The following is a 72,089-nucleotide window of genomic DNA, read 5'->3' on the forward strand; positions in this document are numbered from 1 at the left end:
ATACCAACATTAATGATGTGTTTGGTTAGAAATCTTGGAAAAAGATTTAGAAAAGAAAAAGAAAAATTAGGTGAAATGTGAATAAAATATACATGCATTTTACCTAATTTCACATACCTTTTCCTTTTTTCTTTTCCTTTTTCTTTCTAAATCTTTTCTCAGATCCTCCAATCAAACACAGCGTAAGGTAATTAACCTATTGTCTAAGTCAATAGCTATCTAAGTAGAAGCATCACATGAACTTGCTTCACAACCAGTAATTAACTTTTCCGGTATGTAAATGATATATAAATAGAAAATTCATACAAAATTTCCATTTAGAATGATATGTGATCTTTTTAATGTAAAACAAAATATCTATAAATAAAGATAAAATAATAGTCTCCTTTGGAGAATCTATATAGCGATCCCGGGTTTACCCATGTTGTACAGTGATCCGGACATGTGTCCGTGGATGTTGGTAGTTGGTTATTATCGTGTTTACATTCCTTTTTCTTCGTATTTGAGTTATAGGATGTGTTGGGTGGATTTGTTTCAGGTTGGTTGAGTTTAGAAACCAAAACTAGTTGCCCAGATTTTTGGCCTGTACGCTCGAGCGGAGGTGTTGGCGCTCGAGCGGAGATTACACCCATTCAGTATTTTCCTGTGCAGCGTTGTACGCTCGAGCGTGGTATTGGCCGCTCGAGCGGGGTTGTCTGAGTGCCGCTCGAGCGTAGGGTTGGGAGCTCGAGCGGAGGCCTGGTTCTGCAAAAGTGCTGGGCGAGTGCATTCTGCGCTCGAGCGGGAGGTTGGCCGCTCGAGCGGAAGTCTGTGAGTGGACGCTCGAGCGGGGTGTTTTACGCTCGAGCGGAGACCTGGGTTAAAGTCCCGAAATTGTGACTTTTCAATCACTTTTTCACTTTCTCTTCTCTCACTTACTTTTCCAAAATCACCATTGTTGAGCCTCTCACTCTAGACTCTACCTTCTCTCTAGGTTTTGATCTAGTAGGAGTGATTTACTCACCTTTGGCCTTTACAAAAAAGTTGTTGATCGTCGAGGGCTTCATTTTAATCTGAAAATCTCGGGTTTTGGAGCACGTTGGGTTTTGTCGTCTTCTCCTTTGGGACTCCGAATTTGAGGTAGGGATAACCTACTCCTCTCTATGGGTTTTGTCTTTAAATTTTGGTATTTTGAGATGTTGGGCTTGGTTTGGTAATTTTGTGAAAGTTTGGGGCTTTGTGTAATTTTACAAAAGTTGGGGTTTTATTCATAATAAACCTAGATGCATGTTTGGCATAGAAAATTGGAATGATTGTTGAATCATTGATGAAAATGGGACCTAAGGGTTGAAATGGTAATTATGGAAAATGGCCTAATTACATTGTTTAATTAATTGGGATAATTAATTGGTGAGAAATGAGGAAATGAAATGTTGATTGAATATCCATTTGTGCATTTATTTTCTGTTTTAGAAATAACTGCTTTGGGCTATCGGTGGAGGATAGTCGAGATTGTTGTAGACAATGCATGATGATTAGGTAAATGGAAACTAATCAATGGAATGTGTCATGGAACTTGACGGTTGATAGAATACATTAATTGTGTGTATTGTGTGATTGTATATAGAACCAATGTGTTTATATACGTTATGTGTAGAGGAGGAGATAGGGGATGTACTCCGCGGTTTAGGGGAAGATAGGGGATGTACCTCTAAACCGGATAGGTATTGGGAGGAGATAGGGGATGAACTCCGTAGACAGAGCTCATATGCTTGTCTAGAGAAGTGAAGATAGAGCTCATATGCTTATCTTTGTGAAGTGTGGATACAGCTTGTATGCTTATCTGTGGATATTGTTGATATACATATCTGTTGTAGAATGTGGATACAGCTTGTATGCTTATCTGTGGATATTGTTGTTACACATATCTGTTGAGAATGTGAGATATAGTTTTTATACATATCTGTGGAAATGATGATAGAGCTAGCATGCTTATCTGTTGAAAAAGGGAAAATGAAAAGTAATTGGGACTTGTAAGTCGTTGACATAAATATGTAATTTATGTGATTGTATCAGTGTTGACCAACTATCAATTGCTAATGTTTTAGTCATTGTCCATGGTTGGTTTAGTGTATTTCTATTGGGCTGTGGCTCACCCTTTATGGGAATATCATTTTCAGGTGCAGGAAGCATGCCACCTCCAAGGACATAGCTTGGGAGGCTAGAGGCGGACATAGTGTAGTTGTTTTACTTTTGATGTATTACATGTAACTTCAAGCCAAGGGCTTAATGTGTAAACGAGTTAGTACTCTTTTGTTGTAACCAAGTGTTAACTTGGAAAGCTGTAAGCCCGTAGGGCATTTTGTTTTAATGTTAACATGTAATACTTAGGTAATGAAACTCAATGAAATAAAGGAATGTGGTTAGTTTATATGTAAATGCTTGTCTTATCTGATGGGTTTAATGTTATTTTTTTGAGGGCGTTACAACTTGGTATCAGAGCGTACCGGGTTTGAATACTTTGGGTACGTGGGAAGTGATTAGGATCACAATGGGTTTGTCTCGCTTGATAGAGACTTAGATGTAGTATCATATGCTATGTGCTAAATTGATAACATGCTTATGTGACTATGTGGGTATGGGATTTAATTTCTAGGATGTTGATTGAATCCTTGAGTTTCTGGGAGTCTTGTTGGAAAAGCACTTGATCAACGCTGTTTCTAACCGGAACTCTAGTAACGCCTCGGTACTATCATTATCCGGAAATGAAATTCGTAAGTGCTTATGTGTTTATGTGCTTATGTGGAGTGAATTACAGTTGTCCAGGCATTAGGACGTGAGTGTTTAGTTTCGGCACATTTATGAATGTGCTAACGTTCTGTGTTGCCTTTATTAGGATGTCAGGACGAGGAAGAGGTGCTAGGCGTGGTAGACCTGCGAGGCAGGAAGTACCGTTGCAGGGTGAGATTCCGGCAGTGCAGGAGGGAGTTGGGCAGGCCAATGTGGCCGAGCCAGTAGGTCAGCAGGCTATGGGTGCCTTGGCCAGAGAGATAGTAGGAGCTTTGGGTATTCTTAGAGCTGGGAATCCGGCAGCTGAGGCAGGGCCGTCTTTCTTGAAGAGGGAGTTCTTCCGGTGTAATCCGGACGAGTTTATTGGGGATCCTAAAGAGCCGCTTAAGGCAGATGAATGGCTCGAACAGACAACGAAGACGTTTGAGATGCTTGGCATCGAGGACGGAGCACTGAAAGTGACCTTGGCATCCTTCCAACTGAAGGGAGATGCGGGTCAATGGTGGAAGTACGAGAAAGCTCGTGTTGGTGGTACTTGGGAGGCGTTTGTGAATGCTTTTCAGGAGAGGTTTTTATCAGCAGCAGCTAGGGAGAAGCTGAGGGATCAGTTTAGCCGGCTTAATCAGCAGGGCTTGTCAGTGGCCGAGTTTGAGGCTACTTTTACCAGTCTGTCTAGGTTTGCACCTGAACTGGTGGCGTCTGAGGAACGCCGTTGCTATGAGTTTGAGCGGAAGTTGAGGCGGGGCCTCAAGTTGAGAGTTGGTGGGTCTTACATCCGAGAGTATAGACACCTAGTGGATGCTGCAGCTCATATGGAGCTTATGATGCAGGAGGAGGATGAGGGTCAGAGAGGCTCCAAGAGGAGCCAGGATAGTCAGGGTGATGGCAGGAGACAGAAGGGTTATAACCCTCAGCAGTCGCAGGGTGGTGTTGCTAGATCGACCTTCCCAGTGCCGAGTGCATGCTCCGGGAGAGGTGGTCAGGGGGATTTCACTTGTTACAAGTGTGGCCAGCTGGGTCACAAGGTTTCTGTTTGCCCGCAGAAGGGTGGGGGTCAGAAAGCTGTTTCTTCTTCAGCTAGACCGCAGAGTCAGAGTTTGGGCAGGGGGCAGCTCTTGACTTGTTATCAGTGTGGACAACCTGGGCACATGAAGAGGTTTTGCCCACAGTTGAGTGCCACTTCGGGAGCGTCTGGTTCTAGGCAGACGCAGGGTTTTCAGCCAGCTCAGTCTGTGCAGGCCTCGAGGGCCAATCCGGGAGTTTCGTCATCCCAGTCTGTGCAGCAGTCTTTTGCTCCGAGGGGTGAGCAGGTAGACCAGGGGCCTACGGGGCGCGTGTATGCTGTTACCGCGCAGGATTTAGTACCGGCTCCATCAGTAGTGAGAGGTACTTTTCTGTTTTGCAACTCAGTTGCTAGTGTGTTGATAGACACGGGTGCATCTCATTCTTTTGTATCTGCTGCATTTGCATCTGTTTTGGAATTGGAGTTAGCACAGTTAGCATCTCCTATTTGTGTGGTATCGCCTTTGGGCGGTGAGTTGATCCTGAAACAGGGTGTTAGAGGATGTGATATAGAGGTCGCCGACTATAGGCTTCCTTTTCCGTTTGTTGTCATGCCCATGAAGGGTTTTGATGTTATTTTGGGTATGGACTGGCTATCGTCATACCGGGCTGTTATTGATTGCTACCGCCAGAGGGTCACGTTATGTACCTTGAGCGGGGAGTGGTTCCATTTCTTGGGAGACCGGGTTGGTAGTGTTTTGCCACCGGGGTTTGATTCGCGAGGGCGAAGTGAGCTTAGTAGTCTACTTGCCAGCTTTGAGAGTGGTGAGAGTGGTGAGACCCAGGTTGTGTTGCCGAGGGTGGTTTGTGAGTATTCGGATGTCTTTCCCGAAGATCTTGTTAGTTTGCCACCTCACCGAGAGATAGAGTTCTCTATTGATTTAGTGCCTGGTACGGCGCCGATTTCTATGGCACCTTACCGTTTTGCTCCAGCAGAGTTGGTTGAGTTGAAAGTTCAGCTCCAGGAATTGCTAGATAAGGGCTTTGTTTGCCCTAGTGTTTCACCGTGGGGAGCACCGGCACTCTTTGTTAAAAAGAAAGATGGTGCCTTGAGATTGTGTATAGACTACCGGAAGTTGAATCGGGCTACGGTTAAGAATAAGTACCCTATGCCCCGTATAGATGATTTGTTTGACCAGTTGAAGGGTTCCCGTTGTTTCTCTAAGATAGACTTGAGATCGGGTTACCATCAGTTGAGGGTCAGGGAGGAAGATATTCCTAAGACGGCATTCCGTACGCGGTATGGCCATTATGAGTTTTTGGTGATGCCATTCGGACTTACCAATGCACCGGCAGTCTTTATGGACTTGATGAACCGGATTTTTCGGGAGTTCTTAGACCGATTTGTGGTTGTTTTCGTGGACGATATCCTTATCTATTCGTCTTCTGAGGAGGAGCACGAGGCACACTTGAGAGTGGTGCTTGAGTTACTTAGAGCCCATAGGCTGTATGCCAAGTTTGGGAAGTGTGAGTTCTGGCTGGGGGAAGTCAAATTCTTAGGCCACGTGGTATCCGGGGAAGGGGTGTCTGTGGATACATCCAAGGTTGAGGCAGTGCAAGATTGGGCACAGCCTAAGAGTGTGTTTGAGATTCGCAGTTTTCTGGGATTAGCTGGGTATTACCGTCGGTTTGTGAAAGATTTCTCCAGGTTAGCGTCACCGTTGACTAGACTGACTCGGAAGGGAGTCAAGTTTGTATGGAGTGAGACTTGTGAAAGGTCATTCCAAGAGTTGAAAGTTAGATTGACCACCGCTCCGGTGTTGATTATTCCGGAGAGAGGGTTGGGGTTTGCGGTTTATTGTGATGCCTCACGAGAGGGTTTGGGCTGTGTGTTGATGCAAGAGGGGAAAGTGGTAGCTTATGGCTCACGTCAGTTGAAAATACACGAGAAGAATTACCCCACACACGACCTAGAGTTAGCAGCAGTGATCTTTGCCTTGAAAATCTGGAGGCACTACCTTTATGGTGAGAGGTTCGAGGTATTCTCGGATCACAAGAGTTTGAAGTATCTGTTTACGCAGAGAGACTTGAATTTGAGGCAGAGGAGATGGATGGAGTTCATCGAGGATTATGATTTTGAGTTACATTATCATCCGGGAAAGGCCAATGTTGTGGCCGATGCCCTTAGTAGGAAGACCATTAGTGATGTTGCTAGTATAGCCATCCGGGAATGGGAGATGTTGGGAGCACTTGGCGAGTTTGATTTGCTACTGGGCGAATCTGTTGAGGCTGCGGCCTTGTTTTCTGTCGTGGTGCAGCCTACACTTGTGATTAGAGTGTTAGAGGCACAGAGAGGTGACCTTGAGGTAGAATCCCTCCGAGAGAAGATCTCCAGTGGGAAAGTTGAGAAGGGTTTGACGGTGTGTCCCGACCTGAGTGTGAGATACCGAGACCGTTTATTTGTACCGGAGGCTTGCCGTGAGGAAGTACCCGAGAGTTTCACCATTCGCGCCTTGCGGTGCATCCGGGAGGTACTAAGATGTATCAGGATTTGGGTCGCCAGTTTTGGTGGCGGGGTATGAAGAGAGATGTGGCTGTTTTCGTATCGAAATGCCTTACTTGCCAGCAAGTGAAGGCCGAGCATCAGAGGCCAGCGGGTTTGTTGCAACCCTTGCCTATTGCCGAGTGGAAGTGGGAGCATGTCACTATGGACTTCGTTGTAGGTCTTCCGAGGACTCAGCAGGGTAGTGATGCTATTTGGGTGGTTGTAGACCGGTTGACTAAGTCGGCGCACTTTATTCCTATGCGCTTGGAGATTCGGTAGATCATCTTGCCGATTTGTATATTCGGGACGTAGTGAGATTGCACGGGGTCCCAGTGACGATCGTCTCAGATAGAGATCCTCGTTTTACTGCTAGGTTGTGGCAGAGTTTGCAGAGTGCCTTGGGCACTAAGTTGACCTTTAGTACGGCTTATCATCCTCAGACTGACGGGCAGTCCGAGCGTACTATTCAGATCCTCGAGGATATGCTTCGGGGTTGTGTCCTGGACTTCAGTGGGACGTGGGAGAGGCACTTGCCATTGGTAGAATTTGCCTACAACAATAGTTTTCAGTCTAGCATCGGTATGGCACCGTTTGAGGCCTTGTATGGCCGACCGTGTAGGTCTCCAGTTTGTTGGGCCGAGGTGGGTGATGCACCTTTGTTGGGTCCGGAGTTGGTTAGGGAGACGACGGAGAAAGTTGAGCTTATCCGTAGGAGGCTTGTTACAGCCCAGAGTCGACAAAAGAGTTATGCCGACCGTAGGAGGAGGCCTTTGGCGTTTGAGGTAGGTGATCATGTCTTTCTGAAGATATCACCTAGGCGAGGTCTGATGAGGTTTGGGAAGAGTGGGAAGTTATCCCCTCGGTTTATTGGTCCTTTTGAGATCCTTGAGAAGATAGGCGAGGTTGCTTATCGGTTAGCCTTACCGCCGCAGTTGTCCGGAGTGCATGACGTGTTTCATGTGAGTATGCTTCGGAAGTATGAGCCAGATCCATCACATGTGCTGGATTGGAGCGATTTAGAGGTAGATGAGGATGCCTCGTATGAGGAGAGACCGATTCGGGTCTTGGATAGGCGGGATCAGGTCCTGCGTGGTAAGACCATTCCTTTGGTGAAGGTCTTGTGGAAACATCACGGAGTGGAGGAAGCCACTTGGGAACGTGAGTTGGAAGTCCGTGAGAAATATCCGGACTTGTTTGTTGATGTGTGATCTTGTATTTAAATTTTACCTTTTTGTTGAACTTAAGAGCTTTTATATATGTCTTAAGTTGTGAAACATTGAAAATGTTTTGATTATTGGAAGTATGTTTGGAACTTGCCTCATATGGAAGTTGAATGTGACACTATATGTGTTGAATATATTGTTGAAATTGGAAAGATAGTGCATAATGTTAATGCATGTTGAAAATACATATGTTGTTTACATATTGTGATATGTCTCTTGTTAAAGGGATGGAATGACCGGTAATGGGTCGAATTGTTAAATGTTAAAATGTAACATTGTTTAAAATGAAGGAAAACTTGTTTTGAAAACTTGTGCTTAATTTCGGGGGCGAAATTCTTTAAGGGGGGGAGGTTATAGCGATCCCGGGTTTACCCATGTTGTACAGTGATCCGGACATGTGTCCGTGGATGTTGGTAGTTGGTTATTATCGTGTTTACATTCCTTTTTCTTCGTATTTGAGTTATAGGATGTGTTGGGCGGATTTGTTTCAGGTTGGTTGAGTTTAGAAACCAAAACTAGTTGCCCAGATTTTTGGCCTGTACGCTCGAGCGGAGGTGTTGGCGCTCGAGCGGAGATTACACCCATTCAGTATTTTCCTGTGCAGCGTTGTACGCTCGAGCGTGGTATTGGCCGCTCGAGCGGGGTTGTCTGAGTGCCGCTCGAGCGTAGGGTTGGGAGCTCGAGCGGAGGCCTGGTTCTGCAAAAGTGCTGGGCGAGTGCATTCTGCGCTCGAGCGGGAGGTTGGCCGCTCGAGCGGAAGTCTGTGAGTGGACGCTCGAGCGGGGTGTTTTACGCTCGAGCGGAGACCTGGGTTAAAGTCCCGAAATTGTGACTTTTCAATCACTTTTTCACTTTCTCTTCTCTCACTTACTTTTCCAAAATCACCATTGTTGAGCCTCTCACTCTAGACTCTACCTTCTCTCTAGGTTTTGATCTAGTAGGAGTGATTTACTCACCTTTGGCCTTTACAAAAAAGTTGTTGATCGTCGAGGGCTTCATTTTAATCTGAAAATCTCGGGTTTTGGAGCACGTTGGGTTTTGTCGTCTTCTCCTTTGGGACTCCGAATTTGAGGTAGGGATAACCTACTCCTCTCTATGGGTTTTGTCTTTAAATTTTGGTATTTTGAGATGTTGGGCTTGGTTTGGTAATTTTGTGAAAGTTTGGGGCTTTGTGTAATTTTACAAAAGTTGGGGTTTTATTCATAATAAACCTAGATGCATGTTTGGCATAGAAAATTGGAATGATTGTTGAATCATTGATGAAAATGGGACCTAAGGGTTGAAATGGTAATTATGGAAAATGGCCTAATTACATTGTTTAATTAATTGGGATAATTAATTGGTGAGAAATGAGGAAATGAAATGTTGATTGAATATCCATTTGTGCATTTATTTTCTGTTTTAGAAATAACTGCTTTGGGCTATCGGTGGAGGATAGTCGAGATTGTTGTAGACAATGCATGATGATTAGGTAAATGGAAACTAATCAATGGAATGTGTCATGGAACTTGACGGTTGATAGAATACATTAATTGTGTGTATTGTGTGATTGTATATAGAACCAATGTGTTTATATACGTTATGTGTAGAGGAGGAGATAGGGGATGTACTCCGCGGTTTAGGGGAAGATAGGGGATGTACCTCTAAACCGGATAGGTATTGGGAGGAGATAGGGGATGAACTCCGTAGACAGAGCTCATATGCTTGTCTAGAGAAGTGAAGATAGAGCTCATATGCTTATCTTTGTGAAGTGTGGATACAGCTTGTATGCTTATCTGTGGATATTGTTGATATACATATCTGTTGTAGAATGTGGATACAGCTTGTATGCTTATCTGTGGATATTGTTGTTACACATATCTGTTGAGAATGTGAGATATAGTTTTTATACATATCTGTGGAAATGATGATAGAGCTAGCATGCTTATCTGTTGAAAAAGGGAAAATGAAAAGTAATTGGGACTTGTAAGTCGTTGACATAAATATGTAATTTATGTGATTGTATCAGTGTTGACCAACTATCAATTGCTAATGTTTTAGTCATTGTCCATGGTTGGTTTAGTGTATTTCTATTGGGCTGTGGCTCACCCTTTATGGGAATATCATTTTCAGGTGCAGGAAGCATGCCACCTCCAAGGACATAGCTTGGGAGGCTAGAGGCGGACATAGTGTAGTTGTTTTACTTTTGATGTATTACATGTAACTTCAAGCCAAGGGCTTAATGTGTAAACGAGTTAGTACTCTTTTGTTGTAACCAAGTGTTAACTTGGAAAGCTGTAAGCCCGTAGGGCATTTTGTTTTAATGTTAACATGTAATACTTAGGTAATGAAACTCAATGAAATAAAGGAATGTGGTTAGTTTATATGTAAATGCTTGTCTTATCTGATGGGTTTAATGTTATTTTTTTGAGGGCGTTACAATCTAACTTTTTTTTTGTAATACAATTATTACACTTTAAAAAAAAAATTTAAATTACGCTTTGATTGTACATTTTTACGTCCTAAAAAAAAAGATAGTACATTTTTTAAAGAATATCAATTGTCATAATTTTAATTTTTATGTTGTTAATGAATTTCAAAGAAGGACAAAATAGAAAATTCATATTATAGTTGTCCTTAATTATTGAAAAATGACTAATATTTTGTGTTAGGTTTTTATTCTTGGCAATCCCGTTTGATAAAACTCCTTTCAGTTGTACTTATATTCACACTTTTATTTTAGTGAGACTATGAGTGTTTAGATGCGAATCCAACCCAAATTGTGCCTTGCAAAGAAGTTTCAGAAGATAATTCTTTCAAGTTTGCCACTTCGCTGACTATGACGGGGATCGAGCTACCCAGTCAGCTCGCGGGGGTCCAAAGGGCAGTGCCCCTTAGCGGGTCCAAGGCAGTGCCACGACGGGGTTAAGGGGCAGCTCCCCCAAAGCAAAATGCAAAAATGCATTCGAAGTTGCTTGTCCGCCCTTGCTCGCTCGAGCGAAGGAGTCTTGGCTCGAGCAAAGAAGTCCTGTATTTAGAAGCTACGTCTGTCCACCTAAAACCTGAGAAGGAAGATTGTACGCTCGAGCAAAGGAAGCTTGGCTTGAGCGATGACACTTGAGGAAAACACGCGTTTTTGGTTCCTCGCTTGAGCGTGAGAGTCTTCGCTCGAGCGAGCGTCGCGGCCCTATTTTCTATAAATATGCATTTCAGTCCAAATCTAGGATTACGCCTTCAGATCTTCTTCTTGGATATTAGGGTTTATATCTAGGGCTAGTTTGCTAGTTTTCTTTGATGTTTGATTGGGTATTCAACTCATGGTTTAAGACGTATACATCAAAGAATTGTTCGTTTATTCAATACAAAAGAGAGAGCTGTTCTTCGGTGGATTCTAGAGTGGCTCATCGTCGTGATTCGACATTGGCATTGTGGATTCAATGTTGGGCAAGACAATTTCGAGGTAAAGACGGGGCTAGAAGAGGCACATAGGGGTTAGTTCAATTAGGCGTGGATTTGCTACGTAATTCCTTTATGTCTTTTTAGTGGATTGTTTTGGGGCTTTTGCCTGTGGTTTTTTATCACAATTGGAGGCGCTCTAATAGTGGTTTTTCCACGTTAATATCATTGTGCCGATTTTGTCTTGTCTGTTTGATTGGGATTGATATTTACTGCTTAAAATTGATACATAATCACAAATCAATATCTAGGAGATTTCTAGATTTTTCAATTGGTATTAGAGCGGGTTGCTCTATTTTTTTAAAAAAACAATTAGAGCGAGATCTTGTTTGATTTGTGATAATGGATTCAATTCGTGAGGGAAACTCTATGGTTCGACCACCCTTACTTGACGGATCCAATTATTCTTTTTGGAAAGCTCGGATGAGATCGTTTTTAAAATCTATTGATAAAAAAATTAGGCAATCTGTCATGTATGGGTGGACCAAACCAACGATTACCGTTAATGGAGTAACTTTTCCCAAACCAATTGATAAGTGGACACAATTGATTACCAAAATAGTAGCTGGACTAGTGAATCTATCAATTCTCTCTTTTACGTCGTCACACCTAAAGAGTTTAGTCGTATTTACAATTGTGAAGTCACAAAAGAGACTTGGGATATCTTACAAACTATTCATGAGGGCACTCTTTTTGTTAAACGCTCAAAACTTTAAAGGCTCACGTCTAGTTTCGAAAATCTTTCAATGAAAGATAGTGAGACCTTTAATGAATTTTATGCAAAGTTAAGTGACATTGTAAATTCCAACTTCAATTTAGGTGAAAAAATATCGGAATCCAAGATTGTAGGAAAAATTTTGAGGTCCTTGCCCGATCGGTTCCAACCAAAAGTTACGGCTATTGAGGAGGCTCAAGATGTTGACAACCTCAAGCTAGATCATCTAGTTGGAAATCTCCAAACTTATGAGGCACATAGGAATTTCAAAAAGAAACAAAAAGATGTTATTGCCTTTAGTAATGCTCATAGAGTTGGAGAGGATTCTGATGAGAATTGTGAGATAGATTCCAAGATTACAGATGCTTTTGTAAAACAATTTAAAAAATCTTTTCTGAAAAAGAATCCTAAACTTTCGAAATCTACTCATACTCATAAATCTAAAGGCAAAGATAAACTCAAAATTAATTCTATAGCTAAGAAGGAGAAAGGAAAGATACAAGGGAACTCTGAAAGAGTCCAATGCTATGAATGCCAAGGATTTGGCCACTTTGCTCAAGAATGCCCCACTTGTTTGAGAAAGAACAAAGCTCTCGCTATCACTTGGGATAATTAATCAGAATTTGATAAAGATGAAAGTGACAATGAAGATCAAGGCGAAGAGGGACATAAACAATTCCTTGCTTTCATGGCGGCTTCTAAAACTGTAGGACAAATAGAGTATCTACAGAGGCCGGTTGAGAATGACACTGATGATGAATCCTCAAGTAGTGATGATGAAGAGCTTCAGAAATCTTATGAAAAATTGTATAAGGAATCTCTAAACTTATCCAAATTGAATGACAAACTCACTATGAAACTCAAAGTATGTAAAAGTGAGAATGTCAAACTAGAGGAGATTTCCAAGGCTAGGATTGATGCCATCAAGATAGCTAATGATCGACAAGTCCTTTGTGCAAAACTCTTAACTTGTGAGACAGAGAGGAATGAGCTATAACAAATCTATGCAACATATGAAGAAAAGATTGAAACTCTCGAAATGTCTCAAGTTGCTTTGGAAGAACTAACGATCAAGAAAGAGGGAGAACTCAAGTGTGCTGTGGCTACCATTGGTCTTTGGAACAAAGGATCAAAGACATTGGACAATATCATTGGGTCTCAACAAACCTGTTCTGACAAGAGTGGCATTGGCTTTGGTGGTATGAAAGAGCAAAAATAGAGTGCATCCACATCTCATGATACAAGAACTCAAGGGCAGGAGGAGCACAAGATTCAACGAGAGGAAAGACTTTTCAATCTTCCTAGAGTTGATAAGGTCAAAGAAAAGAAGGTACACCCTATTCATCCTGTTTTTATTTGTCATCATTGTGGTATGCATGGTCATATTCACCCTTATTGTTATGAGTTGCATGGGAAAGTATCTCATAGAGATGTAAGAAATTCAAACATCTAGTGGGGTAGGAGACACTTCATTGGTGGTAATAAGGTTAAGGGTCATATTAGACCTCATTATTTTGATGTGCTTGAGACCAAACATGGAGCGGGTTTGCATTTGCCTAGACCTAGATATAGGAAGTTGGAAACCAAGTCGAGACCGATTCCCAATGAAGATGAAAGGAACCACAACGTCCAGTCACCACCCAAGAACCGCAATTCTCACAACTTTGTTCATACTAAAGCGGTTTGGGTGAGAAAACTTGACTTGTGTTAATTTGTTTATTCGTTTTTGTTTTTGGTTTTGTGTGTTTTTTTTTGGGGGGGGGTCATTTAATGTATGGTATCATTTAGTATGTGCTTGTTTTTTTTTTTTTTTGTCTTGCTATATTTTAGAAAGAAAAAAAAATCCAAAAAGATTTTCTTAGTATGGTTTTGCAACCTTGAAATTTTTGAGAAGTTCTTGTGGCATATTGGAATTGATGAGAATATCCATTACATGTTAATATGTGTGTGTTTTCTGTGGTTATTACTCATTTTGGAGTGTGAGTTCTTTGATTAGTATGTCTCATTCTGTACACACTCTTGGATTAGCAAATATCGGAGTCTTCTGCCTTAGTGATCATTTTTCTCTATGGATTTTTAGCATTGTATATTTTTCTTTTCTAGAGGAATTGACTTATACTAGCATATCATGGGTGATGTTGAGTCTCTTAACCACCTTCCATCTTTTTGCATCTCCACGACTTTCCCCTATGTTCTTTGTAGTCCAGCCATGAGGAAAGGGCTACCTCAGAGTCACCAACCAGGCTATCCTTATAATATCCATGCTTCTCTGGTTTGGTTTCCATACTCTTGAGCATGTCAGCCGCCAATGAGTGTGCAAAAGAAAGAAAAAAATGTGAAAAAGAAAGAAAAAATGTGCAAAAGAAAGAAAAGAAAAAAATGTGAAAAAAAAAGAAAAAAAAAAGGATTCATTGATTGAAGGAGAGCCTCCGCTATTACTCACCAAATACCCCTTGATTCCTAGTTGTTTGACTTTCATTTGTTGTGCTTAGATTCTCTTGCCGAAGGTCCAGCTTTCAGATCACTACTACGATTTGAATCTAGTGTTTGTCAAACTCCAAGAGTCACACACATATATTTTTTTTTCATGTGATCTATGCCTTTCACAGAATGCATCACTTTCTTTTATGAGGAATCTTTTTGAGGCTGTGCACATTGTGTTTTCATGTAATTGTGTTTCTTGGATAATCCTGTGTGTTTTAAGGTACGAATCAGAAATTCCTTGCTTGCTTCACATATTTTGTTTTTTTCTTTATCTTCTTGTTCACTGTTTTCAGTGTTTGTGGTTACTTTCAGTGAGGGGGAGTTTGGTTTGTCATTGCAAGGGTTTGTTTAGCATGCACTTAAATTGATTGGTTTCGTAAGGGAGATTGGCATTAGTTGGTTTGTGTGTTACTATCCACTGCTTGTTTATTGCTTACTTCTCGCAGGTTATTAATTTTTCCATCATCTTGTCCCTGCTTGTGTGGTTTTGATCTTGCTTTCGTTGTTTAAGCTTCCTTTGTCAATTCGTGACAAAAAGGGGGAGAAAGTTTAAGGGTGCATGTGTCTTAGGATTTTCATCTATTCATGTGTCGGGTGCATGTGTCTTAGTTTTCATGTTTTCATGCTACATGTTCTTAAAATCTCCAATTTCCATCTATTCATATTTCTATCTCATGCTTCAAGATAATCTTGTCATATGTCTATTGCTTTTTCATATACTCTTATGGCACTAATAGTTGTTTTGGAGATTGGGGCAGTAATAGCTGTTTTGCAGATCATGACCTTGACAAAGAAGTTTGTTTTTGTTTGTTGTAATGGGTTGGGGTGATTAGGATTTTATTTGTTAGGTGTGTTTTGTCATGGCATTGCCAAAGTGGGAGATTGTTAGGTTTTTATTCTTGGTAATCCTATTTGACAAAACTCCTTTCGATTGTACTTGTATTCGCACTTTTATTTTAGTGAGGCTATGAGTTTTTAGATGCAAATCCAACCCAAATTGTGCCTTGCAGAGAAGTTTCAGAAAATAATTCTTTCAGGTTTGCCACTTCGCTGACTATGACGGGGATCGAGCTGCCCGGTTAGCTCGCGGGGGTCCAAGGGACAGCACTCCTTGGCGAGTCCGAGGCAGCGCCATGGCAGGGTTGAGGGGCAGTACCCCCGAAGTAAAATGCAAAAATGCATTTGAAGTTGCTTGTCCGCCCTTGCTCACTCGAGCGAAGGAGTCTTGGCTCGAGCGAAGAAGTCCTGTATTCAGAAGCTGCGTCTGTCTGCCTAAAACCTGTGAAGGAAGATTGTACGCTTGAGCAAAGGAAGCTTGGCTCGAGCAACAACACTTGAGGAAAACACACGTTTTTGGTTCCTCGCTCGAGTGAGAGAGTCTTCGCTCGAGTAAGCATCGCGGCCCTATTTTCTATAAATATGCGTTTCAGTCCAAATCTAGGATTACGCCTTCAGATCTTCTTCTTGGATATTAGGGTTTATATCTGAGGCTAGTTTACTAGTTTTCTTTGATGTTTGATTGGGTATTCAACTCATGGTTTAAGAGATATACATCAAAGGATTGTTCGCTTATTCAATACAAAAGAGAATGTTGTTCTTCAGTAGATTTCGGGAAATTCGAGCCTGAAGCTTTAGTGGATTCTAGAGCGGCTCATCGTCGTGATTCGACATCGGCATTGTGGATTCAATGTTGGGCAAGACAATTTCGAGGTGAAGACGGGGTTGGAAGAGGCACATAGGGGTTAGTTCAATTGGGCATGGATTCGCTAGGCAATTAAGAGTATACCTGTGTAATTCCTTTGTCTTTTTAGTGGATTATTTTGTAGCTTTTGCCCGTGGCTTTTTATCACAATTGGAGGTGCTCAAGTTATGGTTTTTCCACGTTAAAATCGTTGTGTCGATTTGTCTTGTCTATTTGATTGGGATTGATATTTACTGCTTAAAATTGATACATAATCACAAATCAATATCTAGGTGATTTCTAGATTTTTCATTTTAGGATAATAAAAAATGAAATAAGGCACTAATATTTTGGGACGGAGGGATAACTTCATTTATAAAACTGACATTGCCACCTCATTCTTGAGGTGTTTCCACACAATTTCACTGTCAACAACTCTTGATTATGCCAAGGCAAGGAAATTACAGTGAACTTTCTCAAGAAAAAAAATGCTCTACATTCCAGGTTTCTGTAACTATAAAATCATCTCTTCAATTTAGATTATAGTTTCATGAGCTTCTTCTTGTTCTTCATCAAACCATGCCTCTGCAATCTCGTAAATCTGGCAATACCATCATGTTTCATGAAAAAACTCACTCAGTTCGAAAACCCAACAAGCGATTTCGAAAGGCCTTCAGAGTCATCTATTTTGTTGTTCTTTGGCCAAGAAAGTCATTGCCAATGGCAAGAACACCCAATTTCTTCCCAGGTTCTTGCCCGGCCCATCTTACGTTGCAATTGATATTCAAGCCATTGATGACGAGGATGACAATCACGATCACAAACCCTTATTCAATATTGATCAGAAAGCACTCTCCGAGATAGTGAGAGAGAAGAACTTTAACACTATGTTTGGGAACCTAGGAGAGAGAAGAAAAGAAAGGATTACTCAAGTTATAAGAGAAAAAAAAAATAAAAGAAATGATTGTGATTTCTCTCATTCTTGTTTGGATAAGTAAGAAATAAAATAAAAGAAATGATTGAGATTTCTTTCTTTTCTGTTTGGTTGGATTTCATAAGAGAAAAGAAAAGAAATTATTTTATGTTATATTATCAAAATAACCTTTTTATATTTTCAATCATTTTATTTCTTTTATTTTTACAAGGACAAAGTTGGTATTTTGAAAATATAAGAATCATTTGGTTTCTTTTCTCTCCCAATCTCTCCACTTTTGGGAAGATTGAAAATAAGGATTATAAGAGAAATAAATTTCTCTATATTTCTCCCAATTTCTCTCCACTTAAGTTATCCAAACAAATAAAAGAAATACATATCTCTCAATTTCTTTGCTTTTCTCTCCAAATCACTCAATCCAAACATAAACGATCACTGTCAATATGGAGGGGTAAAAGAGGTTGCAGCGATTCTTGAAACCAACATGAAAGTTGGTATCACTACCAAGGAAAGTGATATTGACAAGCATATCATATCCGCAGCTCAAGCTACATCATTGGCAGCAGCTCAAGCTACAGCAGTAGCAACTCCTGTTGCTCTTGGCTCAACGCATACAGCTCACACTCAAGAGAGAGATTCAGCACATGTTAAATATAACTGTATAACTATATCACCGTATTAGATGGAGTTGGTTAGATAGTTATCATTTTCTGTATAAATACACAAGTGTAGCTTCATATTCTAAAATTGAAAAAGATCTTCAATAATTCTTCATGGTATCAAAGCCTCTCTGAGCTCTCACGAGCATATCCATGGCATCTTCTTCTTCATCTTCATCTACTTCCTTACTTGTAAATCTCAATCTTCTTATCTCCAATCTGAATTTGTTCATCACAGTCAAACTTGATGCAACTAACTTTCTTATATGGCGAAGCCAATTTCAGAATATCTTACGTGCTACTAACCTCTTGGATTTTGTAAGTGGATTAGTTCCATGTCCACCATTGATGATCAAGGACTCTATTGGTCTCGAAGTCTTGAATCCTGATAGAGTCAATTGGAACAAAATTGACACTTATCTCCTAAGTTGTATAACTGCAACACTTACCTCTACAATTTTTTCTTTTGTTCTTCATCTGCAACACAGCTTTGAGGTATGGACTGCACTCTGCAAACGGTTTACCACATTGTTAAGGTCTCACATTTATCAAATAAAAAATCATTTAAATCATTTGACAAAAGAGTCTAAGTCTATTGAAGAGTATTTGCATCAAATCAAAGATCTTGCTGAGCTTCATCACCTATTGATGAAGAAGATTTAGTATTACTTAGTTTGAATGGTTTACGTAATGAGTTTGATACACTCAAAACCACTATTCGTGCTTGAGTTGAACCTATTTCCATGGTGGAATTAACCTTTCTACTATGTTCTAAATCTTTTCATATAGACTCCAAACAAAGAAAATTGCAATCTTTAGACAATTCAGTTGCTTATGCCTCTATGCGAAGCTCAGATAGCAGTTCTTCTGCATCACGAGACAGATCCTTTTTTCGAAGTAATAGAGGCACTTTTCGTAGAGGAGGAAGACAGCCTCGCAGTCGAGGGAGGATGACTTATTCATCCTCACAACTAATCTTTCAAATTTGTGGTAAAGGAAATCATACAGCCCTAGACTGCTAGCATCAACTGGATGCCCATTTAGAATTAGAACTTGCATCAGAATTTGCTTCAGCATTCATCTTCACAGTCCTCTCCAAGTGCCTATGTTGCTTCTACTCCCTCTCCATCTCAAAATTCTTCTGATGTTTCCCCTTGGTATCTTGATTCTACTGCCACTGATCACATCACTCATGATCTCTCTAATCTCAACACGTCTCAGTCCTACACTAGCCCCGATCATATTACAGTTGGTAATGGTAATTCTCTCCCTATTCATCACGGTAAAGGTCTTCTTCCTACTCCTCATTTCTCTTTTAAACTTAATAAAATTCTTTATGCTCCTATCTCTTCGAATCTTCTCTATGTCTATCAACTCACAAAAGATAACAATTGTACCATTACTTTTGATGCTTCCTCATTTGTGGTTCAGGACAAGCACACGAAGGCCATTTTACACAAGGGCTATAATGCTAATGGCTTGTATCATTTTCCACATCTGTTGTCCTCTTCTCAGCATTCTGCTACTCTGCCTAATCATCATTCATCTTCACATGCTTTCTTGACATCTACCACTGCACATGCTTCTGAGCATATTTGGCACAAGTGATTGGGTCATCCTTCTCAGTTGAAGTTTACTGCTTTAAAGAAACATTTGTCTGTTCCTTCTAACAAAACAAAGTCTGCTACTTGTTCTTGTACACATTGTAGTGTGGCTAAAAGCCATAGACTTCCTTTTAAGCTATCCAATTCTACTATAAATAAACCTTTGTCTCCAATTCATAGTGATGTATGGAGACTTTTTCATTCCACTGCTTCCACTTATAAATACTGTGTACTTTTCATTGATGATTATAGTAGCTTTACATGGCTTTATCCTTTTTGCTATAAAAGTGAAGTTTTCTCTAAATTTGTAGAGTTTAAGGCCTATGTTGAAACTCAATTCTCTACCAAACTTCAAGTGTTAAGAACTGATGATGGTACTAAGTTTGTCAACTCTTCAACGTCAAATTTTTTAAAAACTCAAGGTATCCTTCATCAACTCTCTTGCCCATATACTCCACCTCAAAATGGTGTTTCTGAAAGAAAACACAAACATATTGTTGAAATAACCATTGCTTTGCTTCATCATTGTTCTGTTCCAATAAAGTTTGGTTTGATGCAATTGCTACTGCTACTCATCTCATCAATCGATTGCCTAGTGCCAAACTTTCTCACAAGTCTCCTTATGAACTTCTTTTTCATACCTTACCTGATTACTCCTTCTAAAAGTCTTTGGCTGTTAATGCTTCCCTTGGTTAAAGCATTACACCACTTCTAAACTGCAACCTAGGTCTTCCCTTTGTGTCTTTCTTGGCTATCACTCTTCCTACAAAGGCTACAGGTGTTTGGATATAACTACAGGTAAAGTCTTTATTTCTATGCATGTAGAGTTTTATGAAGACGTTTTCCCTTTTTCAGCTCATCCCTCTGTTGCTCTTTCTTTGCCAACTCTGATTTCTTTCTTTTGGTCTCCTTCTACTTTTCCTGCTGCTTCATCTCAGCCTAGCTCTTCTGCAGACCCTCGCCTCTGTTCTGCTGCAGTCCCATCTCAGACCTGCTTCTCTGCAAACCCTCACCTCTGTTCTACTGCAATCTCATCTCCTGTTCTTCAGTCTCTTTCTTCACCTACTCTACAGCCTCTTTCTTCTCCTTATTTAGCCTCAATTCCTATTCAATCTATTGTTATTGATTTACTACCTTTTTCCTCCTCAAGTCCTGTCTCTTCTCTTCCATCTACTAATGTCTATTATATGCTTACCAGGTCTAAAACTCAGGGTCATGTGGCTTGTAGTTCTTCTTCTTTTGTAGATATTGAACCTCTTTCTTATCAGCAAGCTCTTGCTTCTCCTATTTGGCATTCTGCCATGCTTGAGAAAGATAAAGCTTTAATTGATCAAGGCACATAGACTGTTGTCCCTCTTCCTTCTTCCAAATAGGCCATAGGCTGCAAATGGGTCTTTAGAATCAAAAGAAACAGTGATAGCTCTATTGCTCGATATAAGGCTCGTTTGGTGGCCAAAGGGTTTTTACAGTAAGAAGGTATTGATTACACTAAAACATTTAGCCCTGTGGCTAAACATCCCACCATTTGAGTTTTCCTGTGTATGGCTTTACACTATCATTGGCCGTTAAAGCAGCTTGATATCAGTAATGCATTCTTACATGGCACTTTAGATGAAGATGTGCATATGCATCAACCACTTGGTTTTGTTAGTTCTTCTTCACCTCATCATGTTTATAAATTGAAGAAGGCTCTTTATGGCTTAAAACAAGCTCCTCGAGCTTAGTACTCCACATTTTCCAGATTCATGCTCTCTCAAGGATTTGTCGATAGTCATTATGATAATTCCTTATTCATTCATAAAACCTCCACTAATATTACTGTTGTTCTTGTGTATGTGGATGATATCCTCTTAACTGGGAGTAGTTCTTCTCATATTAACAATCTTATTCATCAGATGCACTTAGCCTTTGCCATGAAAGAATTGGGTCCATTTCTTATTTTTTAGGTATCTTTATTAAATCTATGGGTGATTCCTATTTTTTGTCCCAACACAAATATGCTTCTGATATCCTACTTAAGGCTGGCATGACCTCCTGCAAACCTTGCAACACTCCTATTTCCTTGAAACCTGATCTTACCCATGTAGCCTCTCTTCCTTTTGCTCAGCCTTAGTTATATAGTAGTCTGGTTAGGGCTTTACAATATCTTACTATCACTCGCCCTAATCTTTCTTTGGCTGTGAATCAAGCTTGTTAATATATGCATGACTGTAGACACCCCATTTTTGACCGTCCTCAAGACTTGGACGTCACCGTTTGAACACTCGGTGATCATCCATGTTTGTGTTCGTTTGGAGTTCCCAGAGGTCTCGGCTACGCGCCCTGCCTCAGGATCTCTGAACTTGACCGTTTTGTGTCTGGTTTTGCACCAAACACTTGTGTTTTTCCTTGGAGGGGCAGGGAATTCCTTGTGAGGCATCCCCACACACCACCGGCAGTGGCTAGAGGTCACCGGCTGGTTTTTGCTGCCATCGGCAATGTATATTGCCGGTCGGCACTCTTTGTTGCCGGTCAGCACTCAATTTTGTCAAAATGACATTTTTTGCCAGTCGATTACTGTGCATCTGCTTTTGCAGATATTTTATCACAGCTGGCTTGCTTTTGGCTCCCCTCCATACACGTGTATGGAGGGATCTCCCTCTTGAGAAGCTTGTCTTGTAAGCTTTACAAGACAAAAGGCTCTATAAGAGAGAGCCTTGTCTCTTGGCCTTAAGGTTAGACACTTGAGAGACTTTAGAAAGTTTAGACAGCCATTTTTAGGGTTTTGAGTTCTAGGGTTAGAAACCATACACTTTCTATCTCTACATCTCCCTCTTGTGTGTGTTAAAGTGCATTTGTGTCTTACTATTGCACACAAACACATAGTGTTTCACCTTCACTTAGCTACTGAGGTTCTAAGAGGTTGATTTTGAAGTTTTGGAGCTGTTTTCAACCTAGAAGGAGCTGTTGGAGCACCATTGTTGAAGGGGTCTTCAAGGGTAACAATTTTGCCTCTTTATTCCCCAATCTTGCATTGTATTTCTACCTGTCTTAAAATCATTTTTGAGCTTGGTGTATAATACAAAAAAGTTTTGTTTTTAGGCCCTCTAAATTTTTTGTTTAGAGTGTTTTGTGGTTTGGAGGTGTTTGACCCCTCTTAGGCCTTGAAAGGCCCCATTTTGTGCTATTTTGTGCAAGTTTCGAGACTTTGGTGTTTGGGCCTCTTCACCACTGAAATCTTGAGGGATTTCAGTGGTGGAGATGGTGCCTTGAAGTCTCCAAAAGGGGAGGGCCACCCCCTCTCCTTGTTGTCCTTGAAACGGACCCTTTTTGGCCTCTTGAGAGAGCATCATGTTAGAGTGTGTATTGATCATGTCTTGGTTGTTTTCCATGCTTATTATGCCGTGATATAACCTTGTTGTGTGTTGGTTTTGGTACACCATGCATGCTTAGCATACCTACCATGTAATGCCATGTTATTGCCTTAATATGCCTTAGGTTGTTAGCCTTTGTTCTAGCATGTTTTAGGCTTAGCCTTGTGAAGGTTTTGTGCTCACTTTGCCATGTTTAATGTCTATCCTAGGTTGTTTGGGTCAGATTTGGCATGCATTATATACCCCCTTTGCATTTTGGCTTGTTGGCCTCAAGTGTGTGAGTATATAGCATGCATTACTTACTTTATTCTAATGATTTGGCATCATTTATAGCATAATTTCAGACCTTATAGCATGCTTGCATGTTTACTTTGGATACCTCTTTGAAGCTTTGAAAGCTTGTGTAGCATGTTCCATGTTTTGGCCATTATACATGCCTTTGATTTTGAGCCACTTAGATGCCATCTAGGGGGTCCCCTTTGCATGGTCTAGGTCTGCCTTGAACCTATTTTAAGTCCTCTTAGCCTTGTGAGGCTTGGTTGGCTTGGTCATGGTTCAAGCCCCTTTGACTTGCTTCAAGCACTTGGGCTATTTGTTGCATGTTTAGCTTGATTTGTTGCTTGGTTTGGCACCATGTTTTAACATGATTTTCAATGCTTCTGTTGCATGCTAATTGTCCATGATTACCTCCTTTCAAATGTGTTTGAGAGTTATCCCATTTGTGCCTAAGTGTTGACCCTTAACATGTGCATGTGTGTATGTGTTTAGCCTTTTGTTTTGGTCACTTTGGCCACTGTTTTAGGCCTAATTAGAGTTGCCTAAATCATGTATAAGTCCACCTTTCCATCAATTTGCATTGCCTCATGTTTGCTTGTATGCTTGCATAAGTGTCTTGCCAAGCCATGTTGCATCCTTAGCTTGCATGCCTAGGTTGCATTACATCTTGCATGCATGCCTTGTTCCTTGACTTGGTGATAGGAATTGGGCCTTGGTTTGTTTGTTTGGTTTGCATTTCATTTGACATGAAAGTTGCACACTTGATTCTTTGGGTCGTCATGCATGGAAATGCGTGATTGGCGGTCTGAGAACCGAGACACATGCCCCTTTGAGTCACAAACATGATAGGGGGCATGATTAGCGCATACATTGCTTGAATTGTATTGCCATGGAAGTTCTGTCCTCTGCTGCTTTGAGTTGCAGGTTTTGCAGGCATTCTTTGCCGACCGGCAGTGTACATTGCCGACCGGCAATTATTCTTCTGCCGATAGCTTCATTTTGTGCCGATGACCACAATTCGCTACCGGTGGTGACTCTACTCAGCCGGTGATGATTCCCAGTATCCAAAGAAGCATCCTTGAGACTTTGGTAGTCTTCAGAAGGGTAGAGCAGGGAAAACAGAGGCAGACTATGCATGGCGGTGCACTTCCGAGCAAGACCCGAGCACGCGCTGCATCTGGCCCTCCTCCCCGAAGCGGTTTACTGCTTTTCCTAGCTTAATTAGTTTGTTAGCTAATTAGGTAATTTGTAATATTTAATTAGCTTGCATAGTTAATTAATTTGTAGTATTTATTTGGTCCCTCCGGGCGAGGGCAAATCTGTAATAAGTGTGTGTGAATGGTGTGTATGTCTTCCAATCCCCACTTCTTTCTTCCCTTTTATTTACCTGCTTTGATGGTTAGTATTAGGGCACGTTTAAATTAGCATACCTTATGCTATGCATGCGTGCATTCATACATTTGCTTTGTATACACCGGGCTCGGCACATCATTCTAACTATATCTGTGTTTCAAATTCCGAATTGAATACGTGCGACTTGTGCATTTTCGCATATCATTTGTAGACTAGCCGAGCCCGTTCTAGTGACATTTTGTATGCGATGCATTAGGCACTTAACATGGACTTGGATCATGCATTGATTGCTAACATGTCTCTGTTTTTGGCACGGAGTACGATGTAAGTATTTATGCTTTAGCACCTCACATGCGTGTGAATGTTGCCATGACAATATGTTTTCCATGTGGCTAAATGCTTACGTGATATTACTGTTTGAATGGCTGTGGGTGAAAGTTGGATTGTTTGAGTTGGAAAAATTCGTTGAAATCCGTGTTTTAGCCTACTTGCGAGTAGCAAATTCCAAAGCGCTTTTCAAAACAAACGGATATGCAATGACTTGTTTCCAAATTAGGCAATCTAGTCTATACTTGTTTGCTGCGCGCATAACATAGTAATTCTAGGCTAATAATTGGTTTAAGAACACATAATGTATTCAAAAACAGATATCATGGTTAGTAGAGGCCGGTCTTCGGACCGGGCGAAAGGGGGTGCTCATAGCTGACCTTCCCCGATCGTACCCAAGCTCCCGAGCCGAGACAACTCCGGTGATGACGGACATGTGGCCTTCGGCACCGAGTCAGGGTTTCCTAAATTCCCCCATAAAAAATATTTAGGTGGCGACTCTGTATCTGGCAAAGCAGTCCATGTTTGGCACTTCTTTTCAAAATCTGTTTCTCAAAACGATTTGCCAGATTTGGACTCTTTGGTTCAGATTTAGAACCGTGACAACAAATCGAGTCCGAGCTGTGGTGACCCCATAAATGAACGGAACGAGAGCTCATCCCTCCCGGGGCGTTCGGGGGACGTCTACACATGACCCTACCAATGCTCACTTTTCTTTGGTCAAGCGCATTCTTCGCTTTTTTCAGGGCACTATCTCTCATGGCTTGCCTTTTAGTCCTAGTTCTTTCGAACTTCAGGCTTTTTCTGACTCTAATCGAGCTAGCGATGCTATTGATTACAAATCTACCTCCGACTATTGTGTGTTTCGTGGATCCAATCTCATCTCCTGGTCTGTTAAGAAACAACCCACTGTTTCTCGATCAAGCACTGAAGCTGAGTATCGCTCCCTTGCTCATGCTACAGTTGAGCTCAGTTGGTTGCACATATTACTGCATGATCTTTCTATTTCTCCTGTTCTTTCTTCTATTCTCTAGTGTGACAACTTATCCGCAATTGCTTTGGCTTCCAATCCTGTCTTCCATACCAGGTCTAAGCTTATTGAAGTGGATTGCCACTTCATTCGCGAGAAAGTTGGTGCCAAAAAGCTTGTGCTCAAATACATTCCTTCCGTCAATCAAGTTGCTGATATTTTCACTAAGCCTTTATCCGCCTCTCGGTTTCATTATCTCCAAGCCAAGATTTTGGTCTGCACACCTCCCATCAGCTTGCAGGGGGATAACAAACATATCATATCAGCAGCTCAAGCTACATCATCAGCAGCAGCTCCAGTTGCTCTTGACTCAACTCATACAGCTCACACTCAAAAGAGAGATTCAACACATGTTAAATATAACTGTATAATTGTATCACCGTATTAGATGGAGTTAGTTAGGTAGTTATCATTTTCTGTATAAATACACAAGTGTATCTTCATATTTTGAAATTGAAAAAGATCTTCAACGATTCTTCAGATATTAAGCAAAAAATCAATGTGTTTGGTTCGAACACGTACAAGAAACCACCCACAAAGAGCTTTCTCAGTTTTGTCTTTGAAGCATTCAAAGACACCACCATCATTATACTTTTGGTATGCGCAGTGTTCTCTTTCGGGTAAACAGCACGGTCCCACAGAAGGGTGGTATGACAGGGGAAGCATTATCGTTGTTGCCATTCTAGTTGTTGTGGTTTTACCATCAGTAACTTCAGGTAGAGCAGACAGTTTGACAAGCTTTCTGATAAGAGCAGTGACCTGATGAAAGTGGAAGTGGTGAGAAATGGCCGCAGACAACCCATATCAATTTTTGAAGTCGTAGTGGGTGACATTGCGTGTCTAAAGATCGATGATCAAGTTCTGGCAGATGGGTTGTTCTTGGACGGATACTTGTTGAAAGTGAATGAATCAAGCATGACAGGGGAAAGTGATTACGTCGAAGTAAATGAAACCAATAATCCATTTTTGCCCAGTACCAAGGTGACAGATGGGTACAATCACATGCTTATAACTTCGGTAGGCATGAATGCAGCATGGGGTGTAATGTTGAGCTCGATAAGCCGTGACTCAAATGAACAAACACCATTACAAGCTCAGCTTAACGAACTGATATCTTATATCGGGAAGGTTGGTTTAATGGTGGCTTTCCTTGTTCTCATAGTTTTGCTCATTCGGTACTTCACAGGAAACACTGAAGATGAACACGGGAACCAAGAATTCAACTGCGACAAGACTAAAGCGAATGATGTCATGAATACTGTTGTGCGTATTGTTGCTGTGGCAGTTACGACTGTTGTGGTGGCGATTCTAGAAGGTTTGCCTTTGGCTATGACTTTAACTTTGGCTTATTCAATGAAGAGGATGATGGTTGAGAATTCCATGGTTCGGAAACTCTCTGCTTTCGAGACAATAGGTTCGACCACCACTATCTGCACAGACAAAACCGACACATTTATATTAAACCAGATAAAGGTAACAGAATTTTGGCTTAGAAAAGAGGTAATGACAGACAAAGCATCATTGAAAATAGCCCCTAATGTTCTTGAAATGCCACACGAAGGTGTCGATTTAAATACAACCGGCGAAGTCTATAGACAGTTATCCACAGCAATACCTAAAATTTTTGAAAGCCCTACTGAGTTAGCAATCCTCTCCTGGGTCATCTTTGATTTGGCTATAGATATTGATGAGCTGAAGCAAGGTCATGAAATTCTTCACGTAGAAGCTTTCAACTCAGAGAAGAAACGAAGTGGGGTTTTGACGAGGATGAATGGAAAAAAAATTCACGCGCATTGGAAAGAGGCTGCGGAGATGATTCTGTCAATGCGCTCAAATTATTACACCAAAAATGAGAATACTATACCCATGAATGATAAAGAAAGAACGCAATTTGAACTGATTATTAAAGATATGGCAACTAAAAGCTTGCGATGCATTACTTTGGTTACAGAAAGTGTAGAGGTTAGCAGAAAGATTGAAGAAACTGGACTTACCTTCTTAGGGCTTGTCAGTTTAAAGGACCCTACTCGACCAAGTGTCAGGGCAGCAGTACAAGCTTGCAGAGACACCGGAGTTAACGTTAAAATGATTATAGGAGACAACATCTTCACTACAAAAGTTATAGCTATCGAATCTGGGATTGTCAAACCCAATGAGGATTCGAGCAATGCAATGGTTGAAGGAGTGACATTCAGAAATTATTCAGATGAAGAGAGAATGGAAAAGATAAACACAATCCACGTAATGGCTAGATCATCTCCGTTTGACAAGTTTCTGATGATAAAGTGCTTGAAGCGGAAAGGACATGTGGTAGCGGTCATAAGGGATGGAACAAACAATGCACCTGCACTGAAAGAAGTAGATATCGGACTTTCAATGGAAATTCATGGCACAGAACTGGAAAAAGAGAGCTCGGATATAGTCATGTTAGACAACAATTTTACGTCGGTGGTGACAATTTTGAAGTGGGGTCGGTGCGTATACAACAACATTCAAAAGTTCATCCAATTTTAACTCACCGTCAACGTAGCTGCCCTTGTCGTCAACTTTGTCGCAGCAATATCGTCTGGTGAAGTTCCGCTAACAGCAATCCAGCAACTGTGGGTGAACCTCATAATGGATACTTTGGGGGCACTAGCACTACCCATCGAGCAACCAACTAATGATCTAATGACAAAGCAACCCGTGGGTCGAACTGAACCACTTATAACAAAGATCATTTGGAGGAACCTTATTGCTCAGGCTTCGTATCAAATAAATGTTTTGCTGATCTTAGAGTTCAAGGGAAGCACAATCTTCAGCATGAACAATAACATCAAGGACACATTGGTGTTCAATAGTTTCATCCTGTACCAAGTTTTTAATGAGTTCAATGCAAGAAAGATGGAGGAGAAGAATATATTTAAGGGGATAGTTAAGAACAAACTCTTTTTAGGCATTATTGGGATGACAGTTGTCACGACCCGAACCCGCCCCCATGGGTTAAGGCCATAACCGGCCAGTAATCATGAGATTACCTACGGCCTCGAATTGAACCAGACAAAACTCATCAGAGTAAAGGGGCCAAATGGAAGCAAATTTTAAACTTTGTCCATAGAGCTGTGCTTACATGGCACATCATAACAATCCATACGAAAACATGTTAATAACTCACGTCAAAAGATACAGCAACATAAAACTCTGTACAGACAGGATCATTCAAATGTAAGTCAACCCGTCAAAACTATATACCACAGACGCAAAATCTTCGCCGACATGACAAAATATAAATACACAGCAAAGGGGCGAAGACGGGTCTCGTACGTGAGACGCAAGGACTGACTCTCCAAAAACCTTTGTTGTTCCTGACAGACTTCACTGGGACTGGGTTTGCACCTCCCTTGGCTCACCTACAAACACATGAATGAGCGTGAGCGATAGCCCAGTGAATAATATCAAATACAGAAGTTACATAACAATATGTAGAATAACATGCTCCAATGGCCTTGGGCCCAATTCATGCTTCTATTTAACAGATACATATAACTATACGAAATTCAAATCAAGTAACTGTAGTTCCAAACATTCTGGCCTTTGGCCGATTCAGGTTTCCATTCATGGCAAAACAACCTTAGGTCCATTCATAAATGTCCAAACGACCTTCGGTCCACTCATTTCTATCAAAACGACCTTCGGTCCATTCATTTATGTCAAAACGACCTTCGGTCCATTCGTTTACGTCAAAACGGCCTTCGGCCCATACACTCGTGTCAAAATGGCCTTCGGCCCACTCATTTATGTCAAAACGGCCTTCGGCCCATTCGTTTACGTCAAAACGGCCTTCGGCCCGTACATTCGTGTCAAAACGACCTTCGGCCCACTCATTTATGTCAAAACGGCCTTCGGCCCATTCGTTTACGTCAAAACAGCCTTCGGCCCATACATTCGTGTCAAAACGGCCTTCGGCTCACTCATTTATGTCAAAACGGCCTTCGGCCCATTCGTTTACGTCAAAACGGCCTTCAGCCCATACATTCGTGTCAAAACGGCCTTCAGCCCACTCATTTATGTCAAAACGGCCTTCGGCCCATTCGTTTACGTCAAAACGGCCTTCGGTCCGTTCATTTCTATCAAAACAACCTTCGGTCCATTCATTTCTATCAAAACGACCTTCGGTCCATTCATTTCTATCAGAACGACTTTTGGTCCATTTATCATTATCAAAATGACCTTCGGTCCATTTATCATTATCAAAACGACCTTTGGTTCATTTATTATTATCAAAACGACCTTTGGTCCAATTACTCATTCATGTCAGACTTTTGTCCACAATCCCAGTTAGCAACTCATAAAGCTTATAAGGGAATACACAATTGGACATTGATAAGCTTTCAAATATCGATATTACTCACAGTGATCGGCTTGTGGATTCGCCCTGGAACTTGACCCTACACATTCCATGAACACAAAAGGGTCATTAACAATTCAATCCGTTCCTTAATTCACATATTCCTCTTTAGGCTTTATTCTTATCTCATCAACTCATTTACAATGCTTAACATATGCCTAAGAGTGCTTACAAGTGAAAGAGAACGGAAAACGAAACATAGAACGCATGAACAAAATTTCAGAAAGCAGGGTCCCCGCCCGAGCGTGGACTTACCCGCTCGAGCGGACCCTATAGGCCTGCAAAAGTGCTGGTTGCATCAAAAATATGCTCGAGCGTGAAATAGGATGCTCGAGCGGAAGGCCTGTCAAAATAGCTCCCACGCTCGAGCGTTAATTACCCCGCTCGAGCGGACATCAAGTTTGCAAAAAGTACTGGGAGCATGCATTTCCCGCTCGAGCGTCAGGTTCCCCGCTCGAGCGGACCTCAAAATTCTAGAAAACCCAGAATTGTGTTCTTGAGCTTCATTTCGACTTTCAACCAACAATTCATGCATGTTATGGCTCAAATTACTCCTAGACATGTACTAACATGGTACAAGCATCAAATTACCACATATTGAAGCTCAATTTCATAAATTATCTACATGCATGTCTCAAATTTACACCAAGCTTACTTCCAACATAACAATTTCACGCATTCAAGTTCATACTCTTGTGATTTGTACATGTATGTGGGATATAACTTCCATTCTTCATCTAGATGGTGCAAATGATGACCACAAGCATGAGTTCTAACCAAAATTCCACATGACTCATATTTTTCATACATAACTATACAATTTCATGACAATTGAACACATGCATGCATCATTTGACTTCAAATTCAACATCACCAACTCAATACATGCTTTTTTTCTCATTCTTGATTACACAATTAGCTTGAATACACAAAATCACAAGTCCAAACTTATGAATTCAAGATCAATTACCTACCTAGAGGCTCTATCTTTTCAATCAATAGCAAATTCTTGAGTGTGGCTTCAAAATTGACAAACTTCAAGACCAAAATTGTACAATTCTTCTTCCTCTCTCTCTAAGGTCGGCCTCCTCACTCTCACAATGTATAACTCAGATTTTTGGACTCAAAAAGAAACAATGAGAGAGTGTATATCCCTATACATAAGGCCCCCACCAATTCCAATATAATAATAATAAAGTAATGGGCACCAATTCATCAAATCGATTTAATCTGACCCGAATAAATTTCCAATTAAATTTCACTGCAGGTTCTAAAATTATGCCAATCACAATGGCGTAATCAATTTCGGATTCTGTGGCCGATAAGGCCTCCAATTTAATTTCCAAAGCAGATAATCAATTAGATATTCCTACGGGGAACAGATAGAAATTGAAGACCACATATTTTCACATAACGGCACACAAAATTATGACAAACACATAATCATACCCATTTTAAGGACTAATTAACACATTACGGAACAGGGGTATCACAGTCTTCCCCCTTTTAGGAAGTTTGGTCCTCCAAACTTAATTTACCTTTAGCCAAAACAATTCAAAATACCTTCTCATTCAATGGTTCCAATCCTTTTGATAGTTATCTGCTTAGTCTCAAAATCAAGCAACACTCTGTTCTCAATCAGTCAAAGACTCAACTTTTCCTCCATACAAAACTTGTATGGTGCCAAACTGAAACTAGAGTGTGAGCTGTTACTGTAGGCAAAGTCTGTCAACGATGGATAGATTTTTCCAATTCCTCAAAAATCTAAAGCATGCATTTGGAGTATTTCTCCCAGAATCTAAAAAGTTCTTTCTGATTACACATCAATTTGCTGATGGAAAGTAGCGCTGAATCACAATTCAGTTCCCATTGCCTCTTGAAGGCTTGTTAGAATTCAAACATATTTCAGGATTTCTGTCTAAACAATAGATACTGGGACCCCATACAAACAAGCAACCTTATTGATGTAAGCAGTGGCTAGTCTACAAGCACCATACGAAAATGTCACAGGGAGGGAACGAGCAAATTAAGTAATTCCTCATACAACAACCCAAACGGGATTTACACCTTGAGTGCTCAAGGTAGCCCCACAATGAAATTCGTAGTCACATATCCCTATTTCCATTTCGAAATAGAGAGAGATCGCAGTAGTTCTGCCAATATCCGTTATTAAACTTTGGCTTGTTGGCACCGAAAACATTTAGGCACAAATTCAACAATTTCCTTCTTCGCAATAGGTCGCCAACATTTTTATTTCAAATGCCAACTAACCTTACCATAGGAGTTTGGTCCATTTCCTTGTCACAAAAGTTCAATTCATTCTTCAATAATTCTGTAACTCACAGTCCGATTCGGTATTTAGTTCAGTAGTTCATCACAGTTAATCAAGGTCAATCAAACGTCTTCAGGAATTTAAAGTGGATCCAGACACTAATTCCCGAGTCAACAAGATAACAACGAAACAATCGACCATACAATATACATAGTTCACATATCCCCATAGCACTAATTATAAAGTGCAATAACACTGGCGCAGTCCATTTCTAACATAATACACGCGTTCTCAATTCATTCAACAGTTTACAGTTTACAGTTTCCAATTCCGTTCAGCATTCAATTCTCTGTTCCATCGAGTCTCCCCACATTATCTGATAGTCGTCAAAAGCATAAGGCAATTCATATACTAATCCCCATGGCGTCAAGGTAATACTAAAACAATCAATCACGTGTTAAACACAATTTACACATCCTCAAAGCCCCAATTACAGGATACAATGGCACTGAGCAGTTATTTACACAGGGCGTACTGAATTCACACACTTTCGGGTAATCAGGATTTTTTTTAAAGCTTCTTGGATGTTAAAACATCTACATAATACCAAAGGACAACATTCCGGACAAAACAAAGGAATAATCGTCTCGGAATCGAAGCACACCTGTTCACGACCGTTGGTGGCCGACTCGAGATCGATTAGTCAAACCCACCCGTACGAGACCGTCGGTGGCAAAAGATATCTCAATCAAAGGTGCTACATAGGCTTAACGTCCCCTAGCAAGAAAGGACGCTCCAAAAATGTCATCAAAACAACATAATACCATTCACCATAACCTGATTTCCCAAAATCTGATAACACTGACCCAACCACTCTCCCTTACAAAACATATTCTGATCAGTCAAAGACAAATGTTCAGTACTGCTTATAATCAAATCAATCTGCCGTCATCGGTTCCCATAGCGTCAAACAAACAGAGTTGGGACAATACTCCTTACGACACCCAATCACGGGGTTTGCACAATTCAGTTCATTTTTAACACATATGTCCTCAATAGTTGGAGGTTGGTTCTCAATGGTGCCCTTGGTTAGATCAATCTATTGATAGCCCACAAAGGCCTTGTTAGATTAAACCAAACAAAGGTCCTATCGAATTATATCCAATAAGGGTTCTATCAGGCCAAATCGAACAGAGGTTCTATCGAACCGAATCAGGTAAAAGTTTTCTCAAATGGGGTACATTCGGTTCTGTAAGGCTCACTTCGTTTGTTTAGGCACATGGTTGATAGTTCCACAATTGTCTTAAGTTCATTAGTTCTCGAATTCGTATCAGAATCATTCTTTACAACAGTTCATATCAAAGTGTTTCAAATCATGTACGATACGGTATTATCTACATAAATTCGGGGGTAGTTGTACAAACATGAAATTATTCAGATCATGAGGTATGTACCATAATCAATACAGTAATTCCCAACAAGTCTTATATGCAATACATGGTGTACAGTAACACATTAAACAGAGTTCTTCGGTTGTACATAAGATAAGGTCTGTTACTCAAAAGTTCAAATTAGTCACATAATCCAGTCAATCTTCTATCAATTCAAATGCATGGTCTCACCATTATAGCGTCATAATTCCAGTGGCTTAGCCATTAAAGATAGTAGTAACAGATCACCCTGAGCATAGGTTCAGATGTACATGTGCATGTGCAGTGTTAAACAATATCCCAATACGTATTTCACAAATTTCCCAAATGGAGCATATATGTTCAATAAATACAGTCTCAATCTTGTGGGCCTAACCAATCTAGATACACATGCAGCAGATACCAAAGGATATGTCAACTCGAATCAAATAATATCCCAAGCAAAGATATACACATGTACTAATTCAGAATCAATCAACACATAAGCATTCGTTCGTAAACGGTATAGATACCTGGGATAACAATCGTAGTATTCTGAGTGCTTTTTGGGATGAGTGTAATTACTCTATCCTGAGTAGCAATTCCTACTACTGGTACGAATCTAGCTGAGGCAGAACATTTATTTACATTTGCTCAGTTCGGGAACCATTCCTTACCATATGGTCCATTTTACCACACCGATAACTAGCCCCCGAAATCCGACAACAACTCCTCGGCGTTTCTTACACTGGTGGTGACAAAGGTTCTTGCCGTAGCGGCAGCTGATGTTATTGTCTTAAGATCTCTGCCATTTCTTGTACCATCCTTTCTAGTCCATCAAGTCGGGCTGTGGAAGAGCCTTCCAGCTCGTATGCCCTTAATTTAATCACCCTTGCCACAAACTCTTATTAAATCATGCCAAATACTAGGATGTCCAATACAAAAATAAACATATAGTCACATTCGTACATAGACACATCCTTATATTCTCATTTCACATACCGTACGCAATTAATCACATACGTAACAGATAATTGCATACTTATCAGATATCGCATGTTGAACATCTACTAAGTAATTATATACTCAAATCATGTTCGTATTTCACATAGACACCCGTAGGAAGAATTGAATGCACATAGATAACTTTCGTGATTTATATATTCATGCATGTGCATTATAACAAAACAAACTTGTTGTACACATTAGTGTAACAATTCATATCTCATATTCGAATCATGTGTGGTACTTCCTTTAGCGTAACATATCATGTTAGTCAAGCATATCAAGTTCCATAGTGGAACCTTTCATACCGGTAACATGTCTCATACATAGGCCACGGTATTGTTTCCCCCGGGCGAGGGCCTGTGCCACGATATTATTTCCCCCGGGCTAAGGCCTCATGACCATAAGCCACAGTATTAGGTCCCCTAGGCGAGGGCCTCCGCCAAGGATACCACAATTACGTTCAAGGAGAATTTAGACAATCATTCATTTATACCAAACATAGCATTTTAGGGAACTTGTCATTTCATACCTTCAGAAAATAATTAAGGCTAAACATAACCTCATAGAGTTCTTATTCCCCATCTGATTAAACTTGCATTATACCTTATACAAAAGATTCACAAGTATGCATATATCAGAAAGCATACATATTCCAATGGTTTACAATGCAAGCAATTCCCGAATTTATAACACATAACTGTTCATATCGAAATACTTAAGTATATTCTTGATGCTTCCAAATTCATATTCATCACATGAATGCATCCTAGATCTTATCTAGACGCTTATTGCTCTTTTAGACAAGTGTGTGAGTTATTAACTCGTGCTCTGATACCACTCTGTCACGACCCGAACCCGCCCCCATGGGTTAAGGCCATAACCGGCCAGTAATCATAAGATTACCTACGGCCTCGAATTGAACTAGACAAAACTCATCAGAGTAAAGGGGCCAAATGGAAGCAAATTTTAAACTTTGTCCATAGAGCTGTGCTTACATGGCACATCATAACAATCCATACGAAAACATGTTAATAACTCACGTCAAAAGATACAGCAACATAAAACTCTGTACAGACAGGATCATTCAAATGTAAGTCAACCCGTCAAAACTATATACCACAGACGCAAAATCTTCGCCGACATGACAAAATATAAATACACAGCAAAGGGGCGAAGACGGGTCTCGTACATGAGACGCAAGGGCTGACTCTCCAAAAACCTTTGTTGTTCCTGACAGACTTCATTGGGACTGGGTTTGCACCTCCCTTGGCTCACCTACAAACACATGAATGAGTGTGAGCGATAGCCCAGTGAATAATATCAAATACAGAAGTTACATAACAATATGTAGAACAACATGCTCCAAACGACCTTGGGCCCAATTCATGCTTCTATTTAACAGATACATATAACTATACGAAATTCAAATCAAGTAACTGTAGTTCCAAACATTCTGGCCTTTAGCCGATTCAGGTTTCCATTCATGGCAAAACAACCTTAGGTCCATTCATACATGTCCAAACGACCTTCGGTCCACTCATTTCTATCAAAACGACCTTTGGTCCATTCATTTCTGTCAAAACGACCTTCGGTCCATTCGTTTACGTCAAAACGGCCTTCGGCCCATACACTCGTGTCAAAATGGCCTTCGGCCCACTCATTTATGTCAAAACGGCCTTCGGTCCATTCGTTTACGTCAAAACGGCCTTCGGCCCACTCGTTTATGTCAAAACGGCCTTCGGCCCATTCGTTTACGTCAAAACGGCCTTCGGCCCATACATTCGTGTCAAAATAGCCTTCGGCCCACTCATTTATGTCAAAACGGCCTTCGGCCCATTCGTTTACGTCCAAACGGCCTTTGGCCCATACATTCGTGTCAAAACGGCCTTCGGCCCACTCATTTATGTCAAAACAGCCTTCGGCCCATTCGTTTATGTCAAAACGGCCTTCGGTCCGTTCATTTCTATCAAAACAACCTTCGGTCCATTCATTTCTATCAAAATGACTTTCGGTCCATTCATTTCTAGTAGAACGACCTTTGGTCCATTTATCATTATCAAAATGACCTTCGGTCCATTTATCATTATCAAAACGACCTTTGGTTCATTTATTATTATCAAAACGACCTTTGGTCCAATTACTCATTCATGTCAGACTTTTTTCCACAATCCCATAAGCTTTCAAATATACAATTGGACATTGATAAGCTTTCAAATATCGATATTACTCACAGTGATCGGCTTGTGGATTCGCCCTGGAACTTGACCCTACACATTCCATGAACACAAAAGGGTCATTAATAATTCAATCTGTTCCTTAATTCACATATTCCTCTTTAGGCTTTATTCTTATCTCATCAACTCATTTACAAAGCTTAACATATGCCTAAGAGTGCTTACAAGTGAAAGAGAACGGAAAACGAAACACAGAACGCATGAACAAAATTTCAGAAAGCAGGGTCCCCACTCGAGCATGGACTTACCCGCTCGAGCGGACCCTATAGGCTTGCAAAAGTGCTGGTTGCATCAAAAATATGTTCGAGCGTGAAATAGGACGCTCGAGTGGAAGGCCTGTCAAAATAGCTCCCACGCTCGAGCGTTAATTACCCCGCTCGAGCGGACATCAAGTCTGCAAAAAGTACTGGGAGCACGCATTTCCCGCTCGAGCGTCAGGTTCCCCGCTCGAGCGGACCTCAAAATTCTAGAAAACCCAGAACTGTGTTCTTGAGCTTCATTTTGACTTTCAACTAACAATTCATGCATGTTATGGCTCAAATTACTCCTAGACATGTACTAACATGGTACAAGCATCAAATTACCACATATTGAAGCTCAATTTCATAAATTATCTACATGCATGTCTCAAATTTACACCAAGCTTACTTCCAACATAACAATTTCACGCATTCAAGTTCATACTCTTGTGATTTGTACATGTGTGTGGGATATAACTTCCATTCTTCATCTAGATGGTGCAAATGATGACCACAAGCATGAGTTCTAACCAAAATTCCACATGACTCATATTTTTCATACATAACTATACAATTTCATGACAATTGAACACATGCATGCATCATTTGACTTCAAATTCAACATCACCAACTCAATACATGCTTTTTTTCTCATTCTTGATTACGCAATTACCTTGAATACACAAAATCACAAGTTCAAACTTATGAATTCAAGATCAATTACCTACCTAGAGGCTCTATCCTTTCAATCAATAGCAAATTCTTGAGTGTGGCTTCAAAATTAACAAACTTCAAGACCAAAATTGTACAATTCTTCTTCCTCTCTTTCTAAGGTCGGCCTCCTCACTCTCACAATGTATAACTCAGATTTTCGGACTAAAAAAGAAACAATGAGAGAGTCTATAACCCTATACATAAGGCCCCCACCAATTCCAATATAATAATAATAAAGTAATGGGCACCAATTCATCAATTTAATCGATTTAATCTGACCCGAATAAATTTCCAATTAAATTTCACCGCAGGTTCTAAAATTATGCCAATCACAATGGCGTAATCAATTTCGGATTCTGTGGCCGATAAGGCCTCCAATTTAATTTCCAAAGCAGATAATCAATTAGATATTCCTACGGCGAACAGATAGAAATTGAAGACCACATATTTTCACATAATGGCACACAAAATTATGACAAACACAAAATCATACTCATTTTAAGGACTAATTAACACATTACGAAACAGGGGTATCACAACAGTAGTCCTTCAAATGGTCATGGTGGAGTTTCTAAAGAAATTTGCCGATATTGAGAGGCTAAATTTGGGCCAATGGGTCGCGTGCATTGTGATTGCTGCAATGTCTTAGCCAATAGGTTGGCTTGTCAAGTTCATTCCAGGTTCAAGTAAACAGTTTCTCAGCCTTCCCATACATAGATCTTCTGTGACATAAAACAAATGATCAGAGTCAGGTATCGGATCAAAAAACATATTTTGTTCTCAATTCCAGTAGGATTTACTAGGTGATTCATAGTACTTCAGTATTTCATATTATAGGTTTGCGAACCTTCAGTTCTTGTAAATATTGATAAACTACAAGGGACCACACCTTAAGCTCTTAAATAAAAGTTTAAGGTTTTTCATTTTCTTGCCTTTGTCTGTATTTGTAATTTGTTTTTCTGATCATGCAATTAATCAATTCATAACACAACTTCCACTACATAACACTTTGAGGTGATTGCCCAAGCATGCAAGTGAGTGGTGCGGCGGCTAAACTCATTCAATGCTATACATATATACATATATATATATATATATGGATGCCTAAACAAATAGATCAGTGCTATACAAACACATAAATTAAACATAAAAGTAATACAAAATGATGTGACAAGTTTTGATTTTCATTTCAAAGCAAAAAAATCCATCAAGATGACTTATATTTTAAAAAATGTCATTGACACATCACGAATTTTGAATTTTGAATTTTGAATTTTGTTTTGTATAAAAATTCTGTAAGCATAGTATTTTCCTAACGAATATAGCAGAAGTTCTAGAGGAAGGAGACAACTCTTTATAATTGAAGGATTCAAGAGCCAAAACAAAAAACCTTCTCTCCATGTACCACCAACTAAAAAGCATCAACACTACTAAAAAGGTGCGTCTCAGTGTACGTGTCTGATACCAACACTCCACATGTATCCGACACACGTCCAAATCCAAATGTGTCCTAAAAGATGCTTTGGACACACAAAAACACATAAGTTTAAACAAAATAACTTTTAAGATACAATGATCAAAGAAAAACAACATAGAATTATACCTATCATTCCCTCCTCCTCTAAACTTTAGGAATTAGCATTATTTTACATTTTGTATTATCTTTTAATGAAATATTCATATATATGACACAAAATAAATGTATAAAATCATATATTATGTGTATCTCTCATGTGTCGTGTCCTTCATGTTTTCAAAATTAATGTGTCAGAATGTCTATGTTGTATCACATGTGTGTGTCGTATCGTGTATCCACGTCCATGCTTCTTAGACCATTGATACAGGTGGCATCTTCTTTTAGGCAATTAGGGACTTGTCCTTTTTCAATTTTTAGAAATTACGAATACAAATTACGAAGTTTTGAAAACTCAAAAAGTACCTTGAAATTGTTTCCTCAAAATGGGTTGTTTTTAGGAATTTTTTTTTAAATGGAGAGCCATATATTTGTACAAATTTATAAATTTCTTTTTCATCTTGATAGTCCTTAACCAATGACATGCTTGCATAGGATTGTCCTGCATAATCCTTTGTACTTCCATACAACAGCGTCACTAGACCCAAACAACAACATATTCTAGTGCATACAATATTTGTTTAAAAACAGATTTTCAAATTTTTTATTTCCACCCTTGAGAAACCTTTCAAAAAAATATCTCGCGTTTAGAAGAAGGCAATGCCCACTTAAAAAGCCACCATAAACCATTTTAGCAATGTCAAAAACCATTTCTCTCTCTTCAGACTTCAAATTAAAATAATAGAATTCTTCTTCCTAACCTTAAACATGATGCAACTACTGCACAGAAACAGTGCATCATTTTTATTTTTATTTTTATTTTTTTGGTATGGAGAATTACAATAACAAGTCAGAAGATTTGTTACTCAGCTAAAGTATAAATGGAAATTCATCTAAAAGTGCAAGACTCAAAGAAAAAATAAAACTCAAATCTTAGCTCAACCTGCTTTGCAATAAACATCAAATATTTTGAACAAAAACAGGTAAAAAGAACATAAGAAAATTCAAGGACAACATTATCACTTCAAAAAGAGTATAAGTCGAAATATAAGCACTTACTGCTCATCACACATGTTTTTGATTCTCAGAGTTATACATTGGTTTAAGGTGTTATACTACCAAGAAAGACTTTGAAGGTGTTAACTTTGCTAAAATCTACATTTTAGCAAGATTGGCCCTATTAGCATAAATTACATAGCCTTTAAATTGAAGCTTGTAGGCCACACAAGATAAAGTGCCATAGTCCCTCAAAGGTGATATCCTCAAAGACAATGCTCTTAAAGGCCAAACACCTCCACATATTATATAAAAAAGGGTATTGTATAACAAGGTCAAAGTAGAGGTGACCATCTTAAGCTCAAGAGGGAGGAGTGACACTAATAAAGATCTCCCTTTCATACTCAAACTAGCATCTATCTGGGTCAGTTGGCCTGACTAGTGAAGCACCTCGAAGCTCTGCATGTGATATAACGGTCTCTAAACTTTATGTTTTTAAGTAGAATGTGGAGATCATGTGGTTTGATGGCCAAGAGTAAGGATTGTCAAGTTGAAGACCATGTCTTTATCTCAACCTATCAAGGTACAATGTTGTGTCCATCTTGACCTGGCAGTTCAGAATTCATAGAAGGGAATTTCATCATGTGATCCATTGGACATGTGACATCTAGGGACAAAACCAAGACTTCATTCCAAGGGGCCAAACATTATGTATAGAAATTTAGACAAATAATATAAACTAAATTTACATTTTTTATACCCTAATTTGTAATGCATTAAAATATAGTGGACAAAATATTCAGTATAAACAAATATGCTAGACGATAAAACAAAAGAAATAATTTTTTATGTCCATAGCCACTTAGTCGTCTATCAAAATGGTACCTGGCATTCTTTCTTTTTATAAAATTCATTTATTTTTGTTGTTGTTCCCAAGAGGCACTGAGCAATAGACTATGCAAGCCGCAATTTGTGCAAGAGAAAAGAGAAGTCTTCACTTTTTAAGAGAAGATGTCACATCATAAATTTTTAATATTATACATAAAGAAAGAGAGTTTGATAGTACCTTTTTGTTCTTTCAATTATAATCTAATGATGTTTCATTTTTTTTACAAGTAATCTAATGATGGGGCCATTGACTTATTGGCTCTAGTGTAGATAGAATTTTTTTTGAGACTTTTTGCTTTTTGGTTTATACATACTATTCTACCACTCAACCAATACTACAAATCTAAAAGTGGTTAACATATATGCTATGGTTATATGGATTTTTAAAAATAAAGGGGCTTGGCCACCCCAATCCTAGCCTTGGCTACATCTTTGGTGGCATCTCTATATTGCTTGCTTGGCCTCCAAAAATTGCAAGTACAACTATAAATAATGGCTAACACATCTACTTTGTAAAAAAAAAAGATAGTTTAGATCCAGTTTGTTACAAACTCAAGTGGCTGCCCTATCTGCCACCACTTTGTGTGTGTGTGTGCGTGCACACTAGCTTTTCCCTTCACATATGGCTACCTCCTCATCTCTAGCTGATCCAGTGTTATTAAAGGCACGCCTAGGTGTGTGCCTAGGCCTAAGTCCCATCCAGGCTCAAGGTTTGTGCCTTGTAGTGTTCCAGGCTAGGCGACTTCGATAAGGCGGGCCTAGGCGTACACCTAGGCCCAAGTCCCATCTAGGTCCAAGATTTGCGCCTTGTAGTGTTCCAGGCTAGGCGACTTCGATAGCACCTGACTGACCCAAGGTTTGTGTCCTAAGGGATTTTTTTATTGTTGCTTTAATTAGTTTTATTTAAAATCTAATCATTGATTTAATATAGTGTAGCTACAGAAGATCCCTACTCTTATTACAGATGCCAATACATTGAGCATTCGGCCCCAGATCAATGATAAAAGAAAAATTAGCCCTAATTTCTAATCTCCAAAAAACACTAAATGTTTAACATTTCATTTTGTTTATGTTAAACCCTAAATTATTTACTTGTATTAATTTTTTTATTTTTTCTATACAAGGTGTGCCTCACTTTGTTAAACCCTAAATTATTTACTTGTATTAATTTTTTTTTTTTCTGTACAAGGTGTGCCTCACTTCAATGAAACATGCGTCGCGCCTTGCTCCTTAAGCCTAGGCCCTAGAAGACCTTGGTGCCTTGGTGCGCTTATCGCCTTTAATAACACTGAGCTAATCATCGAAAATATCCAACTTACCATTTCCCTTCACACATGGCTACTTCCTCATCTCTGGCTAATCATCAAAAATATCCAACTCGCCAATTCTATATTGACCCCTTTATAAATCCAGGCAACTAAAATCAGAACCCTATTTCAATTTGGGCTGAATTTACATAATCTAGTTCTTGTGTTTTTCTCCTTCTAAATACAACAGTTAAGAAGCCTAGGTGCATATTGGTCACATTACATTAATTAATATTTGCATTATTAACATCAAATTAGTTGCTTTTTGAATAAGTATTTGGGATCAAACAATAACTGTGCTAGATTCAACCAAAATTCACAAAAGTGCCGCAAGCAATCTGCCAAGTTTGACAAGTATGATTTGTTGATGAGTTCAGATGCCCAATTTTGATGAATACACAGAGCATACAAGAACAAACCTCCCAAAAAACATGGCATGGATACATGGCCATCTAAGATATATACAACATCTGACATGCTTCATACAATTTAATATGCATGTGAGATTTCTGAATAATTCATCTTATTTCATATCATCCTCTGCTACACTAACCACATCCTCTGTAAGTTAAATAAGGTAAATCTATAATTTAAAATTTGTCATTGTTGCATCATGCCAGAGAGTGTGCTTGACTTAAAATGCTACATAACCATAAGATTTTAGCATGGGGTTTTAAATAAGTAAAGCCCAAAGACCAATCACTTATGGTGCAATGTGAGGTGAAATATCTAGAATAAACCTGGGTTATCAAAAACTTTGCTGTGAATATATTCTATCCCAAATTCACCAGTACATGGTGAACCATCAACACAGAACTAAAATCATTTTATCTCCAATTTTATAGTTAAAGAGTTGTAGCTCATGATTGTCCCAAAGCAAGCATCTACTGGGATTCAACCAGTCACGGTGAGACAATAATGCTATGATGCCCATATTTGTGTAGGGAATTTTCAAAATGTAAAGTTTAATTTTTGGGTGTTTTAAAAACCTTCCATGTTTTCTTTGGAAAACATGAAATAAGCTTGGGGACTTTGTCCCACATTGGAAAGAGAGCAAAACATGGAGCACTTAATAAAGTGCTACATGAAATATTGTTTTGAATATGGAATTATGGGATGAAAGCTAGTATGCATGCACCCACACCGCAAGGATGGTGCTTCGCACCACACGCACACGCACACGCACGCATGGCGTGGGTAGTGGGCTGTGTGGCTTTTAATGGCGCACTTTGCACTTAGCTAGGCGTAAGGCGCCATGAGGGCGCTTTCCTATTTGCATTGGACAGGTTGGAGTGATGAAGTGGATTCGACATGGCATGGGTGACATGGAATACAGTCAGCTCCACGTAGCAGTAACGTGTCGTCCATTGGCGATAAGTCAACCAACCGATCAAATGGTTGTGTGTCCGATCTGGAGCAGGTTGATCATAGTTGTTGATTGGAGATGCGCGTAATCGGTGCGTAATCATACGGATGAGATGTCACCCGATCGTGATCAGGTGTAATTAGTCAAGGCATCTATTCGGTGTCAGAATGATCTGCACCATAGATCGTCGATCCAACGGTTCGATCTGATCGGATGCGATCAAAGGACATAACCATTCGATCAGATCCATCAAGGCCTATACATAGACTACGAAATCAGCCATTTCATTTCATCCAAAATCCTTAAAAGCATTCCTGTAATTCTCTCTCTCTCTCTCTCTCTCTCTCTCTCCCTCTCCCTCTTGATTTTGAATTTTCGATCAAGAGTTTCTTAAGCAAATTTCTATTTTTCTTATTGATAATCAAGTTCTGCAGATTTGATCATCAGTGTCTTGGTTTCTTGATTATATCAAGAGTGTTCTGATCTATTGTCGTCAGTGCAGACGCTGATAGACTAGATCTTTAGATCAGGCTTCATTGTATCTTGGAGGCAAATTTGTTGTAACTCCCTACACACCTTTTGGTGGGTACAAATATTGTCTTTAGGAAAACGACTTAGTAACATGACTTGAAGCACTAATTTTCTGTTCTATATAGACAAGATCATTGCCAAATTTTGAAGACCCGAAGACCATCATTTAAAGAATTCAAGACCATTTGTTCCAACAATCTAAAGACAATATTTGGATATTGCGATATCTATTCAAAAAATGACTCAAGATTTCATGAAGCTTGACCGTATTGATGGAGGAAATTTCTGACACTGGCAAAAGAAGATGCACTTTTTGCTCACCACTCTCAAAATGGTCTATATGCTAACTACCCCCTATCCAATGGAGCAAGAAGATGAGACTGTGGAGCAAACCCGTGCCAGAGCCAAATGGGAGAATGACGACTACATTTGTCGAGGACACATTCTGAATGCACTGTCAGACTCTCTATTCGATGTGTATCAACATCTGGAAACGACATAGTAACTCTAGGACTTATTACAGTCAAAGTACCTCACCAAGGATGCCACCAGTAAGAAATTTCTTGTTAATAATTTTATGTGTTTTACAATGATTGATATAAAGCCCATTATGGAACAATTCCATGAGATCCAACATATTCTGAGTCAATTTTGACAAAAGAATATGAACATGGATGAATCTATTGTAGTTTCATCTATAATAGAGAAACTGCCATCTTCTTGGAAGGATTTTAAGAAAACTCTGGAGCACAAAAGGCAAGATCTTACTTTAGAGGAATTGGCTTAACACCTCCGAGTTGAGGAAGAGTCAAGGTTACTTGAGAGTAAAGATAACCAATTGGCTCAGACGTCCAAGATCCACATGGTGGATGATGGTTAGAGGTTCAACAAAAAGAAGCGTAAGCATGAACCCCAACCTGAGAAAAATGCTAAGAAGCCAAAAGGCGCTTGCTGGCACTGTAGAAAGCCAGGGCATTTCAGAAATGAATGTCGGTCATATAAGAAGAAGCCAGAAGCATTAAATGCCAAGAATAAGTTCGTGGCTGTTGTATCTGAGGTGATCATGCTTAAAGATGCTGGTGACTGGTGGATTGACTCAGGAGCAACAAGGCACGTCTGCAACGACAAGAGCCGTTTTACTACTTATGAACAAGTGAGTGATAGAGCAGTTCTCTACATGGGCAACTCTTCAACTGCTGCTATCAAAGGCAAAGGGATGGTGGATCTAGAGTTTACATCTGGAAAAGTCCTAAGTCTTAATGATGTTTATCATGTACCTGATGTCAGGAAAAACCTTGTATCTGGAAGCATGCTTAATAAGCATGGTTTCAAGTTAGTATTTGGGTCGGACAAATTTGTCCTGGATAAGGATGGAATTTCTGTTGGGAAGAGCTACATGTATCAAGAAATGTTCAAATTTAACGTTATCAATAATACATCTGTTTCTGCTTATATTGTTAATTCTCTTTCTTTATGGCATGCTCATTTAGATCATGTTAATACTAGAAAAATGCATGATATGGTTAATTTAGATTTAATTCCTAAGTATGACATTGATATGTTTGAAAAATGTAAATATTGTGTGCAATCAAAAATTACTCGCATTCCATTTCCTAAAGTAGATAAAACCACATCTCTTCTTGAACTTGTGCATAGTGATGTATGTGACGTGCATAATGATGTATGTGACATGCATAGTACCCCCACTAAGGGTGGTAAGAAATATTTTGTAACATTCATTGATGATTTTTCTAAGTACTGTCATATCTATCTTTTGCATTCAAAAAATGAGGTGCTTAATAAATTTAAGATTTTTAAGACTGAAGTAGAAAATCAGTGTAATGTCAAAATAAAGAGACTTAGGTTTGATAGAGACGGTGAATACCATTTTCCAAAATATTGTGAAAATATTGGTATTATTCATGAGAAGTCTGCACCCTACACACCACAACAAAATGGAGTAGCTGAAAGAAACAATAGGACATTAATAGAAATGATTAATGCTATACTTTCTTATTCCAGTTTAAGTTTTGGTTTTTGGGGTGAAGCCTTGCTCACTTCCTGTCACATACTCAATAGAATTCCTCTCAAGGGAAGAAATGCTACTCCTTATGAACGTTAGAAAAACAAGAAACCTAATCTTGGTTACTTGAAAACATGGGGCTGTAGAGCAATAGTCAGATTGCCTAAACCTAAAATGAAGAAATTAGGTAAAAAAGGAATTGAATGCATATTCCTTGGCTATGCTATACATAGCAAAGCATATAGGTTTCTGGTAGTAGAGCCCAATGGTTCAATGGAAACAAATACCATCATTGAATCATGTGATGCGGTATTTTATGAGAATCATTTCACAACCATTCCAAGGTTGGATTCTAATCAAGGAAAAGAATCAACTCCTTTGATGTCTACAGAGGAAAGTGAACGACATGAACCTATTGAGCCTAATGAACCTAATGAGCCTATTGAGCTAAGGAGGAGTGAGAGGGCAAGGACTGAGAAGTCATTTGGCCCTGATTTCATTGTTTACCTTGTAGAAGGAACTAGAAAAGCTTATTGTAAGCAAACAATGATTTCCTTGAATATGGATTCAGATCCATTAACCTTTGAGGAAGCTATGAAGTCTCAAAATGTTGCTTTCTGGAAAGAAGCAATAAACGATGAGATGGATTCTATCATGGGTAATAATACTTGGATACTTGCTGATTTGCCACCTAGATCCAAACCCATTGGTTGTAAATAGATTTTCAAAAGGAAAATGAAAGTTGAAGGCACAATTGACAAGTTCAAAGCAAGATTAGTTGCTAAGGGTTTTGCTCAATATGAGAGAATTGATTATTTTGATACATATGCCCCGGTGGCTAGAATCACCACCATTCGAGTATTGATTGCCTTAGCCTCAATCTATAAGCTTGAAATCCATCAAATGGATGTTAAGGCCACTTTCTTAAATAGAGAGTTAGATGAGGAAATCTACATGCAACAACTGGAAGAATTTGTTATACAGGGTCAAGAGCACAAAGTGTGTAAACTCGTGAAGTCACTATATGGACTGAAACAAGCTTCAAAACAATGGCATGAGAAATTTTACAAAGTAATAGTGTCAAATGGTTTTAGAATACATGAATCTGATAAGTGTGTGTACAGTAAGTTTACTGGAAATAGAGGTGTAATCATATGTCTATATGTAGATAACATGCTTATTTTTGGTACTAACAATGATGTCATTTAAAGTACTAAAAGTTTCTTGTCGTCTAGCTTTAGTATGAAAGACATGGGCTTGGCTGATGTAATTTTGAGTATTAAGATCAAACGAGAGGATAATAATTTGACTCTAACCCAGTCGCACTATATTGAGAAACTTCTTAAGAAATTTAATCAATATAATTATACACCCATGCCTACACCTTTTGATTCAAATTTGAAATTGTATCCTAATACTAGAAGAGCTGTTAATCAGCTAGAATACTCCAGAGTAATAGGTAGCCTGATGTATGCCATGACTTGCACTAGAACTGACATTGCTTTTGCAGTGGGAAAACTTAGTAGATACACTAGTAATCCCAGTAGTGTGCATTGGCATGCTGTTAACCGAGTACTTAGGTACTTGAGGAAAACAATAGACTATGGAATAGTCTATAATGGCTATCCAGCAATGCTGGAAGGATTCACGGATGCTAGTTGGATAACTGACCGTGAAGATCACTCATCCACGAGTGGTTGGATTTTTACTCTTGGAGGAGGAGCTATCTCCTGGGGTTTTAAGAAGCAAACATGCATAACAAACTCAGCCATGGCGTCAAAGTTTGTAGGGTTGGCGTCTTGTAGCAAAGATGCAGAATGGCTAAGGAATCCCTTATTAGAGATTAAGATATGGCCAAAACCTATGCCACCAATATCTTTGCATTGTGATAGTGAAGTAACTCTATCACGGGCCTATAGCCATGCCTATAATGGAAAGTCTAGGCATATAGGACTAAGACATAGCTGTGTCAAGCAGTTAATCACAGAAGGTGTAATTACCATTAGTTATGTAAAGTCAAATGAAAACTTGGCTAACCCCTTAACAAAGGGACTTGCAAGGGACTTAGTGTGGAAAACATCAAAGGGGATGGGTCTTAAGCCCACTTAACATAATCACTCCTGGTGAAAACTCGACTCAACTCTTGAAGAAACATCAAGTCTTGAGTTCAATGAGCCCAAGTACACCATATGTCGTGATTGCAAGCACTTAGTTTTATTTCATTTTCATTAGTTTTATTTCATTTTCATCCCAAGGTTGAAGTGCTTGGTACCTGTAATGTGAAAAGAAGAGGATGAGTTAGCAAACTCTTAATAAGCTTACAACTGGGTTGTTAGGGTACTGTAAATTATAGGGGTACTCTCAGTAAGCTTACCTATGTGAGTGTAGGAGGTGGTGCCGCTTCCTATGAGTCCAAGGGCTTGACTCTTGAGCGCTCATGAAACAGGATATAGACACAAGGCCAATCGACGTATCGGTTTGTTTGAATACTTGAGGTAACATGTACTGTGCGCGAGACATGTCCGGTTAGTCATATAAGATCACTAGTTCAAAGACAAGTCTACTATGCCATCTTGACTAACTTTGAGATGTCTTCACTAAGTGAATGATTCAAATCGTAAGATATCTTCACCTATGCATAAGGTTGTCAAGTGAACCAAGGGTCATCATCTGGTATTTTGAAAATGGTGGGGGAATGTTGGGGAATTTTCAAAATGATTTTCAAAATATATATTTTAATTTTTGGGTGTTTTAAAAACCTTCCATGTTTTCTTCGGAAAACATGAAATAAGCTTAGGGACTTTGTCCCACATTGGAAAGAGAACAAAACATGGAGCACTTAATAAAGTGCTACATAGAATATTCTTTTGAATATGGAATTATGGGATGAAAGCTAATGTACATGCACCCACACCGCAAGGATGGTGCTTTGCACCATCCGCACACGCACACACACGCTCACACGTGGTGTGGGCAGTGGGCTATATGGCGTTTGATGGCGCTCTTTGCACTTAGCTTGGTGCAAGGCGCTATGAGGGCGCTTTCCTATTTGCATCGGACAGGTTGGAGCGATGACGTGGATCCGACATGGCATGGGTGACGTGGAATATAGTCAGCTCCACATGGCAGTGACGTGTCATCCGTTGGCGATGATTCAACCAACCGATCAAATGATTGTGTGTCCGATTTGGAACGGGTTGATCATAGCCGTTGATCGGAGATGCGCGCGATCGTACGGATGAGATGGCACTCGATCGTGATCAGGTGTGATTAGTCAAGGCATCTATTCGGTGTCAGAATGATTTGCACCATAGATCGTCGATCTAACAGTCAAATCTGATCGGATACGATCAAGGGACATGACCATTCGATTAGATCCATCAAGGCCTATAAATAGGCTACAAAATCAGTTATTTCATTCCATCCAAAATCCTGAAAAGCATTCCTGCAATTCTCTCTCTCTCTCTCTTCCTCTTGATTTTGAATTTCAATCAAGAGTTTCTTAAGCAAATTTTTATTTTTCTTATTGATAATCAAGTTCTGCAAATTTGATTATCAGTGTCTTGGTTTCTTGATTATATCAAGAGTGTTTTGATCTATTGTCATCAGTGCAAACGCCGATAGACTGGATCTTTAAATCAGGCTTCATTGTATCCTGGAGGTAAATTTGTTGTAACCCCCCCTACACACCTTTTGGTGGGTACAAATATTGTCTTTAGGAAAGCGACTTAGTAACGCGACTTGAAGCACTAATTTTTTGTCTATATAGACAAGATCATTGTCAAATTCTGAAGACGCGAAGACCACCATTTGAAGAATTCAAGACCATTTGTTCCAACAATTTGCATACGGAAAGATATTTACCATCTCATGTGTCACAATTGCATTGGTGTAATGAGTCTTATCGTTCGTATCTATTACTAATGCAATGATAACACGTGAGATAGTAAACAACTTGAGACACACAAATGTGGTGATCATGGCATTGTTACACATAAATTGCAATCATCCTATCATGATGGCCACAGCCCAAAATATAATCAAACCAAATTAAGTCATGCGTACCATTTAAATGTTGTCAGCTACATGAAATTTTTTCATCCTTCAGCTTTATCAAAGGTTATATGCTCGATTAAATTAAATAATACACTAGATTTGCAAGAATATTCAAGATTATTGGACAAATAACAGTGGCCTCCACACATTGAAAAATAATAATTTAATTTAAAGCACTTTTGACTTTTCCTTTCCTAATTCATTGAAAGCATTAGACATCTTTTGAGATTTATTAAATATGATTCTTTTTTACCCATATTTCATCAAACAAATCAAAATTTACAAATAAAAATTGAAATATGATGACATATTTGAAGAACTATCCTATATTTGCACTTCCAATGTCAACTCAAAAGTGTGAGTCCATGTTTATCTATCTAAACATATAAAATATGTACACAGAAAAAGAGAGAGAGAAAGAGAGAGAGAGACCTGAACTGAGTGTGGGGACCAAGTATGTTGATGGAATTGTACTGTCTAAAGCTGAATAGTAGTGAGTGAGTGTGTGATTTAGGCCTAGGGTTTTGAAAAACGGGTACAAAGCAAAAGCATCATTGTACAACTTTCATTGTGTGTAGGGTTGAGTTTTTGCTTTCTTCATTTGGTTTCGGGCTGACCCAATTCGAAAAACAAAGTAGTTTACTAGACCCACCCAATCTAGATTTTGTGGATCCAAGATGAACTTCGGACCCTCTCATGTCCTTTGTTTAAAGTCACCTCTTTATCACAACAACAATGATGATTGTTTCTAATATTATGGTAGGGAAATGTTATACCCTATCACAAAATATATAATTTTATCAGAAAAATTTATAACATTAATTACAAAATACGTAATTTCATCATAAATTAATATAATAAAATATTTAAAATTATGTTGTTAATATTACAAAAGTTTATAGTTTGGTTACGTCATTTTTTATTATGTCAATTTATGGCGAAATTACATATTTTGTAATTAATGTTATGAAATTTTATAATAAAGTTATACATTTTGTGGTACAAGTGCATATGCTGGTATCATGAAAAAAAAGTTTTAGAAAACAGGAATGATTTGAATAGAGGATCTTATTTCATCTTTTACCTCTCTGTGTAGATCATCTAGAACGGAAAATTGATTGATCAGATAATTATAGTTATAAATATTCTTATATTTTTTTTGAGAAAATAGATGACAATAATTATTTTAAATATATACTACTTGTTTTTTTAAGAATAATTATAATAAAATTATGTGATTATGATTTTCATATCAATCGAATAATTTCATCATATTTGTTAAAAAAATGAGTGTCAAATATAAATTAAAAAATATAGCATCACTTTTTTAAGAAAACAAATATGATGAAATTATGTAGTTAAGATTATCATGGTAATTTGATTTTTTAAATTTGATTTATTTATTTATTTTTGAATGCTTTTAATGTGAATGAAGATAGAAGATGTAGGACTTCAAGCATCTTAACGGGTCCTAATTGGACTAGAAACCAACTGCTTCCCCTCAAAAAAAGTTTTTGAGAAGGTGATAAATTAATAAATTCAATTCAAAATTTTAATTTGAATTCAAATTATTTTAAATCTTATGAGTTTTGGGCTCAATTTAGAAAATACACTTTTTAACAAATTATAATCTAAGAGCATCCACATCAACCTCAACAAATGTAAATTTTGGTTAAATATAGTTAATAAATTATAAAATTCTTACTCCATCAATCTCAACAAATTATTTCTAAATTAGCTTTTGGTTAACTTTACTATTTTATATCACTACATGTAGCAATACGCTGTTCATAGGGTATATAATATTTCATCATTTATTGACCAGACATCTTGTCTGTCATCCAACCAAACATCCTGCCAAATGACCAACTGTTACACAAAATTTATTATTATTTTTTTTTAGGAATATGAAACTGTATAGATATATCCTATACACTTTGGATGTCCGAGCGGACAACCGCTGCTAGGCACAATTTTTTTATTATTTTTTTTAATATGAAATTGCATATATATTACAATACAAAATTAACTTCTCCTATACTACTTTGATTTCTTTTTAACAATACAAAATAAATATTTTATAAAATTTAATTTTAGAACAGAGAGTCTGATATAGTGTGTACATACAAATAATGCTAGCTAAAATAGAAAAGTAGTTTTTTAGTTATAATTTGACTCAAAATTTGTTGAGACTAATATATATGCTCTAACAAATTCATAGATCTTTGATTCATTATTCAAAATTTTGAAAGTAGAATAAATTTCATAAATATTTGATTCATCAATTTTTTTTAAATCGGGAAGAAAATCTTTATTATAAAATCAGTAAAAGATTGGATATTTGATATAGCAGTATCACAAGATCTTAAAAAGAGATAAATAACCTTCATAGAAGGAAGGATCCAAAGGGCCTCCCAAGGGAGGAAAGCAAACATCCACACAGGAAAGATTATTATATCAACAAACTAAAAATTAAGAAAACCAAATAGAAAAACAAAAAACAAAAAACAAAACAAAAACAAAAACAAACAGATCCAAGTAACCAACAAACTTATTCAAAACTCACTACTCTATAACCTTCAACTTGAAATTTAAAAACTCTACCTCCACTGATCAGTATAGAATATTGATTCATGATTTAAAATTTCAAAAAGTAGGGTAAATTATAATTGCATTGTGAGATTTATGAAAAATATGTTTCATTCCATTCTCCATCCTTTAGCCTACTAGTAGGTCAATTAATGGATTATGATAATGTCATATTATTATTGGACCTAAATCACAGTTAAATTTTCTTGGATTGGTTTGATAACAAAAGTTTGTTGTAGGGCTCATAGACATATAGTCCTTTTTGAATATATATGTATATATATTATTACTTTCAATATTTCTACTTCAAGACTTTGTTTAGGAATAAGTTATTTTAAATTTTTTATGAAAAGATGTGTAAAAAAATAAAAAAAAATATGTGACAATTTATAATAATTTTTTGACTAAAATTTCAAATTACCAAACAAGTTTTAAAGTAAAAGAAAGAGTTCTCTTAGAGTCAGTGCATTTAAAAATATAAAATAAAAGTGTTCCTAACACAACTATTCTAATAAATTAGGTTGGAAATACCTAATCTCCTCCCGAGCCAAACGCAAACAAGATTCTCTATGAAACCAAACCAAAGTTCCATGGTCCACCAAAAGAAGGATCACTTTTTTTTTTTTTTTTCCTTCTTTTCTTATGCAATGAAAATATTAACGAATTTAGGTAAGAATGAAAAGAAAATATTAGACTAGACTTTCCACGAAACCAAACAAACGTGCTTGCATAAAAGAATTTTGGTCACCTTCAAGGAAATATACGAAAAAAATACCTTACCCCGTCTAATCCTGGAATGATTCTCGAAATTATTCACTATGCTTGGTTACCATTTTTCAAAAACACTTTTCAAAAAATTTTACTTTCTTATTTTTTGTATTTTTTTATTTTTACTGAATTTTTTTAGTATTTTGAGCAATTTTTTTAATTTTTAGACATAACTAACATAAATATACCTAAAAAGTATAAAAAAAAATTGAAAAAAATCTTTTAAAAATTCACTAAATACCAAAAATACCAAAAAAAATGAGAATTCAGTACATATTTTGTATTTTTATGTATTTATTAATTTTTAAAAATATTTTTTCACAAATTTTTTACTTTTTAGATACATCTAAGTAAGGTGCATCTAAAAAAGTAAAAAAAAATGTTTAAAATTTTAAAAATATTCACTAAAAACAAAAAAAATACGAAAATCAAAAAATTTAATTTTCAAAAAATTTAATTCAAAAAACTCAAACCAAACACACTGATTAATTTTTATTCAATGACGTATATACTCAACAATCTAGTATTTTTCCACGCACTGAAAACCCTTGCTCAAGTTAATACCAATTGAGGGCCCAAAAAAAGAGAGAATTTCATGTTAAAGTCACAAAAATTGAAAGTATGCAATGAATTTCCTAGGAAGTGGAAAATGAACCCCCTAAAACTACCTCCATTGTTGTGCTTGCAACGCAAGAATATAGGCTCACTTTTATCTCTCTCTTTCCATTTTCTACATTGGGTAATACTATATAAATATTTATTAAAAAATGCACACAAAAAATTTATACAAAATGACATGATTGTATTATGAGATTATCACTTCAAAACAATGAACTCACCAAATGGTTGTCATTGCAAAAATATCACCATCGCATTATTTTGTATGAATTTTTTTGTAAGAACAATTTTTTTACTATGAAATATGTTGGAAATAAGAATACTTGAACCTCTATCTCATGCGACCCAAAAGATGGGCACACATTCTTCTCTATCCATCTTTTGAGGAAATAGGCAGGAAATGCCTACCTTAGTTTATGTCACTCAAATTTTCCAATATTTTAATTAGTGGAGAATGTTTCAAAATCACATTCTTATTCCTTCAAGAATTTTATTATCCAAATATATAGTGTGGATTAAAATTTTGTTTGTTTGTTTGATTATATTGATAAATATGATGGAAAATGAAAAACATTTTTACATTCTTAATTAAATGCATTTGGTTAAAAACTTTGGTAGAATTTTTGGGATATCTAGCATTTTTGTTTCACCACTCTCGTGTCAACAAACGCATTTAAATTTGTATTTTTTATATTTTTTATAAATATTTTTGACACTTTTTTCATGCTCTCAAGTCTTGTATTAGAAAAAAGAACACCGAGAGAAGAATTTTCATAAAATTAAGAGTTAATTTCCTGGTGTCCTGACTTAAATTGTTCAAATTTTGAAATGATTTTTTTACCTACCATATTAGGCTTTAGCATTTATTGATTTGGGCAACTATCTCAAATTATACTACATGAGTTAAAATCAGAAATTCTAAAAACTAAATAATTGAAATTGATAATTTAGGGATAAATATAATTTTTTTTTAATTAAAAAAAATAATGGATAAAAATTAAATTAACCCTAAAATTAAATCACTTTCAAGGAAATTGATTTTCAAATACCTAATTTTAGTTGACGTGGTAGAGAAGACATTTCACAAAATCAAATACGTCTAGAAAAACTAGTTGGGAGATCACTTACAAATACCTAATTTTAGTTGAGGGGGTAGAAAAGACATTTCACAAAATCAAATACATCTAAAAAAATAGTTGAGAGAATTACTTTGGAATTAAAGGCTATCTTTTAACTTTTAACCTATTTCAGGTCATATTATCTCTCACATTTTTTATATCTTTTAAAAAAAGTCCAAAAAAAAAAAACAAAAATTCAATTTTTAATCATCTTCCCAAAACAATCCAAAATTAAAGATGTCTAATTTTATGTTTGGATTTGGATTACAGAGAATAGCGATTAATGTGACATTTACACTTCAGTAAATTAAATATTTAGATTTTATTCACTCATTAACCTATAAAATATTGAGCTCATAAATAAGTAAATCAAATTAAAATCATTAATTTATAAAACTATTAAGGTGATGAAAATGGATTCGTTAGACTACACGTCCATTTTGGACTCCGAACTGGAAAGGAATTTGGCCAAAAATGGAAAGTCTTATATTGTTTTGGATTTTCAATTTTAGGAAATAGGTTGGAAACTCTTCAAGAAGATTATCATGTATTCCTATGAATGACAACAAGTTTTCCATGACCAACGTAATAGACTCATTTAATGGTGTGCGTGTACAGACATTTTCTGCGAAATTACTTATTTCAGTTACATTACAGGCATTTTCTGCGAAATTACCACGCAATGTATTCGAAATTATGATTCAAAGCGTTACAATTACAACACAGTAGGCACGTTTGGTGTGTTTTTTATTTTTATTTTTATTTTTTTTTCAAATTAAAAGTTAGATTATCAATAAAGATAAAATTAATAAATAAAAACGATAATTACATTTAACCCATTTTGTGTTTGTTCATTTTTTTATTTTGGCTCAATGTACTCCAAAAACTAATTTATGTCAAAAAGTGACACATTAAGAATCACCTTGTATAAAATTATTTTATTATATATAACTTACACCTTTAATACAAACTCAAATCCCAATATAATCATATATTGTTTATATTATGTAGTAGTTAAAATGATATTTTATGTTGCTAATTTTGAACATAAATTAATTTCAAGAGTAAAATAAAAAATTTAAAAAAAAAACTTAAAACATGAAGGGTCAAAGGAAAATAAATAAATAAATTTTAAGAACCAAAGAGAAAATAAAAAAAGATCAAATATAAAAGAGAGTATAATTTACCCAAAATTATATCAAATATTTTGAAATAAATTCCTAAAATAAATAAATAAGAAATATTAATAATTCAAATGAATTATACTAAATAAAAAAAACTCTATGATTTAAATCTTGGGATGAAACCATAATAAATTTACGAATCTGAACAGCACGGATTAAGAAGCTTCTGTGAAGTTGCCTTGCACATCTGTGCATATAAAACCCTAAAGCCTCCAGCAGTTTTAAAGCATCAAAGATCAATTTGTTTCCAGACCATACCAACACAGTTTTGAATATTTTTATACATAAAAAGAAAAAGAAAAAATGTTCTTTGACTCTTCTTGAGACCTCTGGACCTTCTCTCTTCTTTTTTTCTTCTTCATCGTCCTGTCTCTTCAAAAAAAAAAAAATTTGCAATTCAGTCCCTATCTTTCATCAAAAATCACCCATGAAGCCCTACCAAAGATGGCGGTTGGCTGTTGCAGCCATCAACATCTCCCAATACCTTGTTTCCCTGGCCAAGAAAGTCGTTATCAGCAACACCCAACTCCTCATTACTGGAATCACACACTCTCCATCGTACTCGATCATTGATATCCAACACGAGGATGACGAGCCTGAAGATCGCTTACCATTGCTCAATATCGATCAGAAGACACTAGCCGACATGATCAAGGAGAAAAACTCCAACCAACTTCATCAATTTGGAGGAGTGAAAGGCATGGCTGGTATTCTCGAAACCAATGAAAAAGACGGTATCAAAGGTAATGATGCTCATCTCATTCACCGAAAGGCGGTTTTCGGTTCCAACAGGTATCCAAAACCGCCATCGAAAAGTTTTCTAAGTTTTGTTACTGACGCCTTTAAGGATACCACCATAATTATCCTCTTGGCCTGTGCTGTTCTCTCTCTTGGTTTCGGAATCAAACAGCACGGTCTGAAAGATGGGTGGTATGATGGAGGGAGTATTGTTTTTGCTGTCTTTCTAGTCATAGCCGTTTCAGCGGTAAGTAACTTTAATCAGAGTAGACAGTTCGCAAAGCTCTCCAACGAGAGTAGTGATATAAACGTTGAAGTAGTGAGAGATGCACGGCGACAACAGATATCAATCTTTGATGTTGTAGTCGGTGACATTGTGTGTTTGAAGATCGGTGATCAAATACCCGCTGATGGGTTATTCATGAACGGTCACTCGTTGAAAGTGGATGAATCAAGCATGACAGGCGAAAGTGACCATGTTGAGATCAATGGCACCAATAATCCCTTTCTTCTCTCTGGTACAAAGGTCACCGACGGCTATGGCTTCATGATTGTCACTTCAGTCGGCATGAACACTGCATGGGGCGAAATGATGAGCTCAATAAGCCGTGACTTGAATGAACAAACCCCATTACAAGCTCGACTCAACAAGCTGACTTCTCACATCGGCAAGGTTGGTTTGGCAGTCGCTTTCCTTGTCCTTGCGATTATGATGATTCGGTACTTCACAGGAAACACACGAGATGAATTTGGGACCAAGGAATTTACAAAAGGCAAGACTAAGATCGATGATGTGATGAATGAAGTTGTCCAAATCATTGCTGCAGCAGTCACGATCGTTGTGGTGGCCATTCCAGAGGGACTGCCTTTGGCTGTTACGCTTACTCTGGCATACTCTATGAAGCAAATGATGGCAGACCATGCCATGGTTCGGAAACTATCTGCGTGTGAGACTATGGGTTCGGTCACAACTATCTGCACAGACAAAACCGGTACACTTACATTAAACCAAATGAAAGTCACTGAATTTTGGCTTGGAAAAGAAGCAATGAATGACACAAGATCATCAGATATAGCACAAGATGTCCTTGAATTGCTAAAACAAGGTGTCGCTTTAAATACTACAGGTGGCATTTACGTACCGTTATCTGCATCGCTCCCTGAAATCTCCGGTAGCCCAACTGAGAAAGCACTGCTCTCTTGGGCTCTGTTTGATTTAGGTATGGATATTGATCAACTGAAGGCAAAGTTTCAGATTCTCCACGTCGAAGCTTTCAATTCGGAGAAGAAACGAAGTGGGACCTTCATAAGGAGCAGAAGTAATAATACAGTTCAAGCACATTGGAAGGGAGCTGCCGAGATAATCCTAGCAATGTGTTCGAGTTATCATGAGAGAAGTGGGACCAGTGTAACCATGCATGACGAAGATAGAATACAGTTCGAGAAAATTATTAAAGATATGGCAGCTAAAAGCTTGCGATGCATCGCCTTTGCCCACAACATAGTCACAGAAGATAATGTCAAGAATCACCAAAGAGTAGAAGAAAACAGACTGACCTTATTAGGGTTCGTCGGTTTGAAGGACCCGTGTCGACCAGGAGTCAAAACAGCAGTAGAATCTTGCAGAGATGCCGGAGTAAATGTCAAGATGATCACTGGGGATAACGTGTTCACTGCAAAGGCTATAGCAACTGAATGTGGAATTCTTGATACTACAGAGGATTTGAACAGTGGAGCAGTAGTGGAGGGAAAAGACTTCAGAAACTTCTCCAATCAAGAGCGGATGGAAAAGGTAGAGACCATCCGTGTGATGGCAAGGTCATCCCCATTTGACAAACTTCTGATGGTACAATGCTTGAAGCAGAAAGGCCACGTAGTAGCAGTCACAGGCGATGGAACTAATGATGCACCAGCATTAAAAGAAGCAGATATCGGGCTTTCGATGGGGATCCAAGGAACAGAAGTGGCTAAAGAGAGCTCGGATATAGTCATATTGGACGACAATTTCACCTCTGTCGTGACGGTCTTGAGGTGGGGAAGGTGTGTATATAACAACATTCAAAAATTCATCCAGTTCCAACTCACAGTCAATGTCGCCGCGCTCGTCATCAACTTTGTGGCTGCAGCTTCTTCCGGTGAAGTTCCATTAACTGCAGTCCAGTTACTGTGGGTGAACCTCATAATGGATACCTTGGGGGCTTTAGCCTTGGCCACTGAGCAACCCACCAATGATTTGATGAAGAAGAAACCCGTGGGTCGATTTGAACCGCTCATAACCAATGTGATGTGGAGGAATCTCCTTGCTCAGGCCTTGTACCAGGTGACAGTCTTGTTGATACTTCAATTCAAGGGAGGGTCTATCTTTGGTGTGAATGAAAAGGTTAAAGACACCCTCATTTTCAATAGCTTTGTGCTCTGCCAAGTCTTCAACGAGTTCAATGCGAGGAAGCTGGAAGCGAAGAATGTGTTCACAGGGATACTGAAGAATAAACTGTTTCTTGGGATTGTTGGGATTACAATAGTTCTTCAGGTGGTGATGGTTGAGTTCCTCAAGAAGTTCGCTAATACAGAGAGGTTGAATTGGGTACAGTGGATGGCATGCATCATAATTGCAGCAATGTCATGGCCCATCGGTTGGCTTGTCAAGTGCATTCCAGTTCCAACATCCTGAAAAAAAAGAGCATCAATTTCAGATCTCCTTTACATCAATCGGTTGAACTTACAAAGTAATCTTTAGTATCAGATTCCATATTAGTACAAAGTTTATGTTAAAGCAATTTAGACAGTTCTTTTAAATATAAAAGCAGATTACTGCTATATGTTGAGTTTCTTTGTCATGTTAGAAATTTGAATATAACATTAGCTCTGCTTAAAAATAACGGTTTCAATCATCAAATTTTACTTGGAGAATATGGGACAAATTTACAATACAACGTGCTTGAACATCACATCAGATCACTGTATATTTGAATATTAACAAAGTATCCTCCAAATACCTTCGTCATAAAATGATTAAACAGTAATATGAATACAAAAAAGAACAAAGAAATTAATTTTAGAAGATATGTTCCCCAAATGAATGTTACAGTGAACAATAGATAGAACAATTCTAAAAGTGGCTTCAAAACATACCCCAAGTATTTAACAGGAAAAAGTCACCAAAGTGATCTTTAGTATCAGATTCCATATTAATATAGAGTTTACGTAAAAGCAATTCACTTTTTTTTAAATATAAAAGCAAATTACTAGTGTATATCTTGAGTTTCTTTGTCATGTTAGAGACTTAAATATAATCCTAGCTCTGTTTAAGAATAAATGGTTTCAACCATCAAACTTTACTTTGCAATTTGGTTGGAGATTATGCAACAAATTGACAACACAATGTGCTTTGACATCAGCTTACTGTAACAGTAATCTCCTCAAATTACAAATTAATTTATTTGAATATTTTTTCTTTATTTTGAGCAAAGTACCTTCCCAATACATTCATCATAAAATGATTAAACAGTTTAAACTTAATGTGACATGGCCTGTTATATGGGTAACTTGAATTTGAATACAAAAATGAACAACAAAGAAGGAAATTAATCCTAAAAGACATGTTTCCCAAATGAACATTACAGTGAATATTAAGAACAAATCTAAAAGTGGCTTCAAAACATACAAGAAGTTGAAGTATCCAACAGAAAAAGTCACCTTGTTAAATTATTAATTTGTAATATTTAATATGTTACTTCCTAAGTGGGTAACCGAAATGAAGAAACAGTGAAAGCTGTAGAGGCTGTTGTAAGCCGCACTGAATTGCGGCTGTATGGTGCAGCATACACAACACGGTGAATCAGTGCAGTATCAGATCAGAACTATGCATGTATTCTTAATAGAGAAGTATCTTAGTTGATTGGAAAACGTCACATGAAGAAAGCCACGCAGCATAGCTTTATTGGTTGTTTATAAGGTTGCTTTCACTACATAAACCCAGAGTTTCTTCTACAGCGAAAAAGTGGTCACGAAATTTGTCACCAAAACATGCTGGACAAGAAGCTTTCAATGGGGCCCACCTCATTTTTTAATAATAATAAAAAAATAAAAAATAATTTTAAAAAAACAACAATAATAATCGACAAATATGAATTTGTTACACTTTTCAATACCACCTTTTCCTTGTCTCTGAATTTTTCCTATAAATCCATGCCAGGTAAGTCTTAGAAATATGAGAAATACAGAAAAAGTTTTGTGGTATCATCAAATAAGGCACTCAGGCTCTCTCTCTCTATATATATATATGTAGGAGAGGGTTCAAGAAAAGAGTTAGAAAATTCGAAAATCTTCGAAGATCCTTAAAGAACAACTTCGAATTCTCTAGAATATGATGAGAGGCTTAGATTCTTTAATAATCTCAACTTAGGAACACAACAACAAAGGAGATGATGGAGATAAGAGATTGGGTGAAGAAGAAGGCAAAATGGCTAGAGAATAGAATAATGGCAAGGCTCTCCCATGGATCTCCCACTTTCACTCTCAAGGTTGATAATGGAGAAGGGAAATTAGTTCTTTCCCAAGAGTTAAAAAATCTCCAAAATCCATCCCCTATAAAGCTATGGGTGGGTGCTATTTATAGGCACCTCATGATGTAGGATGGAGCCCATGTGCAAGGCACATGGGGGATATTCTCTCTAACCACCTTGTCTGAGGAGGTGACCTCTCCGAGGAGGTGACTTCTCCGAGGATGAGAAAACCCCGAAGAGGAGATCAATCCCTCGGCGAACCCTTCTTCTTAGCCACACCTAACCAATGATCCCCAATCATCCCAAAGGGTCAGGGGTAGTCCCAGAGGACGTCCTGCCGCAAAATATTGCCGAGTCTCATGGACCCCCCGGGGTCGTGCCACCTCGACCCGGGTATAGGCTAGTTTAACCGAAGAGTGAATTTGTCTCCACTCACCGTCCTCGGGATCGGGTCCTTTGTTCGAACTCCATTACGCCCATGGTTCTGGTGCGTAGATCCCGGAAAGCTCCGAGCCCGCAAGTGTTCTGGGACTCATTAACGGAGCGACTTCTAGATTGCGTCTGAATCCGTTCGAAGCCAAGTATTTCGGACCTCTAGGTTCGTGGATCCGAACCCTTTCGAGTCCGAATCCCTCGGATCTCTAGGCATGCCTAATACCCTTTCGAGTCCGGGCCCGAGTAAGTCTCTAGGTTCGTGGATCCGAACCCTTTCGAGTCCGGGCTTGAGTAAGTCTCTAGGTTCGTGGATCCGAACCCTTTCGAGGCTTAGAGCCATTCAGCCCGTTTGACGGCGATAAATCCAAGCCCACCAATCTTGGACTTGCGATAAATTCGGGCCCACTAATCTTGAGCTATTGGGCCTAAATAATTTTAGTGGGCTCAAATTAGCCCCTCTTACAATATATATAATATATTAATTTTCAGTCTTGGGTTTCAACTCTCTCTCTAAACATATATTATATTTTGCACCCAACACACCTTCGCAGTCTTACGTATAAGCCTGGGATAACCACAATTGCCTTTGACAAGGCAGTTACATTAGCAAATCCATAGCAAGAATCACTCTTAAGACAATGCCAGAAGAAGCATCCTATTGGGTTAAATCATAGAAGTCAATCATAAAATCATTAAAATAGAAACTAGGTTATTAATATGTACATTTAAATTTAAATTTATGTCTTCATTTATTTTCCATGACCAAATCAGGAAGTGAAAAAACTCATGTTGACCCAAACTAGTACAATTTTCAAGTCCTTGTCATCAGTTATTTTGTTACTTTGGATTAGTTGGTAAGGACAAACACTTCTATGGAGGAGGTGTGTCATGTTGGACACTCGTGTCAACCACCGACACTCTACTGATACTCCTAAAAGCATGGCCAATACTCTTTCATAATATTGGACACTTCGGCGATACTTCTTGAATCCTCTTAACACAACCTATGCGATTAATCTCTTCATAATAATAATGTTCTACATTTTTTGGAAGGAAACTTGTGCACTCTAAATATGTTTTGAAACATTTATAAAATGAATACAACATATGTATTTCAATTTTCTACAATTGTTTTTGCATTCTTTAAAATACAATTGTTACATGAATGATATAAAGCTTAAGTAATAGAATATATATGACTTTTGAATTTTAATTAGTGCAATGTTACTTTTTTGTTTTATTACCTTTGAAAAAACTATCAATATATTAGATATACAATAATTTTTTAATGTGCCTCTGGCGTATGGTGTTCTACAGTTTTTTGAAAATAGCCTCGTCGGCATGCTCATGTTGTTTCACATGTCAATGTTAATTCCTACTTAGTCACTAATACTAGGTGTAATGTCAACTAAAGGCAACATAAATTAACTGACAAGAATAGATTCTAACCCAGTAGTAACCTTCAAGAGGAAAAAAAGGGGAAAATATGTAGGTAAGTATAACAGTAGAAGTCCTTAAGGCTCAGTTTGGTTAGATAGAGAATACAAGAAAGTGAAAGAAAATTAAAAAGAAAAAATTAATTTTTTATGTGTTGGTTTAGATAGTCCTAGAAAGTACTGAAAAAGGCTTCTGATTTCACACAAAATATGTCCAGGAGCTACAAAACCTTCGGGTTGATCCATATAAATTTCTTCATTTAATTTTCCATTTAAAAATGTCATTTTGACATCCATTTGGTGTATATCTAATTTATAAATTGAGGCAATAGTTATTAAGACCCTTATAGTGATTATACGAGTTACCGGAGAATATGTGTCAAAGAAATATATTCCTTCTTTTTGTTTAAACCCTTTGGCTACAAGTCTAGCTTTAAATTTTTCTATAGTTCCATCCATTCTTAATTTTTTTCCTGATTATCATTTATAGCCTATTGTATTACAACTTGGTGGAAGATCAATTAAGTACCAAGTATTATTAGTCATAATAGAATCCATTTCACTATTTATAGCAGCTTTCCAAAAAGTAGCATCTACCGATGTCATAGCTTCATTATATGTTCTAGGATCATTTTCAACTAAATAAGTAAGAAAACCATTATCAATATTCTTTTCTATTCTTCCTCTTTTACTTCTTAGTCCAGTTCCTACTTGATTTTCTATACTACTATTAGACATAGAATTTTCACCAATTGATTTAGATAACTTATTTTTCATAGGAAATATATTTTCAAAAAATACAGCTTCTCTTGACTCCATTATAGTATTATTAGAAATTTCAGAATTTTTAGAATTAATTACTAAGAATCTATAACCGACACTATCTAAGGCATACCCAATAAATACACAATCAATAGTTTTCAGTCCTAATTTTCTTTTCTAAGTAATTGATATTAAAACCTTGGCCAAACACCCCCACACTTTGAAATATTTTAAACTAGACTTTTGATTTTTTCAAATTTCATAAGGTGTTTTTTCTAAATTTTTGTAAGGCACTTTATTTAATATATGACAAGCAGAATATAAAGCTTCACCCCCAAATATTATTAGATAAATCGAAACTAGTTAACATAGCATTTATCATATCTAGCAATGTTCGATTTTTATGTTCTGCTACTCCATTAGATTGTGGTGAATAAGGTGGAGAGCGTCGGTGAATAATTACATGTTGTTCACAGAACTCTTCCATTTCTATTGGTGCATACTCGCCTCCTCTATCAGACCTTATGATTTTAATTTTCCTTTCTAATTGATTTTCTACACGAGCTTTATATATTTTAAATTTATCAAATAATTCACTTTTGTGACTTATTAAAAATACATAGCAATATTTAGAAAAATCATCAATAAATGTAATAATTTTCTTTTTCCAACACGAGTTAACACATTGTTAAGATCACATGTATCACTATGTATAAGTTGTAACAAAGATGTATCTTTTTCAACGGATTTAAAATGTTTTTTAGTTTGTTTAGCTTGTACTAATACTTGACATCTTTACTTTAAATTAATTACAGATTTTGAAATTAATTCTAAACTCGTCGTTCTTTTAATAATGTTCAAATTTACATGCCTAAGTCTTCCATGCCAAGTATTAGAACATTCTAGATTAGCAATAGAAGAAGTGGAGAAAGAATAACATGCAATTTTATTTAAATCATAATCCATAACATTAAGGCCAAACGAACCATCACGAAGATAACTTTTGCCAATAAAGTTACCATTCTTAATTATTACAACTTTATTTGATTTAAAAACAACTTTAAAACCATGTTGAACTAACAAAGATGCACAATTAAATTTTTCCTAATATCAGGAGCATGCAAAACTCCATCTAAGGTGATTATATTGCTAGATGTCAATTTCAACCTAACTTGTCCTTTCACCTAGTACCCTGGCCAAGCTCCCATTTCCCATGCTTATAGTTCTTGTGCCTGATTCTTGATAATAAGGTGAAAAAATATTTATATCAGAGCACACATGAACATTAGCCCCGAGTCTATAAACCAATCATTTGAGTTAAAAACAATATTTAACTCAAGATCACTAACACAATACCTACTAGCAAGGTTAGAGGAGCTGGCCCCCACAGTCACATCATTAGCTTGTGGTTTAGGGGTTACTGGAGGACCACGGGCTTTATGGGGTTGACCTTTCCGATGATAACAATCTCTAGCATTGTGAATAGTCTTCCCACATACCCAACAAGGCACTATTTTTCTCTGAATAATATTTTTGCCTTTTGATTTATTATTAAGATTGTTATTCCCATTATTGTGTGCACCATTTTTCTTGAAATTAAAAGGTTTGGGTTTAAGATTTTCTATAAAATGTGTCTTCGCTCGAAAATCAAAATTTAAAAACTCAGTTGGTTTTTCACGATGCTTTTCCTCAATATTTAGGGATACTAGTAATTCATCAAAGGTATATAATCATCATGTTTTTGTTTTAACATTCCACCAAATTCTGACCAAGATGGAGATAATTTTTTAATCAGTGAAACAACCAAAAAAATATCAGATAAATCCATTCCTTTTCTTTTCAGATCATACAAAATATTTTTAAATTCATGCACTTGTTCCATAACCGACTTACCATCAATCATATGAAAGTCAAAAAATTTTCAGCATAGTAATGTTTCAGACCAGCATCTTCGGACCCATATTTAAAATCATGTACTTTCCATAATTCAATAGAAGTTTTTGTACTGCAAAAAATATTGTAGATGGAAGGAGATAAAGCACTTAAAATCCTACCATGACAAAGATAATCTTTTTTATCAAAATCATCATCATCAAATTTTTTGAACGAAGTTGAATCCTTACCCGTCTCAACAATTTCTACAGCCTTAAAAGTTTCACTTTTTTCGGAATCCTTTCTTTTTCAGAAACCTTTTCTTTTCCTTTTGAAACAGTAGCTTTATGAATCACTAAATAAAGCCCCAAAGTGGTTAACCAAAATTTCATCTATTGTTGCCAAAATCTAAAATTTTGACCATTAAACTTCTCAGGCTTGTAGGAATTGGTTTCATCAAATCTCATATTTTTTTTCAAAATAAAATTATAATCAATGCACCAACTTCTAACAAAAAATCCTACTTATCGTTCCTAAAATTGTTAGAAAAATTAAATAGGATTTACTATTAGAATAAAAATACCAAACTAACAATAAACCAAAGACAACAAATAAACATTATTATTAGAGAGAAGTTTAGAGAAGCCTAAATGGTGGTTGAGGCATGCAGATTGCGCTCTCTTTAAGAGCGATACACCCTCTTTTGCAACGAGTTGAATGGTGTTCCTCTCCCAAGATACAACGACCTTCAAAAAAATTACTAGTGTGCAGCAAAGTGAATTCATGAACCTTAAATTGCTCAACACTCCCTTGTAACACTCACTTGTAAACTCAATATAGTAAACTCATAAAGAAAATAACAGAGCAAAAGAAGAGGAGAAGAAAGACTTCTCTTTTTATCGGCTTAGAAAACAAGGTTTGAAGTCTTATTATATACGCAATTAAATAATCATAATTTAGATATTTAGGAGATATTGTAGGATAACCCCTAACGATTAGGAAACTAATATAATGGTATAAACTTATTCCTAAAAAGATGCAAATATCAAATAAAATATATTAAATTAAATACAATTTTAAAATTAGTGTTCAAAAATACATGTATATAAATCAAATTAACTTGTTATTTTATAAATTTCAAGTAAGTTAACAGCGGGATCACCTGAAAAAATTGATTTCATCAAACACACACAGATGGGATTCAATTCAACCTAACAATTACCTAAAATAACTGCATTCCAACATAGTAGTACATATTCATCAAAAAGATTAAAAAAAAAAAAAAGTGTTGGTAACACAATATAAATATATATATATATATATATATATAAGAGAGAGAGAGAGAGAGAGAGAGAGAGAGAGAGAGAGAGAGAGGAGTGACCTTGATATCTCAACCAGCCAATTTAAAATGAGTCCATGCAAAAGCTTGAAATTGTCCTTGTGGGTAGGGTTGAGAGGGACCCAAATCCAAATCCCTAAAAATTCGCCATGTCTGGGGTTTGCGAACGATAGCTTTGTGTCTGTGAGTTTGTACAACTACCAGCAGCAGCAGTGTCCAGTTTACTGTGCTTTTCATAATTGTACACCTCGTAACAGCTGGCTATATAAATGATTTGGGCTTGGGTCGTCAATTTGGGCTTTGACCCATTTTAAATTTTCATTCATAGACAATTTGATTGATCCGCGTGTTGTTTGGTAAACATTACAGTTTATTATTTTTTATTTATAAAAAATTATATATTAAACATGTTTATGCATATATATATATATATATTTTTTTTTTTTTGATAAAAATAAAAAATATATTTGATATATGTATGTGTTTAAAATTTTAGATAAATTATAAATACACCTTCTAAGATTTACTTAAAATTTGAATTGACCTTTGGAATTTTAAAAAGAGTAATTTATACTTTGTCGGGAAATCCTCCTAACACCACCAATTTAATTCCTTACGCCCTCAAAATTTTTTTTTTTTTTTTTTAAGGATGTAAGGAATTAAATTAGTGGTCTAAGTAGGATTTCCCTACTTTGTCCTTTTTATGTTTGGCCACTTTTTCACTTTTACCCCTTAAGGTTTATTTTTTTTCCACTTTGGTCCTTCATGTTTCAAGTTTTTCTTAGTTTACACCTAAAGCTTCAATTAAAAATTAAACAGAAAATGACAAATTGACAATCACGTAACATAAAAAAAATTATTATATATAACTCACACCTCTAACACAAACTCAAACTCCAATATAAATTATATTTTTTATGCTCTGTGACAGTTATCATAGCATTTTTTGTCTAATTTTGAACAGAAATTAGTTTTAGGAGTAAGCTGAGAAAAACTTGAAACGTGAAAGGGTCAAAGTGGGAAAAAATAAGCTTTAAGAATTAAAGTAAGAAAGTGGTCAAATATAAAGGGGCAAAATATAATTTACCCTTCTAAAAATTACATTATACCTCTTCAAGTTTCCAATCACATAATAAATGATCATTTTTCTTAATAAATTATCAAATCAATTAATAATTTTAATGATACCAGAAATATATTTCAATTAATAATTTAGGTAATTATATTATTGTATAGGAGAGTAGTTAGAAATCTTATTTTTTTTATTAATTTTGTTAAATAAAAATTTTTGATAAAGAGGTATTTATAATTTTTAAAATCTCATGTAGTAATTCATATTTTAAGTAAATCTCAATAAATTTATCTATATTTTATCCTAAGAATTTTTATTTTGAAAATAAGTAGAAGAAGTGGTGAGCAAAAATGGTGTTGTAAGTAGGAGATGGTTGGTTGTTGTTGGCCATCAGAGGGGGTTGTTGTCAACGTTGGTCAAACCTTGGGGTTGTAGAATGTGTTAACTAATGATGGTAATGAACAGTGAGTAGTGATCAAAACGTTTGGAGAAACATGGAGAAAGATTTTTAATCAAAATTGGTACCAGGATATGATGAGGATGCTGTGGTTGGATTGGCTTAAGAGTAATGTCAAAAATAAAAATAAAAATTTAATGACAACATCTCTTGACAATTTGATTTTACTATTACTTTATGGAAAATTTTGAAGAATAGGAATGTAATGGTTTTTGAGCAAAAATCTACTCCAAGCCAAGAGAGTGTTAATTTTACTTTGAATTACTCTGGAGAGATAAACCAAACATTCCTTCAATCTATATCCAAGCCTAGAAATAAATTCAGAATTATTAATTGGTGTTTGCCATTGCGGGTAGACTCAAATTGAATACGGATGGCAACAGGAGAGTTGGTGGTGATGGAGGATTTGGAGGCCTAATCGGTGATGAAAGAGAAACTTGAGTGTATGGCTACTATGGAAAATTGCACAGTGGAACAAGTCTAGAAGCTGAATTGTGGGCTGTGTACAAAAGATTGACTGTCATACTACAAAAATGAATGAACCAAGTCATGATTGAGACCAATGCTGAACAAGTGGCGCAATTGTTGCAAGAAGAACCAGGTGACAGATGCCCCTTTAAGAACCTGGTGAAAAATGCTCAAATATTACTCATAGGGTGTAAATGCTCTGTACAACATGTCTGGAAAGAAGGAAATTTGTGTGCTGATTTTTTTGGCAAAAATGGGAGCCAACCAACCATAAGAGATGCCGGTGATGAATGATCCACCGGCTGAGTTAAGAGAGCTGCTTGTATTTGATATGATAAGAATGGGTAGGGAGAAGACTTAGTTCCTCATTTTGTTGTTTTATTTATGATGTACCCAAAAAAAAAAAAAAAATCTACACAATAAAATTATTTTAAAAAAAAAATCACTCAAAAGAAAATAATAAGAAAAAAAGTAAATTATTTTAAATTCATTTAAATTATGGCTCATTTATACTTTGCCTTCTTGAATTTCAAAACTCAACAGTTAATCATCTATACTTTGCCTTCTTGAATTTCAAAACTCAATAGTTAATCATTTTGAACTATTACCTTGTTACACCTCACATTTTTTGTTATAATTCTATTAGGCATTTCAACAAAATGAGGTCATGTATGAAACATATGACACACTTATTATTTTTTAAGATAATAATACCCGTTATTAATTTTTTAGGACAATAATATCTAAAAAATGCTTCATCCCCCCAATTTTCCTCCAAACTAGCCCTTAATGATGTGGATCATTGGGGTAGAAATTGAGGAAATGAAGCGTTGGTCATATTATTCTTATCTGGTGATTTCATTTCTACTTTATCTTTCTTATCTTAGTGACAAACTACAAAATGGATTACCATATAAGAGTAATATTGTCCTAAAAATTCAATAAATGTATCACGTGTTTGTATATTATCCAATTTTCTATAAATTTCTAACATAATTCTAATAAAAAAAAATAATTATGATAATATAATATTTTGAGGTGGTTGATAGTTGGTTTGAACCACCTTCAAATTACACCCCATGACCAACCAATAACCAGACCAACTGATAGAGACTTCATGCATTACATAATCATATCATTTTCGAAACATTTTATATGCACTCCTAGTTATAATATTTATAGTATTTAATTATGATTTATTGGAGTGTTAATTATGATTAGAGGTGAACAAATTCAAGTCGGGCCGAGTTCAAGCCGAGCTTACACTATATAATAAGAAAAATATGTGTCATCTCAAGTTTGGCCTGACATCAGACCTAATCTAGTCATTCCCAATCCATACCTAAAAAAATATAAATCCCAAACCGCCCACTTAACCTACTAAATATGAACTATTATTTTTTATTTTTTTATTTTCATCTTGAATTAATTTTAAATTATTTTATTTATTAATTAAATTTGAAACATTAACAAAATTGAATAGTAAAATAAATTTAATTTTTGACAAACGTTTTGATTTAAGCCTTAGAAAGAAATATATATTTAGGGATGGCAACGGGTAGGGTATGGATCGAAGTCCCTTACCCCACTCTCACCCTCATTTCCATAGCTTACCCCTACCTCCACTCGACCCTCATGAAACTCTCTCCCATCCTACCCAAACCCAAGTCTACAAATGTAAGGCTCACTTCCAATCCTATCTAATCTGTAACACAATCAAAAATTTAACAATAACATTAAAACTCAATAATTAAAATTAGAAAATCATATTTATAATTAATATATATATATATATACATATATATGGCACATATATTAAACTATATTAAATATATAACATAATATAAACAAAATAATATATTGCATATATTATACATATATTACATAGAGAAAATTGGTGATAAACCCAATTTAGAGGGTGTCTAAGGCATTAGGTCCAGTGTATTTTTTTTTTTTTTTATTTGTGAGAAATCCACCATTTGTGAAATAGTTTGGTGAGAGGTCCTCTTACTTGTTTTGAATGACATTTTTGTTTCTAATTTTACCACTTAATTTTCTGTTGAATTTTTTATCTGTTGACATTTGCTGACTATCTGTATAAATTTTTTTTCCTATCTGTTCAAAAAATTTCCCTATTTGTTCAAACTTTTATCTATATGTTCAAATTATTTTTCTATCTATTCAATTTTTTCTTTGTTCAAAAAATTTATCTGTTCAATTTGTTCTATTTGTTCAAATTTTTTCTATTTATCTGTTCAAATTCTCACACATACATATATAGGGAGAGGTGGAAAACACTGTTTGTCAAATTTAAACAAAAACAAATTGAATTGAA

At 37.2% G+C, this 72,089-nt stretch overlaps 1 protein-coding gene and 1 pseudogene across 2 annotated transcripts; both read left to right on the plus strand.

Moving 5' to 3' along the window:
- Nucleotides 1–26,152: 26,152 nt before the first annotated feature.
- On the plus strand, nt 26,153–46,436 carry LOC114264069 (putative calcium-transporting ATPase 13, plasma membrane-type). Its single transcript, XM_082872171.1, has 4 exons — nt 26,153–27,860; nt 27,948–28,239; nt 45,278–45,790; nt 46,337–46,436. The coding sequence occupies exons 1-4, from the start codon at nt 26,153–26,155 to the stop codon at nt 46,434–46,436; spliced, it is 2,613 nt and encodes an 870-aa protein (XP_082728297.1).
- A 10,341-nt stretch (nt 46,437–56,777) lies between these two features.
- LOC114309782 (putative calcium-transporting ATPase 13, plasma membrane-type pseudogene) lies at nt 56,778–60,284 on the plus strand (annotated as a pseudogene). Its single transcript, XR_014330243.1, has one exon. The product of XR_014330243.1 is annotated as a putative calcium-transporting ATPase 13, plasma membrane-type pseudogene (transcript).
- Nucleotides 60,285–72,089: the final 11,805 nt, after the last annotated feature.

The sequence above is a fragment of the Camellia sinensis genome, chromosome 5 (assembly GCF_055761805.1).
Source record: "Camellia sinensis isolate YWXY chromosome 5, ASM5576180v1, whole genome shotgun sequence".
Classification (NCBI taxonomy): Eukaryota; Viridiplantae; Streptophyta; class Magnoliopsida; order Ericales; family Theaceae; genus Camellia; species Camellia sinensis.

Excerpts from the sequence above, each read along its gene's own strand:
- LOC114264069 (XM_082872171.1), top strand. The coding sequence starts at position 26,153 with ATGAAAGTGGAAGTGGTGAGAAATGGCCGCAGACAACCCATATCAATT. Across the intron at positions 27,861-27,947 it reads GGTGACAATTTTGAAGTGGG|CAATATCGTCTGGTGAAGTT; the intron begins GTCGGTGCGTAT and ends ACTTTGTCGCAG. Across the intron at positions 28,240-45,277 it reads GTGTTCAATAGTTTCATCCT|AAAGCCAGGGCATTTCAGAA; the intron begins GTACCAAGTTTT and ends CTGGCACTGTAG.